This window comes from Terrapene carolina, unplaced genomic scaffold (genome assembly GCF_002925995.2).
Source record: "Terrapene carolina triunguis isolate 2854851 unplaced genomic scaffold, T_m_triunguis-2.0 Scaffold130, whole genome shotgun sequence".
In the NCBI taxonomy this organism is placed as follows: Eukaryota; Metazoa; Chordata; order Testudines; family Emydidae; genus Terrapene; species Terrapene triunguis.
This window is the reverse complement of record NW_020664481.1, coordinates 5622310-5693998: the sequence shown is the minus strand read 5'-3', so window position 1 is coordinate 5693998 and position 71689 is coordinate 5622310. Positions and strand designations below refer to the sequence as shown.

Below are 71689 nucleotides of genomic sequence, written 5' to 3'. Positions count from 1 at the left end.
CCACTGAGCTAGAGGAATCCAAAGAGGTGTGGAAAACAGTGCAGGATTTCCAAAAAGCAGCATTTAAAAATATTTCCTCTACAAAGGTTAGAAAATATTTAATTGTGCCAAATCTTGAGACTAAATTCCACCATTAAAGCATGACACAGAGGGATTTTAGTCCTGTTTTACATGGAAATCTCAGTGCAACATGAACTATAAGGTCGCTCCTGAGGCCTCCATAATTATATAGGTGAAACACAATCATTATTATGTGAGTCTCTCTCTCAACCTCTCTATCAGTAGGGCTGCTGATGACGTGTAACAAACATCAGATCGTTTTTGGTTTTGAGACCAGAAACCCTGCATTAAAAGAGAGCTGTAAAAATAAAATAAAAGGGACAGGGGGGTAGTGTGGTATATGCTGCTTATTATGCCTTTTACTGCAGCTTTAATGGGACATTGGCAATTTAAAAAATAGAAGGTAAGCTGTTTGGGTCAGGAACTATGACTTCCTATGGATATGTACAGCTCCTGGCACAATGGGGTCCTGATCCCTGATTGGGGCCTCTGGGCATTACTGTAAGAAAAACAGTCAAGGATTTTTAAAGGAACCTAGGGAAGTTAGGTGCCTGGACTAATGGTACTGATAAATACATCAGCAGCAGCACTTCTGTCTAAACATGTTCTGTCTGCTACTGTTAGGACTAACACCTAAGATGACTATAAATGAAAGTTTTCCTTTGTTCTCCACACACACACACACACACACACACACACTGTCCATTTGTTAGCACTTTGTGTCCAGTCAGTTTCACGTTTCATCTATTAATCACCAGTTGGCAATTCAGGTTCCCTTGTTGTTTGTCTGGATCTGTCACATGAAAACATGGCAGAGAAAAATGTCTTAAAAAATAGGAAAATGTGATTGTAAAACCCAAATATTAGCAGGGGGCTCAGGGCCAGATGTAGAACCTAAAACTACATTGTAAGCTGTTTGGGGCAGGGACCATCTTTGTATTCTGTGTTTGCACAGTGCCTGGCACAATGCCTGGGTCTCCTATGTATTACCAGACTACAAAGACATTCATGATGGTCCCTTCTGGCCTTAAAGTCAAGGAGTCTATAATAAATAAGAAGATTGACACGATTTCCAATGGATGTGTCTCTTTCAATGGGGAGAAGTCTCCTTCCGTGCTGCAAAAGTAGCTGCTGTTCTGCATTTCAGTAGGACATGCTGCAGAGGAGAGAGAGAGACATACTACGCTCTCATGTGGAAACCTTACTGTGGTTGTCCTCTTAATAGAAAGTTAAAATCACTCAGACTTAAGAATTGGGTTGTGCTCTGTGCCAAGTAATAAAGTCGTTTGAAGTAACTGCTGCCTGACGGAACATGCGAAATAGGGAACAATAGAGAACCAAATGACACTGGATTTTTGTTGAAGAGACTCAGTGTGTGTTTTTGTGGTCAAAACATTGTCTGGCTCTCTGCCCATAAGCTCAGATAACTTCCTGTAGGGTCCGATTGTTAGCGATGACTATCGTAGCTAATTTGCCAGTATAAATATTAAGGGCTAAATTCATGTGCATGCGGCTGAGGTCAATAGGATTGCACCCTCTTGCACCAGGGTAAATTTAGCACTAAGGGCCAAATCCAAATCCTCTCCTAAATGCTCTTTGCACCGGTAGCAGCCATGGATTTCCATGTGACGGGGGCATTCTGAGGAATGGGGCTGGTGGGGAGAGTCAGAGCATGATACATGTGATCCTGGCCAGAAGGGCAATCCCTTAGGAGCTGCTGGGGCAACCCTGAAGATGCTGTTACTCATACCAGGGCGTGCTTTCCATCCTAGCAGCCCTCACGATGAAGGAAAGGCCATATAGAGCCACCTGTGCCCCTCACCACCACCCCAGGAGTGCCACACTCTGCTGTGGCATCCATGAAAATGAAGTGCTGCTAAAAAATCCTGCATTTCCTTGCACTGGGTATTTAATAACAAGCACGTGAGTGGGGATGTTTGTGGTGCTTGGCTTACATCTGGGTGCAGTGCGTTCGATGTAGTGCTCTCTGAATGCTGTATGTGACTGGCCTACAGACGATGTCACCAGAGAACCGGAAGGGACCCCCGCATACCCCACCCCTCTCTGTGGCAGCTAGTCTGATGTCTCTTGTGCAAGACCTTGCCTCGTTCACCCCTCATCTAACCAGTTCTTGAGTAGCTACAGTGTTAGTACCACACCCTGCTCTCTTGACAGCCTGTTCCGCTGCCCAGTTCCCCACAGTTAGGGACTTTTTGTCCTAATCTCTGGGCTAAACTTTTCTTTCTTTAGCTTCCAGCTCTTGCTCCTTGTCCTACTTTCCTCTGAGGCCATGAACAATTGCCTTCCTTCATTTATATTGTTACCTTGAAGGTATTTTTAGACCATGTGACCCTGAGTCTTTCTTTTCCCAGACTCTATAAATTTAGCTCCCTTAGTCACTCTTTGTGTCCTCACTGACAACACTTGCATCGTTTCCATTGACCTTCTTGTGTTTCTACACCCACGGGGACACAAGCGGCACATAGGCTGGTTCAGATCAGTGTATTATCTCTGCACTTTTACATGACACCCTTGAAAAGAATGCTGCCCCCCCCCATCTCTTATTTAGTTAGCGGCCTTTTAGCCTTCATTGGATTTGAACACTTCCAGTGAACTGTCCCCCTCCAGTTTGTTCGTACTGGTTACTTTCTTTGTAGATGGATGGCTTTATAGTAGCGGATCAAATCTTGTTTTGTTGGGCCTCTGATCTAAGCAGGCCACTCAAAGTTTGGGTCCATCTTATGACCCGATTCTGCTCCCAAGGAAGTCAGTGGCCAAACAACCCCACTGACTTCAATGGGAGCCAAACTTGGCAGCTCACTGAGATCTGGATGATCAGTTAGGGATTAGAAGCCATCATAACAGGCATCCCCACCCCTAAAACATTGGATTTCTTGTGTTTATTCTGTCATTCCACATGGAAAGTAGCATGTTGCCAGCAGTGCCCCAGCAGCAACATCATAGGGTGGCATGGCCCTTGAAGGGAGCTGGGACTAGTCTTTGGCTGTGAGCTAAAGGGCCAACAAGTAGCTCACTTACGGGGTGCAGAGCTGCGGGGACAAGGGAAGTTCCTGCAGGAGGATGGTAGCCTCGCAGTAGCCCTGGGTCAGGGAATGGTCCTGGAAGGGGACTTGCCACACCACCTAAGTGAAAGACCTGGCTGGGGATCCCTGCTATGTGGACAGAGGCTGAAGTCTTAGGAGGGGCCAGGTGCAGGACCTAGTTTACCTGGTTTGGTTGGTGATGAATGGTGTTTGCATTTGAACAATAAATGCATCCCCGGGGGATGGAAATACTGACACTGTTGGAAGCATTACTAATGCAGCAGACTGGTGAGTCGGCTAACTAGTTTACATGACTATGGGGAAACTGAGGCACAGACAGGGTCTGATGCTGGGTTTGGGGAGACCCTGTTACAATTAGAAGCGACAGGGCAGGAATCTGGCTGAAAGCAATCGCTGACTGACTGACACAGTGCTGCGATAGTGGGAAGGTGGGTAGAAAGGGATGCAGGAGTCCTGTGGGGGAACAAAGCCATACAAATATACCAGTAGGTATCTAATCACAACTGCCTCCTACTCCACTGCACTGGATTCGCCCGTTCTTCACAGCGATCTGTCCTGTTGGAATATGTAAGGGTTAAGTGGAGACCGCTGGTGTGCTGGTACGGCATTAGGGAGTAGAGTCACAGGCAGGCACCATTTCTTCGCTTGATAGATAAGTGTCATCCCTCGCCCTCCCCTTCAGCTTGTTGGGGATAAATAAATGTTGCAGCTGCATGAAAAATGTAGTTGTCTAAAGAATATCCGATGTGTAAAAAAAGTGTTCTCTCCCCCTCCCTTCTTTCCGAGCCCTGGGCCATGGCCCCTTCCTCCCTTCCCAGGGAACTGCTGATTAAGGGAATTCGTAGCAATAAATTACTGCAAAGAAATGTATTTTCAAGGTAAAGCTGTGTGTATAATGTGCATAATGCTGTAATCAGTCATTAGGGGTGGGTATAATCATAGTAGGGGTGTTTCTGTTACTTAATAAGGGTTTGGGGAGTGTTGTAACAGATGAAGACATTTACATACTAACCTAAATAAAAAGAATGTGCTGTAACTAATCCAGTGCTTACTCGACAATTGGGTCGAGGGGAACAAGTATCACAATAAAGAAGCCCGTACTCAAATCTGTCTCTGGGTCAACCTGCTCCTCCTTCTAACAAGTCCCATGAGAAAATTTCACAATGAATCCTTGAAACCAGCGAGCATCAACACCATTGATAATTTCTCTCTCCCTTCCATGTCATTATTATTGTTGCTCTATCAGATGAGTGCTGGCGGTGATGTGGGCACAGCAGGGAACATCAACATAAACACAGTCCCCTGCCCCAAAGAGATTACATTCCAAGAGATTACAAAGCAGGGCTATCAGAAATGTGAAGCATGCACAAGATAATGGCAGTCACATTATTTTGTGGACCTGTCAGTTGGTGAGTAGATCTGGAGTGTGTGGGGAGGTGGGTGGGTTGAGCTGTGACCTCCCCATGCCCACTTGCACTGTGATGGTAGTAAAGGCACCGGTACCTCGGTTCAAGCCTGGATAGTGCTCCACTGCCATTCCCAGCATTCCCCGTCCCTGTATCTTCCGGACCGTCTGTGTGCTAACTTCCCCCTCACCCTCTATGCACCAGAAGCCACCTACAGGCTCATGTACTCTGGCTTGGCATTTAACCCTTCATCTTCCAAGTGCCCTGCTCCACTCTCTGATCCTTTTCTGAACAGCTCAGCATAGCATGGTCTGTGCCCACCAGCTGGCCTGGTGCTACCTGGCCAGAGAAGCATACCAGAGTACTAAAGAACCTCTGGCATTCAAGGTGAGGACTGAGGGGTATTGATAGGAGAGTACTTGGAAGCTAACATACCTCCTAGCCACAGCACAATACCATACAACTCTATTCTTTCTTTCATACAAACAATATCCCCAAATGTCCTACTAATACAGCACAAGAGTAAAACAACGGACGGAGAAGGAAATTCATCAGTGCACCTAGTTCTGGTCAGTGATATTAGCTCTTTACTTTCATAAGCACTGACATGCATCAGATTCCCTCACAAAATGCAGAAATAAAAAGAAGGAAATTAGCTAAAAAGTATCTGCCAAACTCATTGGTTTAATCCTCCCACAGCAATGTATATAGTGTCTACGTTTCGCTAATCTGCTGAGTTGGACTCTCCTAAGCATGTTATGAAACAATGCGGTGTATAAAGTTTGCCTTCCCCAGTTTCATACATTTCAGACTAACGATCCCCAGCAGATGGCTTCTAATCATGGTTGGGATCACACCACTGCTGTGCTGATGCTGACTTAAGATGGCATTCTCCCAGCATGTCTGGGAGCTGCACTTTGTTAAAGGGCCTGTAACAAAGGCAAAGGGGGGAGCGGAGAGTGGCTCGGCAGACTCAACAGCTGGATTTTTCTCTGTCTGTCTCCATCGCGCTTCTTCCTTCCTCCCTCTCTACTCTGTAATCCATTCAATGAGGCAGAGCCATCCTTAAGGTCTCGTGAAGCCAGTAGCCTCTGGCCTCCCCAACTCGGGGGAGTTACCATTGAAATGAGGGGCCTCAGCGTTCCTTAAAAAAACACCAGACAGTCCCTAAGGCTGAAGGGAACAAATGGCTGCATTCAGCTTCTGCGGCCCGAGGCTGGCCACAGAATTCCTGAAAAGCTCTAAATAGTATTGAGACACGGTAGGTGAGGTCATAAGTTTTGTTGGACCAATGTCTGTTGGTGGAAGGGACACGCTTTCGAGCAACACAGAGCTCTTCTTCAGGTCTGGGGAAGGTAACCAGGGTGTCTGGGCTAAATACAAGATGGGACAGATTGTTAAGCATAAGGGGTTCACAGATGCTAGAGGTCGGAGACCACTTAAAATAAAGGGGCATTCTGAGGGAGAGCTCTGTGTCCCTTCCACCACCAGAAGTTGGTCCAATAAAATGGCTACCTCCCCCACCTTGCATCTCTCACATCCTGGGGCCAACACGGCTAGCAACAGCACTGCACACTAAATATTGTTATCAGGAGCGGGACCCTCTTTTCTAGGCGCTGCACAATGGAGGTGGCCAGACAGGGCCCCCCAACCCCTTCCAGGCTAAGGGCTAGACGGGGATTTTGCAATCTGCCCTGCTGCAGCACCACAGGATTTCCCTTGTTCACCGCCCTTCTCCCTTGTTGTTCTTCATGGAGGGACACCCCACCAGCCCTTCCCTCAGGCAGCGTACTTCCTGCCACGCATCAGCTCGCTTGTGCAGACCAGCACTATGGTGGGGCGGAGCAGCATGAGCTCCGCCCACTCCCCACCCTTGTCCGCCCTCATCCCTGCCCGCTTGCATGTGCATGGGGATGGTCATCCTCACGCTGGGACCCACGAGGCAGGCAGCCTGTGCAAGGCCGTAAGGAGGCCAGCTCCCAACGTAGCCCTATGGACTCCTCAGAAAGGCCCCACCGCACACTGCAGTGAAATACCTGGGCTGTCTGCCTCCCTCCCGCTGGGGCCAAACCCGCCCCTTTCCTAGCACAACGTCATTCTTTTAAATTCTCTTGACAGGTTTTGACATATCGCTGGAATGGCATCATTGCAGCCAAAGACTATAACTGCCCATCATTGTGGGCCATCTGGAAAACTACCAGCTGGTGTAAATGCTTTGCTAGGTGGTACTTGCCGTGGGCTCTAATACGTCTGCACTGCACGAGAGGGGAGTGGGCTTTAGAGCCTGAGTTCCCTCCCAAGCATGAGCTCCATAAACCGGAGTCTGCAGACCTGGGCTGGGAAGCTCCGTGCCGCAGGCACTGTCGATGTACCCAGAGAAGGGGATCAAGAAGCACAGCCCGAAAGACCAAGATATTGGACTGTGAGGCCTGCCTGCCCCATCAAAGGTCTCTCAGACACCGGCCTTGTGCTGTGTTACTGTCACTCCTTATCTGCCATATAGCCGCAAGTAGTGGTTCAGTGGAAGGCTCCATTAGTCAGTGGAGGCAGGACCTGCTAGCGTGTCATAAGAGCTATGTCCCATGGAGGCACTACTGTTATTCTTAGTCATGTTTATTATGGGAGAGCCTAAGGGCCTACCCAAAATGGGGCCCACTGTGCCGGGCACTGTACAGCGTCACCGGCGGTCCCTGCCCTGAAGAGCTTACAGTCTAAGAGAGAAGCCAGACACAGGAAGGGGGAAGGGGTAGAACACGCTAACAGAGTGAACAATGATGTGACAACTGGCATGTTAGTTCTATGAGTCTTTGGGGGAGGTTTAAATTCAGAGGGGAGCAGCTAAACGGGAAGGGAAGGGGGGTGGAAGGGGTGACGGGGGAGAAGAGGGTAAGAGAGGCAGGTATCCAGTCAAGCTGTGGGAGCAGGAGGGCTGGAGCAAATAGCTGATCAGCACAGGGCAGAGAGAGTCCACGCAAACTGCAGGAAGTTATCGGAACATCCAGAGGTTCCTGCTTCTGCTGCTTCCGCTCCTACCGGCGGCAGCCTCTGGCTAGCTCCTCTCTGCAGTTCTCCCACATGGCAGGTACAGGGAGGCCTAAATAGCTCCCATGGAAATCAGTAGCAACATTTCCACTGACTTCCATGGAAACAGGATTGGGCCCTACGGTGGGTGGGCTCTCCATCCATCCGGCCCTCACAGAAGCTTGATTGGAGGCTGCAGGCTTGAAGGACGCTGAATGTGGCTGAGAGCTTCATCGGGCTGGAAGGGATGGTTTTGGTTAAGACGCACGAGGAGGCTCTCATCTGACAGAACACGGGCTAGTGATGCTCAGCAAGGAACCCCTTGAGGAGCTGTAAAGTACACGGGCAGGTCTGGGGAACCTCCCTGCGACTGGAATCTGTCGGCTGCCCGTGGGGCTCTCCGCTCAGCCTGCGGTGGGGGAATGACACGAGACACATATAGCGGAAGTCACCCGGCTCCCTCATCCTCACCCACCTCAGAGCACCTTCATCTCCATCCCCAGCACATCTGCCTTCTCCAGAGGTGAAAGTAAGTCCAGTGACTTACCGGTACGCTGGGGCCAGCTCTGGCCTCCGGAAGGGGCTGGGCCTAGGGCGGAAGGGGCGTGGCTGAGGGAGTCAGAGCCAGCCCCAGTCCCCCCTGTAAGGTAAGTGCCCCCCCCCACCGGGGTAGCAGCAGCAGCCCAGGGCTCCGGGGGCTATTTAAAGGGCCCAGGGCTCCCCTGCTTCTACCGCACTGGCCCTTTAAATAGCCGCCGGAGCCCTGGAGTAGTGGCGGTGGGGCTCCGGTGGCTATTTAAAGGGCTGGGGCGGTAGAAGCAGCGGGAGCCCCAGACTTTTTAAATAGCCCCCAGAGCCCCGCAGCCCTACCCCAGGGCTCCAGCAATGGGGCTCTGGTGGCAATTTAAAGGGCCTGGGGCTCCAGCCCCTGCTCTTGCCGGTACGCCATACCGGGACGTACCGGCTTACTTTCACCTGTGGCCTTCTCCCCACTGGACCGAGATCATCACAGAGCCCCTCCTGCAGCCCTTGTCTTCAAAGGAGGCAGTTCCTCTTGCCAGCACTTCAGAGCCACTGCTCGACCTTTACACAGAGAAACGGCCACCCCGGTAATGTAACCCACCTCCTTCAGGGGGAAGAGCTGCAGGGAGTTACGCAGCTGCTTTCTGCTGAGATGGACTGGGGTCCGGTGGGGATTTCGCTGCTCTTGCTGCTGCATTAACCTGTCTCCACCCCTGGAAGGGCAGCAGGTGGATCAGATTCACCCGACTCAGCATTTGCAACACAGATACCATTCGCAGCCGTTCAAACTCCTTATGAATTTTTTAGAGAAGCCCAAAGTGCCTGCTGAGTCTGCCAATCAGCTACAGTAGATTAATGAAAGTTAGTTTCAATTATTAAAGCACAGCCGGGCATTAGGCTGAGCGGGGACTGGGAGTTGCTAATTTCCCTTATAAACTGAAAAAATTAAATGCCAAGCGCCCAACGCAGAACACTTTGCCATAGGTCAGGCCCCAGGTCAGAGAGCCTTCCAGGAAGAGATTATCTAATGCATTAGGGGAATGACCAACCCTCCTACTTACTGCTTGGCCCCTGCTCAGTTGTCTGGCTGGGTAGAAGCTCGAAGGACTCCACCAATCCCGTATTATCCAGAGGCTGTGCACATGCACTTTGCAGAACAAGAGCCGGGCTAGAGATTCGTCTATCTGTAAAAAGGGGATAATGAAACTGACCTTCTTTGTAAAGCCCTTTGAGATCTACAACTCAAAAGCGCTATAGATGAATGTATTGATCTCCTTGTATCCATATTGTCCATCCACGTGTCTGTCTGTCAATGCACTCCCTCTCCATCGCTGTCTAGAGAGACTGACACAGAGAGAAGTTTGTGCTGTTTGTTTCACTCATGTCCTTGTGTCCTTTAGCAACCATCACCTGCCTCCTGCTGCAGACCCTCCAGCCTTGCCTGCATGGAACATACAGCACTGGAGTAGCTGCAGGCAATCTCATGGCACCTGGCAGGCTTTGCTCTTCTTCATCAGAGCTGCTGTCCTCTTGGTAGTGTTCATTCGGAAGCTGGTCATCTTGACATGGGCCTGATGCCTTAGTAAACAACTACCCTTGTCCCTGATATCTGGGCTATTCGTGGTCTCAGCCCAGCTGGTCTCAATGACTTTGTGCAATGAGAAATGATGGTGCAGAGAGGTGGAGTGGGGGGGTCAGTGGACCGGGGGGCACTTTCACGTATGCTGATGGTGTGACATCCTCATTCGCATCCGCAGCGTGCAGTCAGTGGGCCAGTGGGAGCCGCGATCGGCCGAACCTGCGGACGCAGCAGGTAAACAAACCAGCCCGGCCGGCCAGGGGCTTTCCCTGAACAAGTGGCGGCCCCAGTTTGAGAACCACTGATCTAGACCATCCCTGACAGGTGTTTTTCTAATCTGCTCTTAAAAACCTCCAATGATGGAGATTCCACAGCCTCTCTGGGCAATTTATTCCCGTGCTTAATCACCCTGACAGTTAGTAATGATGACCAGAGCGCTAAAAAATTTTCAAAGCATTTAATTTCATGCAACATATTCAAGTTTGCAAACTCTGTTCCCCATAATTTAAACTATCATTCTCCCAAGGAAATATAATAAGCACTTTGCATGCTTTTGAAGCTACATCCTCCTCCTCATTATTCCTACCACTGCTACTACCATACGGTTGGGTATATTTTAATTTAATTCACTTTTTTTTCCTTGCTGATGCCCAGAGCCATACACAAGCAGTTACAGATCGGGTGGCACGCAGCCAGGGTTTTGTTTGGGGATCCTAGACTGTAGACAGCTCTGTCGTTCCAAATAATCTGCAGTTCCTTTGTCCAGGCTCATGAAAGAAGAACTCCAGAGACGGTGGAGTTGAGGATGAGTCATTTCCAGCATTCATGGCTGGCACAGTAAGAAGCAGCACTACAACTTTTCTTGGATTCACTTCTCTACAGTCACAGATGCAGAGCACCTGCCTATCCAGGATGCCATGCAAACTGGAGAGCGCTGTTGTACTTTGCTGTACATTCCTCTAGAATACTCTTCACCTGGCTGTGGTCAGCAAGCGAGTTGTAGGTGGCAGCACTAAGATTAATGCTGAGAATTGTCGTAATGACCGAGTTTGCATCTGAGACAGGAAACAGACATATATGCACTATGCAGGGTGGGCAAAGAAGACAGCAGGATGCACGCAGGATCCATCCTGAATAGCTCCAAAAAAGATCAGTGAGAGCTTGGCTGTGCTGTGCCAGAAACATATAACTGTCCTAGGAACATCCTATGCCACTGTGGACGTTCAATTGTGCAATGAGAGCATATTCCCTTCTCTCCTTGGCTCAACTCAGCCCAGCCTTCTAACTCTAATAGTAAGCTCCAGCCTTCAGAATCAAAGCAAGCCTACTATATAATCAAGGCCCTACATGTTATGTGGGAAGCTGCACTTAAACTTATAGCATGAGGGGTAAAAACATATTTTAAAAAAAAGAAAGCCGAGACTCCAGAGTACCCTTCCATTTCAAGGCGAGGATTCTGCAGAGATTTGGGAATTTTAAAATGTGTGTGTCCTTAACTGTAATCAGCAGTGCCAAGTGCAATGTTTGCCGCAGAGCACTGTTCCAGTTTTCACAGTCTGTCTCCCAGTTTTCAGCTTGGCCCCAGTTCACTGAAAGGTTTACAACAAACCCTGACCCAGTCTGGAGTGATCTTGGATCTATTTATGGTTTTGCAGGAAAGGGTCCAAGCCATAAAATGTGGATCCAAATCTGGATTTACAGACACCTTGCTAGTTGGGTGAGAACTATATTTTGGGATGTTCAGATCCAGGGTTCTGGTCTGGGAACAGTCCATGCTTTCATGTGATTTTGATGTGAAACCCTACGAAATTGAGTTTGAGATGCAAACAAAAGGAAAAACTCTGCATGAAATTCACTCAACATGACAAACCAACACTAATGGGATGTGAATCCCAAGTGGATCCAGATCTGAATTTCTCCACTTATCATGTCCCTATGCTGGGCCAAACCAGAACCCCTGAACTTTGAGGAAGTTCTGATTCCAGATCAAAAATTCACAATGTAGGACCCATCTCGAATTCTAAGGCACAGGTTGCATTAGAATCATGCTGAGTACACAGAACCAGCTATGAGTCGTGAGCGCTTCTGAATCAAATCCTTAGAGTTTTTCATTTCCCTTTCTCTGAAACCACATTGTTAATTACTCCACCACGTGTAGAATGCTCCCAATACATCATCTGCGGTTTCTCTAGCAGCTTTCTGTGGAAACATAGTTGGGATTGTCAAACTTGCCTTTGCTTAAGAACTGTTAACAGTGACCGTCAAAGGGGGCGCTGAGTTTGTGCCTTGTTTAGTTTCTTTCTAATCTATAAAGAAGGTCTGAGAAGATTTTGTTTTAAGAAAACCTTTTGGTTCTTCCTTGATTTTGCTGGAGTTCTCATTGGAGTACCAGTAAAGTGGAGTTGGAGCCTTCTCAGCTCTTAATTAAATCATTCTTTTTCTCTCACCTGTTTATTCAGCGTTTGAGTTAAATGGGTATTAACCAAAAAACAAAACAACGCAATAGTCTGCCAAAAATCCTTTTCCTCTTTCAACTGCTCCAATTTCACTTCCTTGGTACTTGTGATATCAAACGAGGTGTCCAATCACCCAGAGAGTCTTTCAAGAAAAAGAGGGCAAACAAGCACTGCATCTCAACTGTAAATTACCAGCAGAAAAAGATTGATTGAAAAAATAGTCAGCCCTTTTAAACATTCTTTATGATCATAAAGAAACAAAACAGGGCCATAAACATACTTTTCCCCTTTTCTCAGGTCACTTATAAGGAAAAATGGTGGGTAGAAAATGAAAACTGAAAATTCAAAAGCAAGGGCAAAATTCTGCCCTTGGATGCACAGCGCTGAGACACGCTAATACGGTGATAAAACCCACAATGCAACAGGCTACTAAATCCAAATGCGGACGAACGAAGAGGAGACGCACACACTAATGTCTGCCAGCTTTGCACATTCAACCACTTTAAATCTCAGCTGTGGGCCAGTGGGGCTTTTTATCTCATTTGGAAATGGTGCACACATCAAAAGAGCTGTCATTCCATCCAGAGGTTCTCATGGAGTTTGCAAACCGCAAGAGTTAAGTTTGAGATCTGAGCACTGTACCATGAAGAGATGCTTTAATTTATATATGTCTGGAATATCATGGGCCTGACTTTTAAACAGCTTCCAGTTTTCCAGGTAATTTTACAGGCACCGGTGAGTGTGGTAAATGCACCCAGTTATTTAATTATTGCAGCAAAATCAGAGACTGAATTGAGGGGCCTGTAATGGGGTCAGCACCCGCCTCTCATGCGTGCCCCCTTTTCTCTGGCCAAAAGTGCCTGCAAACACAGTTCTTTTCACAGGGGGCACCTACCTCCCGTGGATGACCCCCTTTCTCTCGGTTAGGGATCTGCTTTTCTTTTTTGGTCTTACATCAGGGCGGCACCTGACTCTCGTGAGCACCCCCGGCCACTGGTCTTCTCAGCTGGTCTTCGGCAGCTCAGCCCTCCGCCCGAGCTGCACACGCTGTCCCCCCTTCCGGTGTATACAGTCCCGAGTTCTTATCACGGCCCTAGCTCTAAGGCTTCTGCCCCAAGGCACTGCCTTCTTCAACCACCCTGCCGGGGCCCCATCTCGGTACCCACAGCTCATGTCCTTTTCAGCAGCCCTCCCTGGGCTCAGTCTGCAACCAGACCAGCAGGGCCCATCTCGGTATCCTCGCCTGGTCTGGCCAAGTCCTGGCTCAGTCCCCTGGCCTCAGCTGCCCGCACTGACCTTTTCATGGCCCTGCTGCTACTCTATCCAGCCAGCCAGGCACCTGGTCTTTGGCAGCCTTCCCTGGGTTCAGTCCTGCCTGGTGAGCTCTCTGCAGTAGCTGCCCATGGCCTGTGCTCATCTAGCCAGCATTTCACGTACAGAGTTTGCAAGAACGGGGACCTGGTTTGCAGCGATTGTCCTGCTTTGTGTTCTGCTTCCACGGACATCTCAGAGCAGAATATGGCCCTCAGCTGGACCCCAGTGGGTGGTTCACAAGTGAATAGCAATCTGGAAAGTCTGCACTGATATATGTTTACACAGCAAAAAAAAAATATTTTTTTTTACATGCAGTAGCGAGTCTCAGAGCCTGGGTCAACTGACTTGGGCTCACGGGGCTCACACTATGGGGCTAAAAATAGCAGTGTAGATGTCTGAGCTCAGGCTGGAGCTTGGACTCTGATGCCCTCCCCTCTTGCTGGATTTCAGAGCCCAGACTTCAGCCCAAGCCAGAACGTCTACACGGCTATTTTTAGCCCCATCGCGTGAGCCCCAGTCAGTTGACCCAGGCTCTGCGACTCACTGCTGGAGATTTGTTTTCCCTGTGTGAACACATACAAAGACACACCAGGCACCCACCACTTATTAGGGGGCATCGTTTGCTTATCATGATTAGTTGTTACTAGGACTTATCATGACATGTGGGAGTTCCGTGGGAGAAAGTGTTGTCTAGTAGTTAGAAGGCAGGACTCCAGACTCCCAGGATGGTGCTCCATTTTGCTTTGCACTGTAAGACAGGCTCTGCCCTGGCCTGTTCCATTTCCAGCTGAGCCACTGACTTGCTGGCCGATCTTGGGAGTCGTGAATGCTCAGAAGCGCTGAAAATCAGGCCCTTAAATGCTCCATGCCTCAGTTTCCCCAGATGTAAAATGGGGATAATAAAGCTCCCCCATCATCGGAAAGCACTGGGAGGATCCTCAGATACCGCTGTTTGTTCGTTTTAACATGCCTTGTTTGTCATTCTGTGCAATTCTCTTCCCCTGAGGGGCGTCCATGCCTCTGGGGCTGATTAACTTTGTGATGTATCTTCCTTACTTTACAATGTATTTGAATCAGTTGGAATAACACTCTTCCACTTGGCCGTGTTGCAGCTCTAATTGCACAGGGGGGATTTTGGTGCCTTCATAAGCTAGGAGTGCGAAGCTTGTGACAGGGTTATGAAAAAGTGATTATTTTCCAGTTCCCATTCTTGTTCAGTGACTGATGTCAATGCTGAGCCAGGGACGCCTGGCAGGTAGACTCATAGACTCATAGACTTTAAGGTCAGAAGGGACCATTATGATCATCTAGTCTGACCTCCCGCATGATGCAGGCCACAAAAGCTGGCCCACCCACTCCTGGAATAATTCTCTCCCTTGACTCAGATGTTGAAGTCCCCAAATCGTGATTTAAAGACTTCAAGTCACAGAGAATCCTCCAGCCAACGACCCCTGCCCCATGCTGCGGAGGAAGGCGTAGACAGTAACCATGTTCTTTGGCAGGGTTTGGGGATATACAGGACTTTGGAGATGAAATGCCAGGCTGCGGGGAGAGAAGAGAAGCAGAAAGATGGCAGGAGGGGGGATAGAAATACAAGAATGAGGGGGACAAGAGAAACATACAGATGGGGAAATAGCATTTCCAGCTCTGCATAGAGCAGAACATGAATATAAACGGAGGCATTAATTCCATGTGGAGGCTCTGGAATCTCAAGCTTCACTCTTGTGGTTTATAAAATCACTTAAGACCCCAGCTGGAATTGCAGCTTTGTTATCCACAGCACACTCGCAAATTAAAAACTAGAAGGCAAAAGGAAAAAAAAAAAACGCTGAGATGTGGAGCTGTTTCATATCTGGAGGTGGAGCACCATGCTGTGTCCTTACCTCACGGGCTGTTGGATCATCCCTGTTGTTTTTTCACTGCATGGGAGGCAGTGTGGTCTAATGGTCTGGGAACAAGACAGGGCACCGGTTCTATTCCTGTGGGGCTTTTGGCCTGCGTTGTTTATTTAGATGGTAAGCCCCTGGGGGGTGGGGAATGACTTTTCTTGTAAGTAAGCAATTATATCTGGTGTGAAGGAGAAAAGGGCGGGGGATGGGTGTGGATGATAAGAATGTCTCTTACTATAATTAAGCTTATTGTAAGCTTTTAGGGGCAGGGACAGTCTGTGTATGGATAGTACTTAACACACTGGGGCGCAGAACCCGGGTAGGAGCGCCTGTAATACGGCATTAGCTGTCTCTGTCTCTCTTGGAGGACTCAAACAGTCCTGATGAGCTGTTCAGATGAAGGCAGGGCACAAGCACCTATGCACGTCAGCTTTGGGGATCATATCCTTTTGAGTAAGGCCGGGTTCTCAGGACAAAAATAGCAATCCTGAACGCTATTCTGATTGGCTGTGCAATCTGTCTTTAACCAGGAATGGCTCCTCTAGCCCCAGAGCTGTGTGGCTGGTGGGAGAAGATGCTATCCACATCTCCTCCATCTCCCAGGAAATGGACAGAAAAAATAACCTTTTGGGCCCAAGTGTGCCCGAACTCCTTTTCCCCAGGCCTGGCTAACGTCTGTGTGCTGGGAACGTGGGGTGAACATCCTCTTTGCCTTTCCCTGGGCTCATGTCACAACGACATTCCTTAGCCCAGGAAGGCGGGATGGGACTTCATGGGTGCTGCACCTGACTCTGCCAGGGGAGGCACTCTCACCCCTGGACAGGCTGGGCATGTGTTCTCGGCCGGCACTCGGGGAGCATTAAGCTCCAGGCCTCTGAATGAACATCCTCAAGGCAACAGAAACCTCTCTATAACCACTGCCTGCTTATTGCCTAGATTAGAGAACTACGCATGGAAAGTTCTCTGGCATCTGAAGCCTTGTTATCAGAAAGCAAACAGCATTCGCCCCTTCCAGCTGTAGCCAATTAGTTCATTGTAATCATTTAATTGCGTTATTGTTGTGATTAACTCATGTTATTTCATATGTAATCAACATGTGATGAATAGATTTACGTTGTAGGTATAGGAATAGCTATAATTAGGCTAGGACATCCGAGTATAAGATTGACAGGTATTTATAAGTGATGAGTGTGTTTTAGGTATAGAAGCAAGGTGAGGCAAGGCCTACAGGCTAAGGCCTGTAATATTTCAGCTTAGCCATATAGGCCTCAGGCATAAGGAGGCTTGACAGAAGTAGGTGACCCAGGAATCACCCTATACCAGTACAGTTACAAGATTACTGGAAAGAATGTGCCAATAGGTGAGGTTTGGGAAAATACGCCACAATGTGCCTGTCTAGACCTTGCGACACCTGACTGACTGTAACATCGTGGAAAGGTTTGCTCTTACTGCAGGTTACCATGGGAACATGTTTCCGTAGATGGTAATGAGATGCTCATAAGAATAAAGGGAATTAAGAGAACAACCTATGAAAAGGAGGGCACCCCAACCTTTATGGGGCATGGAAATACAGAAAGGAAAAGGGGGTTGGAACCCTCATACATATGCATAAGGTGGTAGACACAGTCATGACACAGGCTGAAAGGGCTTCTCCGGTAATGTTATGGAGGGAACAAGCAAGTCAGGAAGACCCCATCAGGAAACACCCCCTCTATCGATGACAGCCTGTTGAGAGATCCATCCAACACTATGATCGCTTGGGTATGAGAGTATGAATACTGCATTGGCTGTCGCATGGGCTCTCTCGGGGTTCGTGTATGTATTTGTGATTGTAATACTGATTATCTGTTGGTGAAACTTATAATACAGACTAAATTTCTTTCTTGTGGCTGTGTGTGTGGTCGCTGTATTCATTCTTTGTGAACGCCTAGAGTCGCCCTGCGTGACTCTCGGCCTGCTGATCTTACAACTCTGGCAACACCGGCTGGCCTCCCTCACTAGGCACACGGGGCTTGAACACAGAACTGCCAGTTCAATTGAAGTAAAGGCTACACAGCCACAAGGTGGAGCATGGTCATTTTGTCGTGCTGAGGAGCTAATTCAATGGGTGATGCTACTGGGAGTCCTCCCTCAAGGCAAAGCCTTTGTTAATGTTGGGGAGGATTTGGCCTGAGTGAAAACTGAGTCAGAACATCAAGGATTGGCCCTTGCAGGATACAGAGTGGGCCTCTGTGTGCCAGATTTGGCTTCCCACTCATGTGTGCTGGGGAGGGGTTGGACCACAAAAAGGGAGGTCTTGCTTCCATCCACTGCTCCCTACTCTCAGCGGTTGTTGGAGTCCGGAGTGGCTCTTCGAACTCACCTCCCACAGTGGCATTGTGCCCAAACACGGACACTACAGCATCAGCCGGTGTAATGGAAGCCAGCGCCTGTTTGCTCCCGGTGGTGGCAGGTTTGATGCTACGGCCCTGGATGGCATTCTGCTTCCTCCACACGTTGCTGTGTGTCTGACACCGTGATCTACTGTAACCCTTAGGCCCCACTTCTGCAAGGCTGTCACGCTTCCTCACACTTCGGTTTTCAGTGGGAGGAGCTTCCCTGACACTTTGCAACAAAGCAACAGTCTTGCTCATTAAAACATAGCTGATGGGGCCTTGTTAACAAGAATAAAATCCATCTAGTGAGATTCTCCAGAGGGAATTTAGTAGCACAATTAACCTCTGGAGAGAAAAGTTTGCTGCACTAGCAATTGCTGAGGAAACAAACTGGATACACAAGCAGTCTCTCTTTGCTAGATCGGTACCTTTTCTCACTGTAATGTAAGAGCCAATACCAGTGGAATAGATTGAAAACTGGTGTTTCTTTTTAAAGCCAGGAGACACTGATCCTGTGATGTTCTGCTTGATTTCTGATAGATCAGATGGCGCATGTACTTAGAGAGACAACCAGTGCTGTCTCAGAGAGAAGCACGGTGTTATGGAATAGCTATAGGCTGACTGCATTATTTGCCCTATATTTTCAAAGCCTCTGAAAATGCATCCTCAGCAGCGGCTTGCAAGTGCATCCCTCCGTACTTGATGCACCAGGTGGGTTATTGCACACCGAAGTGCCCAGCCGGCATGCTCAAATACAGGTTTTCCTGCATCTTCATGGGTTTGCCTGCTAATATGGAGGGTGTCATTTTGGAGGCCTTTTAGAAATCTGGCTCACTGCATGTTCCAGCCAATCAGAGAATAGAGTAGCCCCCCTTTTAAGAGACAGGGATTTGGAAAGCCCACATTACTTTACGTACAAGCAGGTACTGACCAGGGTAGCAGAGGGGGTTGCAGGTCAGGTTGGAGGTGCACCGGCACATCTGCATGGGGAAGCTCGGAAATCACCCACTAATATAATACTTGACTTCAGCCAGTGCTCTCAGTCACTCCCTTTCACAAGCACTGGCTGAAGACAACTGGTATCTTAGTGGGTGATTTCCAAGCTTCCCCACGCAGCGGTGCCATTTTAGGGCCCATTATTAAATTAGTTCCCAGCCTGTGCAGCCCTGAGCACCTGCTTCCCAGAATCCTTGCTGGAATTCAGTTTCTCCGGCACGCCTCTTGCTTTGCTCACCCCAGGCAAGCAGCAGCCCTGGCAGGCCAAAGGGGCTCATTTGTTGGTGTCAATCGGATGCTCGCTCTAAATAGCCAGGAGCACATTTCCCTGCCAGTGCCAACTGCTTCTCTGTAGAGGTTTCCTAAATCTGGCCAGGCCTCCGACCAGTTCTGATTCATACTTTGTCCAGGAGAGCACCAGCCAGTCTTATTGCCTGGCACCAGAATGGCTCCCTTTTTATTTTAGACCCTCAGTGACACTGTGTCACGTCGATAAATGTGCCACTCACATGCACCCAGGGCCGGCTCCAGCGTTTTTGCCGCCCCAAAGCCACGATCGGCAGCAGCTCTACCGCTGCTGCTTCATTCTTCGGCGGCAGGTCCTTCCCTCTGAGAGGGACTGAGGGACCCGCCGCCGAATTGCCGCTGAAGAGCCGGACGTGCCGCCCCTTTCCGTTGGCTGCACCAAGCACCTGCTTGCCCTGCATGCACCTAATGTTCTTGCTATTCTGAGTCCCCCTGCATTGCGCATGGCTGTCGCGCCATGATCGATCAAGGGGCTGGGCTTAACCAGCTCCCTGGATTCGAGCATCCCTTGTCCTTTGGAGCTTTAAAAAAAAAAAAATCCGATTCCAGGTCTGAATTTTACAAATGGGCCAAACCAACATCCCACCCGAAAACACACTGAATTTGGGGGTGAACAGACCCAACGTCCAGATGGGAATTTCGTAGCTTGATCCTTTCGTTCCTGTGATGCCATTGGACAGGGTTGGTGTTTTGAGTGTCATGATATTTCTTCCCCATGCCAGACATTCTGCAAATAAGTGCCTCCCGTGCACAGACAAGACATGCTGTGGCCGCTTCTCCAGAATAGCGCATGGTTATTATTAAGCAGCCTTCCGGAAGTATGTGACAAGCTCTTATTTTCTCTTGGCAAATGAAACATTTAAAAAATGTTAAATCAAGCTTTAGTTTTAATGTGAAATGTCACGGTGCAGGGATTGACAGTTAATGTGCTAGATAGGGCAATAAAATGCTGCAGAACGTAAACATTAGTCCTAGTGGTTGGGACTGTCTTTTTGGTCTGTGTTTGTACAGCGCCAAGCACCAGGGGGGCGTGGGCTATAACTAGGCCTCCAAAGAGCTACGGTAATAATGGACCAGGTGGTGAAGGGCTTTTACTCAGGGAAAAAACTCACTGGGCCAAACCCTGCTCTCCTTCCCTGAGTGGCGCCACTGAAATCAGTGAAGTCTCACTGTAACCAGACTAGGTCCGTAAATCAATGGAGCTACTCGTATGAATGATTTTAGCCCAATTCAGTCCATGAAAATTTGGCCTGTCTTAAAGTGGGAGAGATTTACAAAGGTTCCTCCTAACGAACCCCAGCATAGCAGGATTTACGTAAGCAATTATCTTCGAGAATGCATGGAGGGCATGTGACGTCCCAGAGGGCCAGAGAAGGGCAAACATAGGACCTATCTTTCAAAAGAAGACCTGGGAATTATAGATCAGTCAGTCTAACGTCAATGTCTGGAAAGATACTGGAACAAATGATGAAGCAATCAGTTAGTAAGAACCTAGCGGATAATAAGGTTATACGGAATAGCCAGCAAATCACACCAAACCAATCTAATTTCTGTCTTTGACAGGGTTGCTGGCCTAGTGGTTGGGAGGGAGCAGTAGACGTGACATGACAGCTCTTGATTTTAGAAAGGCTTTTGACACAGTCCCATGACATTCTAATAATGAAACTAGGGCAATGTGGTCTAGGGAAATTACTGTAAGGTGGGGGCAAGACTGGTTGAAAGGCCATCCTCCGAGAGGAATTATCAATGGGTGTATCTAGTTCCACGGGGTCAATCCTTGATCCCCGACTCTTCAATATTTTCATTAATGACTTGGATAATGGAGTGGAGATTATGCTTATAAAATTCGTGGCTGATACAAAGCTGGGAGGGGTGGCAAGTACTTTGGAAGAGAGGATTTGAATTCAAGCCGACCTTGATAAATTGGAGAATTGGTTTGAAAGCAATAAGATGAAATTCAATAAAGACAAGCGTAAGTACTTCACCTAGGAAGGAAAAATCAAATGCAAAACTACAAAATCGGAAATAACTGACTAGATGGTAGTACTGCTAAAAAATATCTAGGGATCAGAGTGGATCATATATTGACTATGAGTCAACAATATGATGCAGTTGCGAAAAAGGCTAATTTAATTCTGGGCTGTCTTAACCGGAGTGTGGTATGTAAGGCACAGGAAGTAATTGCCCTCTCTGCTCCGTGCTGATGGGGTCTCAAGCTGCAGTAGAGTGTCGTTTTGGGCACTGCACTTTAGCAAAGATGCGGATAAACTGGAAAGAGTCCAGAGGAGAGCAACAAAAATTATAAAAGGTTTAGAAAAAAATCTGACCTCAGAGGAAATTTTTAAAAAACTGGGCATGTTGAGTCTTGAGAAAAGACAACTGAGGGGGGGGACCTGATTATAGTCTTAAAATCTGTTAATTGATCACTGTCCTCTGTATAACAGCCCTTGTTCTCCATGTCCACTGAAAGTAGGACAAGAAGTAATGGGCTTAATCTCCAGCAAGGGAGATTTAGGTTAGATATTAGGAAAAACTTTCAAACTATAGTATAGTTAAGCTCTGGAATAGGCTTCCACATGAGGTTGTGGAATCTCCATCATTATAGGTTTTTAAGAACAGGTTGGACAAACAACTGTCAGGGATGTTCTAAGTCAGTGGTTCTCAACCAGGGGTATGTGTATCTAGGGGTACACAGAAGTCTTCCTGGAGGTACATCAACTCATCTAGATATTTGCCTAGTTTTACAACAGGCTACGTAAAAAGCACTAGCAAAGTGAATACAAACTTAAATTTCCATACAAACAATGACTCATAGATACTGCTCTATATACACTATATACTGAAATGTAAGTACGATATTTATATTCCAATTGATTTTATAATTATATGGTTAAAAATGAGAAAGTCAGCAATTGTCCAGTACTAGTGAGCTGTGACACTGTTGTACTTTGATGTCTGATTTTGTAAGCGAGTAGGTTTTAAGTGAACTGAAACTTGGGGGTACGCAAGACAAATCAGACTCCTGAAAGGGGGACAGTTGTCTGGAAAGGCTGAGAGCCCCTGTTCTAAGTTTACTTGGTCCTGCCTCAGCACAGGGGGCTGGACTTGAGGGTGTCCCAAGTTCCCTTCCAGCCCGACATTTCAATGATTTTGCAGTTACATGGATACAGCTGGCCACTTTCCGTGAGCAATCTCCTGTCTGCAGGCACAAGTGCAGGGTTGTGTGCATGCAAACACCAGTCCAGCGGCTCCTTAAAAATGTAGCCCTGCTTTAAATAATAAAGTGCTTCTGCTCGTAAAGCAGACAAGGAGCTGGGTCAGGACTTGTCACATTGCCAGTGTCACAGATGCTGTTGCCTTTCAAGATGGACAGCAAAGCTTGTCTAGCGGTTAGGAGACTTGCTTAGGCCTCGGGAGCCCTGGGCTCAAATCCCTGCTCTGCTACAGATTTTCTGTGGGACCCTGGGCAAGTCACAAATCAATTATTTGAAATCAATAGGTATTAGGTTCCTAAATATCTTGGAGGCTCTGGAAATGGGATCTCAGGTGCCCAGCCATACAATGGGGATAACAGACACACACATGCACACACACAGTCACTGTGGATGTTGCACCAGTTTATTGGTAAAATTAACATGAAGCCTCACAAATGCTGGAACATGCTTTTCCTTTTAAAGAATTTCCACTGGACCTTAATGGTTAGCATCCAGTCGTTGACATATAAACTCTTACAAGCTGATGTGCACACATGCGCCTCAGGGAGAAGATGGCAGCATCCTGGTGACGGGGATGGTTTCTGCGCGATGCACTGGGAGCCTACAATTCATTTGCCAGCCTTTTGGGCCTTCTGGGCCGACTTGGTGACCTTGCCGGCACCACCGCTCTTCTTCTCCACGTTCTTGATGACGCCGACGGCCACGGTCTGCCGCATGTCGCGCACAGCAAAGCGTCCTGCGGGGTGGGGGGATGGAGAGGAAGGAGGTGGCGTGAGAACAGGAGCATGTTGCTGTCTCTTTAACACGTGTAGAGCCCCATTTCAGATTAGACCTAGAAACCCCTTCTGACCAGTCCATGCCCAGAGCAGGCAACAGACTTTACCAGGCAGATGGTGATCAGACTAGAACAGAGAAGGAAGGACGGCTCAGTGGTTAAGGCACCAGCCCAGACAGGGGAGACCTACATTCGATTCCCTGCTCCAACACATTTTGTGTACGATCAAGTCACTAAACGTCTCCAGGCCTCAGTTTCTCTCTAAAATGGGGACAATAGTCCTGCTTACCTCACAGGGAGTATGTCTGTTAACAAGTCTTAGGTGCTCAGATAGCACATAATGGGGGCCTGATAAGTACCTAAGACAGACCTGCAGTAAGGAGGGACAGTGGGCTGCCCTAGAGGGACAAGTCACAAGGCATCTTGTTCCACCAATCAGCAGGAGCTGGGCGTGTTGCACTCTGCCCCCCAGGGAGGCGATGAAGAGATCCTCATATTTACGGATGGCAGCTCCAGGCGAATGCCTCATTCAGAGCCCTGCACCGCCAAAGGAGCCCTGTGCTGCACAGGAATGCCCCCTGTGCTCTGAGATTTGTTTGCCAGCTCCTCCCTCTCACTCAGTGAAGGGGCCGTTCGGTGACGTTGTCTGTCAACCCCCCAGGCGTGGCTGATTCAGGCCCCTTCAAGACTTAAGGCATCTCCTGAGCCAATATAGCATAAGGAAGGGCAATTCAAGGACAGCATGACCTTGATGCAGGTGCCTATCGCAGACCTCATGCAGTTCCTCCTTTGCTCCATGTAACCCTATTTCCTTAGGGTTTAGTGTGGCTGATTGAGAACCGGCCAAACAAACGTCAATGAAATTGAGAAAAACAGTTGATATTCCTGTCCATTCTACAACCAGTTCCAGATACTAAGCACCACGCACGTGGGCCACATGAGCCCTGCAATGCGATCCCATGGCTGCTCTCCTCTTAGATTTAGCTGAGACTACAGATCCCAGCATGCAATTTGGCTGAGACTACAGATCCCAGCATGCAATTTGGCTGAGACTACAGATCCCAGCATGCAATTCTCCCTCTACACTCTAGTGGGGCTGTGTGAGGTGTGCACAGATTACACCTTGCAATTAGCTGTATGAGCAGGTGCACTAAACTCTGTTCTAGGCCTGCAAGTTGCTACAGAGCTGCCAATCAGGCTCTCAATTGGGAAAGGTACATAAATACCACTTCACTGAACACTTACCCTATTATTGGTACTTCTGTCCTCTAACCAAGGAATGAAGGTGATATGGGAATTGTTGCTGGACTAAGTAATCTAAACTCATTGTTATCATCAAGCTAGCCTTCGCACTGCGGCTCACTGAACTGAAGATTCTGTAATCACCCCGTTATTAAAATGTTACAAGAGATTTGTGCTGTGCAAGTTAAAGCATTACCACATAAATACATCCTGGTGCACGACAGCATCCAAATGGATCTGCTTTAACACCTCCCCCTTTGCAGGAGCTGGGACTCCTTGCCCCAGAAAGATCCATCCCGCTGAGTGCAGTAGCCTGTTCGCGGAGGACATGCTTCGTTAGCTGCCAGGATTTGATTTAGACTAGAGAACCCCAAAAATTCACGGCCCGCATCATAAACGCTATGTCAGCAGACTCAGAGAGACTTTAAGTAGCTCAAGTGTCTTTCCAGTTAGGGACCTCCTCACCCTGATGTGACACGTGGTTTCCGGGAGGTAACAACTGACCACGGCCTTGGAAATAACCAGCCCTGAGCCCCCCTTTTGTGGGTATGAAGAGTAGGAATGTAAACAATGGGAGGTAAACAATAAACCCGTTGTCTCACCAAGGGGTGGGTACTGGGAGAAGCTCTCCACACACATCGGCTTCCCAGGGATCATCTCCACAATGGCGGCATCTCCAGATTTCAAGGATTTGGGGTTGTCCTCCAGCTTCTTGCCGGAGCGTCGGTCGATCTTCTCCTTCAGCTCAGCGAACTTGCAAGCGATATGCGCGGTGTGGCAGTCAATGACAGGGGAGTAGCCAGCGCTGATCTGGCCAGGATGGTTCAGAATGATCACCTGGAACACAGAACAAAAAACGGAGCTCGCCAGGGTACACGGAGGCGAAAACCGTGAAGGAAACCCCTTGCCGCTCCCACGCAGCCCAAGTACACAGTATGTTGTGGGGGCAGGGAGTGAAGAAGATACTGCCATCTAGTGGCTGGCACTCAGTGAAAATAAGACAGACTTTCATTACCAGCTCTCCGAGTTCTCCCTTAGCTTAAGCACTAGGAGGCCTGTATTTGGATGCTGACGGACCAGCGTTCTAGTCCCAGCTCCCTGGGCTGTGTGCGAGCAAGAGATTCATCTGGTAGTTGTATCATCTCTGGAGAACATCTGTTTGTTATAAGCCCTCTCCCGGCCCAGCCTTCATAAAGACCCATAGAACCTCGCCTCAGCTCCCCCGCCCTGATGGAGAAAGGCTGAAGGGGAAAATCGGACAGTTCTAACAAGCAGCAGTGGGGACTAGGGTCCATGAAAAGCCAACCATGCCCAGTTTGGGTTTAAACAAGGAAAGTAGAAACGTGACGTAAATGACCTGAAAGGCTGGTATACACAGGTACATAAAAAACGCCGAAGTTTCAGCTGCATACATGGAATCCACTAGGCTACAATCCACTATGCTTGCTGTCCCTAAAGTGCTGAGTAATGTGTTGCTGTGCACTGTTCAACCGCTGCTGTGTTCCACCCCAGAAGTGGCTAAATTTCAGTAGTGGTGAAAGCAATTCTTATATCTGCATGTACATAGCTTGAACACCAGGTAGTTAAGAGCTCTGGGATCTTTCTGGGAGAAAGATACTACATAATTATAAAACCTTCACCTCGAGCTGGCTGCGATAGTCTCTACCAGCCTCTCAGAAGTGCTGCTGCCTGGGGCAGCCCTTCCTGAGATGATCTTATCCATCCCGGCAACCTGATGTACCAATAGGCAGGCCTTGGGTTTGTTCCGTACCTGTGACCAGAAAGTCCCCAGCTTGTCCATGCATGCGCTGATGGATGTGACTCATGGACCCCCATTACCTGATCACTGTTCAGTGCTGCTGACCTGAGACGTGAACTGCGCTGCCTCCTGGGGCGGGTCCGACTTGCTGTCCCCGCAGACGTTCCCGCGGCGGATATCTTTGACGGAAACATTCTTCACGTTGAAGCCGACGTTGTCTCCTGGCAGGGCCTCGCTCAGAGCCTCGTGGTGCATCTCCACCGACTTCACCTCAGTGGTGATGTTCACTGGGGCAAAAGTCACCACCATGCCAGGCCGGAGGATCCCCGTCTCCACACGGCCCACTGGGACAGTACCGATACCTGCGAGGGAGGAGAGAGGAGGCGACATGAAGACAGCAGAGCTGAAAGCAATCAGCTTATCATATTCCCAGAGACTGTGGGCCAGACCATCAGCTGGTGGAAAGCACTGAAGTCAGTGAAGCTATGTCAGTTTACACCAGCAGAAGACGTGGGACTATTTGCTTATTTACGGCCTAATCTAGAACCAAGGGGACAAGATCAGCTACCAGGGCCCCTAGCAATGCCTTGCTCTGTGCCAGATAAATGATACCCATTCAGTGCTTTGAGAAACCCTCTATAGCTCAAAGAAGGGACCTCATAGCCAGGACTAGCTGTGCAGCCCCTGGTCATCCGAAAGAGGTTCCATTCTACCCATGTAAAGCCTCTTGCTTTAAATTCATAGGGACAGGAAAGAAATCTCCTGGCCTGAATATTGCTAAGTGCTTTCACAGCGGCCCTGACAACGCACCAGATACTTGCTCAGAATTAGCGCCTAGGTCCAGGGAGTGACAGAACGAGAGAGGGTATTAACCAAAGGGAGGCTTTTTACCAACTTCCTCCATCTCAAGAGTTTGGAAAATTCCATGAGTTATGTAAGAAACACCAAGAGAAATGACCTTGCAAAGATGCCAGGAAGCCTGGCTGGATCCGTCCCCTCCTTGGAGTCAGTTCTCATACCCCCCCGCGGTATTGTTTTCCTCCAAACACTCGGCTTACTCCGTGGGAAAACCCTCTGTATCTGTTGCTCATGCCCTTGACTGGGACCCACTAACTAATGACCATGTGATCTGATGCGGCAGGTTAACGACTAAAAGCCCAGGCTGCAACAATGCACTTTAGGGGAGAAAAATTCAATCCATGCCTGACTTCCACACTGAGCAAGTCCTAGCTAGGGTGAGGGGAGGGGCTGCAAATTGATTGGGAGAGATTCAGCAGACATTGCCTTGTGCCCTAAGCAGGAGGGACTCCTGCAAGATATTTATATCCACCGAGACCTCAGTTCACCAGGGCAAAGGAGACAGTCTGGCTTAAATATCCCAGACACAGCTTGCCGGGCAGGCTAGCTAACGCGGTGTTACTGATTGACACAGGCAACTGGAAGGCATCTGACTCTTGGGGGGGAGTGGGGGAGACCAGGTGCCAACAGGGCAGAGAAGGATCTCTCAAGGGCACAGGCTATTGGCTTGCTGATCTGACTTTTTCTTCAGTGAATTTTAGTGCTTGTGCGACAGACAGCGCTGGTGACATCGGGGCATAGCGCCAGCGGGCACTGAGCAAGCCACCTTCCCCCAGAGAGCTCAACCACAGCACCTACCTCAGAGCCTCCTTGCTGTCCCGATCCTGGCCTCTAGCACAGTTGAGCCAGGGTACCTCCAACCGGGCCGTGCAGTGCCCGCTGCCATTCTGGCCTGCAGCTCCCGTTAAGCAGACTGAGAGCTGGGCAAAGGTCGGTGGCCATTTTATGAGGCAGACACGTGTTCCTTGCGAGGAATCATTAACATGCATTTCCTTTTGGGCCTTAGACCAGATTTCAGCAGAGCCCTGTTTCCAGGCACAATCTGGCACCCACAACATTCATGCTCAGAAAATTAATTTTTGGGTGCAGGTTGTGCCCCCAAAAGAAACAAACATTCTGCAAATGCCTCCCTAAATCTCCAGCCTTGTAAAACTAGCCACCGATGGGTCTCTTTGCAACGGTCCTAACTCAATGTTCCCTTTAGCTTCTTCCAACCCTTATAGGTTGGATTTTGGGTGGAGTTTGCAAAGTCCAAGTAAGTCAGCCCAATTAGACCTGGAAAATGTGGACAATACCTATGGGGGGGAAATCTCTGGTCCAACCACCAGAGGGTGCTGTAATTAGGGAGAGAAGACAGCAATCGCTTTGCTCACCGCCGATCTTGTAGACGTCCTGAAGGGGCAGACGCAGAGGTTTGTCTGTAGGGCGGGTGGGAGGCAGGATGGTATCCAGAGCTTCCAGCAGCGACACTCCACTAGCATTTCCTTCCTTACGTTCTACCTTCCACCCTTTGAACCAAGGCATCTGGAGAACAAAAGGGCAGAAGCATGCACTGAGCGGGCCAGTTCTCTGCGGCAGAACCCTTCAGACCCGAAGTCCCATAGAAATCTTCCAGCAGGAGATGAGCATGCTAGAAGCCTCGTATCCACGTAGGATTCTGGGACAGCCATTCAGCCACTGAATCTGAACCCCATCTCCAGACAGAGAGGCTCATTTCTCTCCAGGAGAGCAGAAAGCTCTTTATATGAGCTGGGGTTGCAGTCACCTGCTGACCTGTCTTAATCTGGCTCGACTCATTTAGCAAGGAGCAAGCCTTCTGCTAGATCATCCCGTGTGTTAATCTAGATCTGCCTGCTTTAACTCACCAGCCGCTCCAGCAAGGCCTCCCAGCCCCCCTTCTCTCCTCTCATTAGGAGCAGCACACACCATATGTTAGCACAAGTAATCCAGTGACACAGTCTGCTGGGAGGGACGGACAGTGGACATGTTGGCCTTTTAATTCCCTTTGCATGCTGGGATATGCATGGATAGACTGTTCCCTCCACCCCCAAATCTGTCCCTATTCACCTTTGCCCTGATGACTCACTGAACCTCAGCTAGGGGCAGACCCAAGCCTGCAGACTGCTGGACGCTCTAGGGAGGGGATGCCCCCTATTTTGCGACACATGCAGCGGGCTCACCTACGGGCAGAGTTACAGTGGCTTAAACTACGGGTGCAACTTAAAATTGACATCATTAAACCAAGGCAAAAGTCTGCGTGGATCCTCTGAAAACTGATCTCAGCCTGAAGTCTGCTGATCAGGAACAGGGGTAAGCCAAGTCACTCTTAAACTGAAATAAAAGGCATCCGCGCAGGGGTTTGCTCGGTTTCACTGAGCTGGTTTAAAGCCAAGTTAAACGCATGCAACTCCAGTGTGTACAGAAGGCCAGAGAGGGGCGTGCATGGGAGGAAAGAGGGAGAGGATGAAGAAAATGGTGAGATGGGCCATTGAGAGGAAAGTTTCTCAAGTTAGAGAGAGAAACAAAGATGGATGGAAGGGAGCGCTGAAGAGGAGGAAACGCAAGACAGGCGACCTCAGGGCAGGGCAGGGCAGGGAGCGCTGACGCAGAGGTGAATATGCAAGATGCCTTCAAGTCTTGCCAGTCTCTCAAGTACACGAGTCCACTCAAAGCAGCAGGTGGCAGTGACTGTTTAACTGCCTGATTTAATTGGCAGCTTGCTCCGGGCACTGCAGCTAAGCTCCCCCCAGACCTGAATGCCAAATCCTAGCAACCCTCGTAGGGCACCATGCCAGGAAACTCCAGTTCATGCTTGCAATGCAAATCGAGACCATGGCTGGCTTCTGGCAGCAAGCGGCACGTTCCCAGACCTCCCTTCGCGTTTGGCTCCGTGGCCACCGACACAGAGACAGCGCGGCCACCTGCCAACCGTGCAGGACAGAATTCCCAACCGTCAGCTCTAGAAAACAAAACTCTTCCAGGCGAGCTGCAGCAGCAACACCTCAGCTCAGCCAGCAGAGGGAGCTGAACCTTCGCGCAGGCCTGACACAGTCCATCCAATAGACAGTGGTGACACATACCATCAGGTTCCTTTAACCCTGACGTTAGGGGTAACCGGGAAAACCCAGCGAGGGGAGCCCAGGTCTTCCAGTGCATTCTGAGTGCCGGACTTCCTACCCTCCAGAGGGCTGTTATTTTATTATTTGCATTACAGGAGCAAACAAGATTAGCCCCACTGTGCCAGGTGCTGTACAAACACTGGGAGAGGCAGCCCCTGCCCCAAACAGCTTACCCTCTGAAGGGACAACAGGCAGGAGGAGAAACAGAGGCACAAAGAGGGGAAGTGATTTGCCCAAGGTCACCCAGCCGCTCAGTGGCAGAGACACAGGCCTGCTGACTCGGAGCCCAGTACCCTCAGAAAACAGCCCATGCCCTCAGCTGGGAGTCACAAAGGAGAGAGACAGGAGAAGCAGGAGACACGGAGTCACAGAGCTGAGTTACCAGGGCCTCATCCACCTCCCTCTGGAGAGGTGTCTACTGACAGGCTCCTGATTCGGAGCCAATGGCCACTCTAGGTGGGTGTTGACCCCCGTGAATGTCAGAGCCGTGCCAGTCCGCTTCCCCTGTCACTTGGGAGGTCTCTGGGAACTTCCACCTCTTGCTTCCCTGACGGCTTTGGGTGGGTGGAACAGCCCTCCGCTGCTCCCCATCGCAGAGTTCAGTGCAGGACATGCCGGGGGAGGAAGGATGTGAATTGGAGCCATTTCTGGGCTGCTTTAGCTCACACCAGGGACTGAGCTGTCTCCTGGTGGCTCTGGAATCTGGGAGGTGCAAAGGTAGCAAACAGGCACCTTCCTTCCCCCCCAGCTCCAAGTTCAGCCCAGCCACATCTCAGGAGCTCTTAGTAAAACAAAACTAGCGGTAGGATGCTCTAATGGACAGGAACCAAGAGTGGTACCCAGAGCTCCCAAATTCAATTCCCTCTGCCACTGATTTGGGCATGCCACACAGGGCCCGATTCCCAGACATCCTGAGCACCTCTAGTCCCCACTGACTTCAATTGTCCTCAGGACTACTGAAAACTTGGTTAACTTCTCTGGCCTTCTCTACACTAGGAAAATTAGTACCAATGGGTTATAGCAATGACCCTCAGAGATACAGCCCCACCAATGGTAGCAACAGCATAGGCCCTAGTGTAGACAGCGCTCTGTTTCATATGCTTGTGGCTGTACACTGGTCCAGCTGTACTCTTGATATATTACAGGCACTCCATGTTCTAGTGTGACACCTTCTGTGTCAGAGGTTCCCTATCCATAAGAGGGCATCCTCACCTCCCAAAGGTCTTAGGTCTGTAAAGTGCTTTGAGGAGGTAGATTTTCAGGGCAGGGACTGTCTCATTGTTCTATGTTTGCACAGTGCCAAGCACAATGGGGCTCTGATCCCTGACTGGAGTCCCTAGAGCTACTGGAATACAAATAAAGCACTGTATCTAAGCACTAAGTTCTATATTTCACACTATCTTGGCCTGATTCATCTCTGCTGTACAAGTTTTCCCTCATGTTACTTTTAATTTACACTGGGGTAAGTGAGAGAAGAACCAGGCTCCCTGCGGTGTTGCAGCTCTGGGTATCTGGCGTTTTTCATAAAGCCCCAGCGCTTGGAGTCAGGTGGTGATTCCATGAGAATCTCAGCGGGGTTTGTTTTGATAAGTAAGTTTCCAGCAACTACGCACCACGCCACAGAAACACTAACCCAGGAACCAATCCCTCTAACAAACCCCGTTGCCTACTCTGTGCCCATATCTACTCTAGCGACACCATCAGAGGACTCACCCACATGAGCCACACCATCACGGGCTCATTCACCTGCACATCTACTAATGTGATATATGCCATCATGTGCCAGCAATGCCCCTCTGCCATGTACATTGGCCAAACCGGACAGTCTCTACGTAAAAGGTTAAATGGACACAAATCAGACATCAGGAATAGTAACATACAAAAGCCAGTAGAAGAACACTCCAATCTCCTTGGACACTCAATAGCAGATTTAAAAGTAGCCATCCTTCAACAACAACAACAAAAACTTCAAAAACAGACTTCAAAGAGAAACTGCAGAGCAACAATTCATTTGCAAACTTACCCACATTAATTTGGGCTTGAATAGGGACTGGGGGTGGTTGGCTCACTACAAAAGCAATTTTCCCTTTCCTGGTATTGACACCTCCTCCTCAATTATTGGGAGTGGACTACATCCACCCTGATTGAATTGGCCCTGTCCACTCTGGTTCTCCACATGTAAGGTAACTCACTTCTCTTCATGGGTCAGTATATTTACGCCTGCATCTGTAATTTTCACTCCATGAATCTGAAGAAATGAGGTTTTTACCCACGAAAGCTTATGCCCAAATAAATCTGTTAGTCTTTAAGGTGCCACCGGATTTTTGTTTTCGTGGATACAGACGAACGCAGCTACCCCTCGGATACTTTCCAGCCCTGGTTGTTCCACAGAAAAGCCTGAAAATGTGACTCCTCAAGGCTCAAAACCAAGACGCAAATAAAAAATTGGAATTGATATGCAAACTAGACACAATCAACTCAGGATTGAATAAGGACTGGGAATGGCTGAGCCATTACAAACATTGAATCTATCTCCCCTTGTAAGTATTCTCACACTTCTTATCAAACTGTCTGTACTGAGCTATCTTGATTATCACTTCAAAAGCTTTTTTCTCTTACTTAATTGGCCTCTCAGAGTTGGTAAGACAACTCCCACCTGTTCATGCTCTCTGTATGTGTGTATATATATCTCTCTCTCCTCAATATATGTTTCACTCTATATCCATCCAAAGAAGTGGGCTGTAGCCCACGAAAGCTTATGCTCTAATAAATTTGTTAGTCTCTAAGGTGCCACAAGTACTCCTGTTCCTTTTGCGGATACAGACTAACACGGCTGCTACTCTGAAATAAAAAAGGGATTCTTTCCAAGCCAATCGCACGGTTTTGGGAGAGCTGCCTGGTGAGTTTTGCGCCCTGCTAGGGTGGCTGGAGGCAAGTGGGTTTTCCTCAGCACGTCTGCCCTCTCAGCACCTCAGAGCTGATAAATGAGTGAACCTTCCTCCGCATCAAAGCTTGGGACTTTGCACCTCCCAGGCTACAGAAACCTTTGGCTGAGACTGTGTGAGGCAACAGCACCATCTGGTGGACAGTCTCCTTCATTGCCATCACTGATATTCTCTCTGGCATTCCCCCCTGACAGTGACACCACCCCATAGATCATGGGACACCAGAAAGCACAAATGTCACTGTAGACAGTTCTCTGCCCGACTCCCTCATTGCTAGCTCCTCTGCAGTTTCCTGCCCAGAACATTTCCGGTATTTAGGAGGCAGTTCAGTATCAGAATCCATTAGCTACTCCCCTAGGGGGTAGGACTGGGAGCCATCAGCAAGCAAAATGTCCCTTTAGCCAACAAAGACGGACTTAGGAAACTCTATTTCCCCCAATCTTCACCCATGTCCACTTCCCAGCACAAACACGCTTGTCTCTACATACTATGGACGTTGCTTGTCCCCTATATCATCAGGGCTTGATTCTCTGCTGCCAGGCACTGTCACATACAGCTGGGAGTATGCAGGGCTGCCCTTCTGATCTGGTACCATTTCACACCCACTTTGCACAGGCGTCAACGGCATCACAAGTGCGAGGCAGCAGAGAAACTGGCTCTCCATAAATAAATTTGTTAGTCTCTAAGGTGCCACAAGTACTCCTGTTATTTTTGGCTCTCCATGTGATGCTTCCCACCCGGCGCCTTCAGGCAGGGCAACACTCACAATCCAGGCCTGGCTCTGAAGTCAGCTACCCCTGAGCGCCTTATGAATAGTCTCAGCTGTGGGGCTTTCTACTGAGACAGGTGTATTCAGGCAGGGCGGAGGCATGGGATGGGAGGAGCTATACCATGGGAGGGACCCTGGGAAGAATTTGGGGGCGGGGGGGAGGGATAGCTCAGTGGTTTGAGCATTGGCCTGCTAAACCCAGGGTTATGAGTTCAATCCTTGAGGGGGCCATTGAGGGATCTGGGGCAAAAATCTGTCTGGGGATTGGTCCTGCTTTGAGCAGGGGGTAAGGGTTGGATTAGATGACCTCCTGAGGTCCCTTCCAACTCTGATATTCTATGATTTCTATGACCCAGAAATTTGGGGGAGTCATTCTGGAATGCTCACACTCTAGCAAGTCCCTCCACTGCCTTCTGAAGGATGCAGCATGAGGACTCCCACCATCTCCACTTGGAGGGCCTCTTGTTGCTCCACCAGGCCCCTGTGCTTGCTTCCAGGTACCTAACCCCCACTGAGGCACCAGCAAAGAGCAGTGACTGCTCTCCACAAGGACAAGGCATAGCGCCATCTCCCATTTCCAGTGCCCCTGCCAGGGGCAGGTGCATTCAAGCCTTCTACTATATATATATAAAAATAAAACACATTTTTACTTGACCTAGTTTGAGGGCCAAGGTTGGCTGGTGAGAATGGGATCCGCTCCTGGTGGTCAATGTCCAGGCAGGGATGGGTTTAAAAAAAAAAAAAACCTACAGAACGTGGCGGCTAGAGCCTATGCAGGTGCAAAGCTGCTAACTGGAGACCATTCCCAGGCTGGAGTTTAATTTGTCAGAGAGGACTGACCAGCTGAAATCAACACCAGCCGAGCTGCATTTCTCTGTGCTGCACCCTTTGTGGCCTGGGCCTATAGGGCCAGAAGGGGCTGGTAGACCTGACCTCCTGGCTGCAGGGGCTTGTGGCTCTGGTAGACAGAGGATACAATAACCACACTAAGGAAAAGGCAGAGAGGACCGCTACCGTTGATTAAAATGGTTCAGCCTCTTCAGGAAACTGCACCGCTCCCAAGCCCCCTCTGCTCTGGCAAGTGACTGTGCCTGGAGAAGCCTCTGCTTCTGTGCGGCAGGAAAGGTCGAAACCACAGTGGCTGGCAGCCAGCCCTGCACCTGCCTCCTCCTCCAGCCAGTACCAGCAAGAGAGAACGGGCATCAGTTTCCAGATTGAGTTTCATGCCTTTGTCCAAACTACTGGCTGGGATGGAGAGAGCAATAGCCCAGCAGCCTCGAGTCGCAGGACACGGTGTGATCACGGGCCCTTCCCAGGAGCCACTCACTCCCACCCGGAAATTCAGGGAAGCAGCCCCAGATCCTTTAGCAGCTCATTCTGCAGAACTGCTCGGCAAGTATTTCTAAAGGAGAGGAGCCTGGGGTGGGTGGGGGAAGTGTGGAGACACTGCCTGACTCGGCGCCTCTTTCATTACAAATTAAACACTGCCTTCAGGGCTGTATTAGGGAACCGATCTTTAAAGGGGCATGTTGCTCATCAGCTGGGCCCAAAAGAGCCTGATACCGATTGCCAGCCACAGGAGTAAACGGCCACTGCTCGAGACACCTTCCCTGAAATAGGCTTCTAAGCGACAGAAAGCTGCAAGGGGAAGGGAAAAGCCAAGTTCGCATGCCCACTGAAATCCATTTCTCTACTAACTTCAGTGAGCTGTAGATCTGCCCCCGTTGTGTAGAACCAACAGAGGCCTAGGAATTGATGTTCAGTGGAATGCCTTATATTTAACCCTTAAACTGATGGGCACATGCTAAATCAAGCAATCCACTGGCCCGTTCCAGAAGCGTTGGTCTGACAGCATGAGCAGTTAAACAAGGTCTGAATGGAAGCGGGGTGCCAAGATGGCTGGGAGCGTAGCACAGAATCGTCTGCCGGCCAGTGTATGTTACTTTCGATCTCCTCACTGCTTCCAAAGTAGGAACCGGGGACTGGTCCAAAATGATGGTCTCACGAAGATCTCCTGCAGCAAATGCAGCCGGGCTGTGTCCTATTTTATTTGGATGAGGCCATTACATGGCATGGAGGAGAATGAAGCTGCCGTGGAGCATGGTGACTGCCTTGTGCTTTAATGGAACCCAGCCAGAAAATGGGGGGGAAAAAAAAAAAAAACCAAGCCTTTACTGTAAGGGGGGAAAACCCAGATGCTGCTTCTCACTAGACCCCTCCTAGGAGAAGTGGCAGTAGGGGGCGCTAGTCTGATCTTTTGGGTAAGACATAAGACTGAAGTCCTGGTCATTTGCAGAGCCTGATCCTGCAAATTGTTGTGGTCACTGGCTGCAATCCAACAAAGTCAGCAAGCAAGGCTGAAGTCAGTGGCATTATTCATACGCTTAAAATTAAGCATGGGCTTAAGTGCTTTGCTGGATTGGGACCAGAGCGCTCAGCACCTTGCAACAGCTCGTCACTCAGCCGGATTGAGCCAATGCTAAGGGTCTTGTGGTGCGTTCGTCAGCGTAAGAGTGTTAAAATTCTACCCACCCAAGCTCCCGCTGCCATTTCAATTGACGGGGGCATTCTAATGTGCTGTTCAAACAGCTGTTGGCCACCCATCCCCGAGACAGCTGCCTCCGTCTGGCACGGGAAAGCTATTTCTGCACGTAAGCTTGGCACAACCAAGGGGTAGCGTTTAGAAAATGCTATTTGGATGAATGGGGCCAGCCCACTCAAGTTTAAAAAGAGTCCTGCGTGCCACAGCCTCACTCTGCACCTCCACCGCCCGACCTATTAATAGGAGGGTTGCTCAGTATCATCTTCCCAACCCAGCAACTGGTGACATTTGGAAGCCTGTCTAACTTGAGTCTAGTCAAGAACCCCTGGTACTTTCCTTGTAGTGACCAAGACGGACCTTACCCCAGCTTCACAGGGAGAGGAAGAGACTCTCTAAAGTCCAAGGGGACAAATATTCTCTTCTAAGTTAAGCCTGGTCCTCTTCTGACCAGTTTGTCCTATGGGGGCTCAATGATGTTTGAATAACGTTTCATCGTTATAGGTGTAATTACAGCACATCCCTCCTTTAACCGAGGTACTTAGGATAATGTACCCGAGCACCTCACAGTCTTTATTTTCACAACAGCCCTGTTTGGAAGGACAGTGCTATTATCCACCTTCTTATAGATGGGGAACAGATGCACCAGAGAGGCTAAATGACATGGCCAAGGTAACCCGGGGAGTCTGTGCCAGACCAGGGAATTGAACCTAGATCTTACAGGTGCCAGGTCACCAGCCCAACCACCGGGCCCTTCTTCTCCTTGGGTTGTGGTTATTTTTTCCCCCCACCAAAAAAACTTCACTATACGAGTGTCACTATCCTAGAAGACAGGCTGTCTGGCAAAGGTGTGCTGACAACTGCAGGAGGCCCCTACAAAGCCCTATTGTCACACCCGCCGGGGAACAGCTGCTGCAAGATTAAGAGCTTAGACGTTTCTCTTTATCATGGGGAACGGCAGCTTCTCTTCTCCTCCCATCTCGGCTGAGCAGAGGAGGGGGGGGGGGAGATAATATTTTGTTGTTCGTGATTTTGCCAAGAAAAAAAAACCAAACAAACCTGTGGCCCCCAAGACATGCCATGGGGTACATCTGGGGAAGCCAAGAAGTGGTCCTGCCATGTGGCAGCGTACAGAACAGGCTCACCACTAGGTCATATGCCTTATAGGGGAAGGAGCTGCTTCTGGTACAATAAACCGTCCCTGAAATAGCTCATTTCAATCTAGGTACCACATCATCAGAAAGGTATGGACAAAGCAGGTCGGAGGAGATCAGTGCGATGAAGGACTGATTTAGGAAGGAAGAGTGAATGAGCTAAATATGCACAGCTTGGGGAAGTGAGGGCTAAGGTGGGAATAGGAGAACAATGTAGCAATATGTCCAGGATGTACCTGTTGAGGAAGGAGAGGGATTCTCTAGCATAGTACATGGCATATAACTAGGAGGAATGGGAACAAATTTAGACAGAAAGGGACATTTAGAATTAGTGTCGGGAAATTCTTCCTCAGTTGGTCTCTGAATGGTTTCCAAAGGGGAATGGTGAAGCTCCACTGTTTGGGTCATTTAAAACTAGAGTAGACATAACCCTAGCTAATGTCCTGTAACGAACAATCCTGGATGATCTGATGGACCATCACTTTCATGACTACCTTCTTGGAGAGTCTTGGGTTGCCTGAGTAAAGAGACTTATCCAGTGACACACACACACACACACACACACACACACACATCAATGTGTAGCTGCTGTATTGACACAGACTTCTGGGAGAATTTCCCAATGCCTGATAGGCAGAAACTAGACTGAATAAAGGGAACCATTCCAAGGGCATGACCTAGTTTGTGTTATTTCACTGAACAAACGGTGCACAGAAACGTGTTATGCTCCCCCTGGGTTTGACAACCGCTGTGGATGGATCTGGTTGCTAGGAACCAAAGGCCTTCGAATTAAATCCCTAAGGAAGAGTCACTCAAATCCGCTCCTGCAGCTGTTTACACTTATCTGCCGTGGTATCAGTCCAACGTAGGCCGATAATCAGGGCCCTGAACCCTAGGCCCATTTCATTGGGTCAGCTGGATTAAAGCTGTGGGACAAAGATCTATTTTTGCAACACAGGTCGTTTTGCATCACAGGGGTGCATGCAATTTGCATTCATTTTGCACAGCACAAAGGTCAACCTCAGCCTGGACTTGAGCAGCTTTGAAGCGGCAAGTCTAGCACCGCACCCACGCGCACTTACATTGGGAGATGGCTCCAGCATGTTGTCCCCGTGCCACCCGGAGATGGGCACGAAGGGGACTGTGGCAGGGTTGTAGCCGATCTTCTTGATGTAGGCGCTGACCTCCTTGACGATCTCATCGTAACGCTTCTCACTGTACGGCGGCTCTGTGGAATCCATCTTGTTGATGCCCACAATGAGCTGCTTGACACCCAGCGTGTAGGCCAGAAGGGCATGTTCACGGGTCTGCCCATTCTTGGAGATGCCAGCTTCAAATTCACCTACGCCAGCAGCAACAATCAGCACGGCACAGTCAGCCTGGGAGCAAGACAGACATGAAGCAAATTAGGTGTTGCTGCCAACCCAAAGGAGATCTGTCCTCCACTGCTCTGTCCTTGGTTCCTCTTGAGTGAGAAGGTTCATAATAACCTCTCCATGCAGGTTCCCTCTCTGACCTGACTGCTCCCACTAGCCTACATGATAAGTAACAGCATCCTCATCTTGAAAGCAATCCTCCTCTCTCCCATCCTGCCAAGCCAGCTCTGCCCTATTAGGAAATTATTTGCTATTGTACTAGGGAGAGAGGATGATCTTGCGGTGAAGGCCATAGCCTGGTACTTGGGACTTCTAGGTTATGGTCCTGCTTTTGCCACAGGTGATCTTCAGCAAGTCATTTATTCTTTTGTTCCTCAGTTCCCTATGTGTAAAATGGGGCTAACAATACTTTCCTACCTCACAAAGGTGTTGTAAGAGCAAGTTCATTAATGCATGTGCAGTGCTCACCTGCTAGTGACTGGGGGCCACCTAGGAACCTAAACAGTTTCTCAGACCCTATGGATCCTTTCAGTCTCTCGTTGCTTGTGGGTGGCTGCCCAATGCACACCGGAATAGGGTGAGCCTGCTCCTATCCAACACTTCTCTCTGCGGTGCTCGTCGAGGATTAAATACTGCTCCTAATTACATCAGTGGGAGTATTGCCACGGATTTTAATAGGCCCAAAATGAGTACGCCCGAGTCTCTCGAGACAGGCATTGTCTGAGCAGGTGCTACTGAAACTCCAACCCATATAACTCGTGTGCCAATTGTGCTACGCCAGCCTGCCAGTTGAGCTTGGTCTTGTGACATGGGCAGGGGACCAGGACAAGACCATCCAACTCGAGTTCACAGCAGGGGCCTGATCTAATGCCCATTGAAGCCAATAGAAATCTTCCAACTTACCTCAATGGACTTTGGATCAAACCCCATGTGCACAAACCCAGCATACCATTATCTATCCCCGCTACCAGGCAGGAGTTCTCTCATGACCACGTTCCCTCCTCCGCTACATACAGGGACTACAATGGAAGCTGCCTGCAAGCATGAGAAGGCAGTACATGACCCCAGCTGAGCATCACGATATTAATTTCACAGGACATAGGTGATCTAACTCCACGTTGTCACATTTAGGGCTCATCCAACTCCCAGTGAAATCAATGGAATGATCCTTGTTATCTAAAACGGGACCCAGATGAGTTCTGTACGCTGAGCGGCAGAATGTTAGGGATCAAGGCAAAATTCGTCTTCCTAACTGCAGTGGGTCACTTTGTGAGACCGAAAAGCCGCAGAAAAGGCTCACCTGGGATTCCCATTTAGTCCAACAGAGACTATGCATTTCGTGTCACGCAACCAAGTGTTGCCAGCCAACATTTCCCGCTCGCAGGTGGACCTCGACGACTGCTATATTTTGTCACAGGGATCTAGAGAAGTAGCTCCAGGGCCTGAACTGGAGAGTTGCTAACCACAGCAGGAGTTTGCAGCTGCTCAGCGCCGCTCAGAAGCAGGCCTGTGGTAGGGACTGCAGGTGGTGTGTGATTCCCAAGGCACCGCAGCCCAGTTTTGCTCAGGGAACACTGCTCGCTTTGAATATTCATCCTTCTCAGGCCAGTCCAAACACTGGTGAATGGGCCCGTCCCCAATACCACCTAAACCCTCGCTTTCCGCTGCTATTCCTAAACAGCTTGAGCTAGCTGCACTTCTACAGCTCAGACAGCGTATCAGCAGCATCCCGAAAATGAACTGCAGCTGGCTCATATTCAACAGGGGCCCCTGTATCTCTGTGCGATGCCGCCTGTCTACATCACCAATGGGCATTCATCACGCTAGGACAACAGGAGTCCTGGGTTTCTGCGTGACCGTGTTTTGCAGGGGTATTGCTTGCTCAGACCAACAGTTCTGGGGCTAGCACAATGCACCAATGAATGGTAAGACCCAGGTTCAAAGTTACCACCTTGCTTTCATGCCTCTGTTCTGGCAGCAGCTGATGGTGTGATAAAGGGGAAGCTACCACCAGCCTCCTGGAAGGCAAGTGAGGAGGGCCATTCTGCACTGATCTCAAGCACACACACACACACCCCCCCAATGGCTATCTTAAGAGTAGCTGCTAGAAGTCTCAAAGGAGGCCTCTAGCTTTCTCAGCTATATGGTCAGGTCCCACCTGGTGGCGGTGGCAACATGATGTGCAGGTCAAGGAAAAGCCCTCCCTCACTGGGAGCCCCAAACTTCATCCCACCTTCCCCACCCCCTCAACAAAAACTATACGCAAACCCATCCGCTTCCAACTGAGGGGAGCCAGGATTAAGAATTTTCCTCCTTGCACTTGGACGGCCAAAGGGACCGAGGACACACCCTGATGCCACTCCTGCTTCCCAGGCTGCTCCTGCTAGAACCCAGCCTGTACACTCTCCCCTTTCGGGTGAGAATGTACAAGGACCACGTTATGTTCTCCAGTGCCATCAGCCATTTGATTATAAAGGGGGTGACTCGAGTGGGGGATTAGGAGCCACGACTCCTGGGTTCTGCCCTTCGCTCCATTGATGATGCTTGGTCACTCTAGATTACCAGCGTATCTGCCTCTGAAATGAGTCTAATGACATTATGCGTCGCTTCGCAGCATTGTGAGGGTCAGATAATTAATAACACTTTGCGGTTCGTTAGCATCTTCATCCGAGGATTTTAAAGCACTTTACTGACCTGAATTATTACTATGGGATTCCCTCTCCCCTTGCCCTTTCCCACCCTCTGGCTGCAGAGAGTTCTGTAACCGCTGTTGGCCATGGAGGGACAGTTAGCTCAAACTGGGAGGAAATCAAAGGGGGGAGGAGCTTTGAGATTAGTGGGTGGGCCTTGCCAGACACAGAAAGGCCCCATGCACATTGGTTATCAGTGGGTGTCTCTACGGCACACTGCACTGCCACCATGGGAAGGAAGTTACTGGGCTCAATACTGGGGCAAGGGCATGAAATTTAATGGCCTCTGATATACAGGAGGTCAGAGCTAATGGTCCTTCTGGCCTTAAACTCTATGAAACATTAAGTTGCAGCTGGGGTTGCACCGTTATGCATTCCGAATACAGAAGGAGGTTGTGGGTTTGGCATTTCTGGATTTTTTATTTATTTTTTTTTAAATGGTGCAGCATGATGTGCAGATGAAAGCTTCCAGTTTGTTTCAATTTGGATCTGCTGGATTCTGAAATGAAGTCTGGTAGATAAGAAACCCCCCAAGTTAGGGTTTCAAAAATATGCACGGGCACCCCCATCCATCCTGCACCCCAGGGTGTCACCCAGCTGCCCTGTCCCCTTCCCGGGTGCCGCCCACCAGCACGGCACATTTTCACTTTTAAGTCCAGCAATCCTTCTGCTCCTCCTCTCATTGTTCTCACCTGTGAGGTCCCTGTGATCATGTTCTTGATGAAATCTCTGTGGCCTGGGGCATCAATGATGGTGATGTAGTACTTGGTGGTCTCAAACTTCCACAGGGAGATGTCAATGGTGATCCCACGCTCACGCTCAGCCTTCAGCTTGTCCAGCACCCAGGCGTATTTAAAGGAGCCTTTCCCCATCTAGCAAGTGATTAAAAGAAAAGAGGAGAGCACCTGATGAGAAGAAACCTGAGCCCAGAAACAGGGTCAGCTCATGATGCGGCATCCCAGTAACCTGCCTTCACGAGCTCAGATACCCAACTAGGGAGCAAAGCTGCAAACATTAAAGACAAAACCCTACTGAATTCAATGGCAGCAGGCCCAGGGCCTTAATCTGTCTTGAAGGAAATATGCTCTTCTTTCAGGCAAACAGGACAGGATAGTAAAGAATTATGGTGCAATACTGGAAAAATCTATGACCCAGTATTGCTGGCTATTAGGTGAAACTGTGCAACATTGCTGGCTAACCGAAAACGCTGTTTCTCAATCCAGAAGTCCAGGTGTCGGTGTAGTCAGCCAATAGTTGAAATGAACACCACCACAGTATAATGCCGGATAGATTAAATCAATGAGATGATGGGATATTGTTGGGCTGCTGCGTAAAAGAGCAATGTGATGTTCCTAATTGGTGGATGAATTCACGGGCAAACCTATGCTATGATATTGCTGACGAATGGATGAAATCGTGGCCAGAGGTATCCAATGCATAAAACCATGCTGTGTGGGGCTAATCAAAGTAAATACCAGCATGGTGTGACAGGCCTGGCTCATAGGTAAAGTCATGCTGTGATTTTGTAGCTAATGAGTAAAATCAGGTTTTCTTTGTTGTATTGCTTGTCAAGTTAGCATTATGCCCACATATTAGCTCACTACCTGTGTCTCCCCCTTATGTCTCAATCTACATATATTCATATAGTTGGGGAAGCCACTAAATTAGGTTTTGCCATGTGTTGGGTCCATCTTCCTCCCTCTGGCCTTTTCTGATGCCAAATCTTAATCAGGGCCTTCTGAAATCACACCAGTAGGGGGAGCTGCTCTTTCCCCTCCTGGATTGGAGTGGTGTGCATCCCTCCCCAAGTGTGAACCTTCTACCAATGAAAATGAAGTCTCAGAGAGAGGAGTGGGATGGGGCGGGGAGAACTATCCTGCAATAGGCTCTCTGACGAGATGCACTGTAGTTACTTGGCTGTTGCCTGGCAGTGCTTGCAGAAATAAAGGTGTTAATGCTCATGGATATTCCAGTCTTTAAAAACACCTGAAATATTCTACATCGAAAAAATAGACCTTATCTAGAGAATTAGGTCATTTGCCATGGCATGCTTCGCCACTTCCTATGTAGTTCTCAAGAGCATAGCAAATGCCATAGCAGATTCATCTAGTCCAATATCCTGTCTACAGTAGTAATCAGTACTAGATGCTTCAAAGAAAGGTGCAACAAACTTCATATGGGGCAATTATGGATGATCCACCCACAGTGGAAGTTTCTTCCTAACCACAGGCTGTTAGTTGTTGCTTGTGTCCTGAAATATGAGAGTTAATATTGCTGCATAAAAAAAGTTTATCCTCTCTAACTTAACTGTGGATGTTCTGCTACTGTGTTGTTAGGTCCATTGCCATCCGAGTCAATGGAAAGTCTCCCATTAACTTCAGTGGACACTGGATCAAGCCCTTAGACAGCTGCCATGTTCCATCCCAGAGATAGAGACGGGATTCCCCTGGGCACGATTTGTGGAGTACAAATTATTAATGGAGTGCAGACTGCTTACACAGATTTATCTTGGGAATGACTTTGCATCTGGCTACAGAGGGTGATGGGCATAGTCCTAAAATAGTTGAAAAACCTACTCCTTGCTACATGGAAATAAACTGCCACACCGAGCAAACAGAAAGCCTACCTCTTCTGAATAGGTAGGAATGAGTTTCCATGCATTTCTAAAGGTGCATCTTCACATGTCCTTAGCTATAGGTTGGTGGCACTGGAAAAAGCTATACAAAGAAAGGAAGGTCCCAAGCAGTCCCTGTGTCCTAACAGCTAATTTACAAGGAATTCAGATTATAATCGGGATCTGAGCAAGTGCTAACAGTTTAACTCCTTTCAAGCTTGCATACTTATTTGTCTAGCACATTATTACAAATGGAAAAGGACAGGGGTTATTCTTACTGCAGATAGTTACAGTTCGAAATAGTGTGGCTATATCAGAGAAAAGTACCAGAGAAACTGCTTTACCTAGTGGAATGTATTAATAACAATACATAGATCTCATAGCACTTTTCATACAAAGTACTTTGCAAGAGATGGTATCAACAACCCCATTTCATAGATGAACAAACTGAGGCATAGTGTGAGGAAGGTCACAGGTAGAGCTGAGAAGAGACCCCAGGTCTCCGGGCTCACAAACCACTGCTCTGATTGCTTAACCATGCTGCCTGTCAAACTGTATCCTCCCAGAAGAGCAGACTGGGATTTGAATCTAGTCTGAACGTATTTGGGACAGTTCTTACCCTCATCTCTATAGACACTACCTTCAACATACAACTGTGCCTTCTTATTTGATACCTCACAACGTTCCTCCTCACTCAGAAAAACAGAGGATTGAGAATTATCAAAGAGAGAGGATTATTTGCTTACCCCCCCCAAAAAAAAGGGGGGGGCTGGTCCTTCCACATAAGTGCTGAATCACACGAAAACTTACAATGTCCTGCATAGCTTGAGGACAAATGTGAGCCTTTATTTAACAAACAGATCCCCTCCCACCCTCCCGCCATCCCCCAGGTCCCTTTCACTGGGTATATTCAGTTACCCAGAACTGGTGTAGAAAAAAAACCCTGTATTATCTAGCTTTACACAATAACTCCACTGTTAAATACCAGAAACTGCCTGATATTTCTCAATTAAGCTAAGCATCAAGGACAGTTATGTTCGGAGATCAAAAATAATGAATAAAGAAACCTTCCAAGCTACAACAACCTCTGTGCTCTAGTGAAATAATTCGCTCCTTAAAAAAAAAGGAGAAAAGATAAAATAGTACCGGGAAAGGGGGGGGGGGAAGAGAAGCAGTGGTGGTCGTCATTTTGTTTTGTTTTTTTATTCATGCAGGCCTCCATTTCCTCCTAATGCAACTTAGTGAACGAAAACCCCCTCCACAGCCCTGCATCAGAAAATGGAGTCTGGAAGCTCAGTCAATAGGCTATTAATAGCAGCTTCTAGCCCCTGCATATTCCGGCAAGTCAGTGAAAGTGTCCGTTCAATTCAAGTGGCTGCAGTCACATCTAAACAACCTAATTATACTGCATCTCACTCATTGGTAACAGGACAAAAATATCTACGAGAACAGCACAGTCCATTTTAAAACAGAGTTTAGACACAGGATGCAGCTCTTGCTGAGAGAGCTGCAAAGGGAACTGATGACAAGGTAGAGAAAAAGGTGGGTTATCCTGGATGTTATCCGTAAGTGCAAAGGGTTAAGAGACAATCAGCAAAATGTCTATTCAAGACGGGCAGCTCTAAAAATGCTGCCATTTTTGTATATTACACATATTGAATTTTATAAAGAAAAATCAAAGCATATGCGCATCAAAGACACAGATTTATGATGGCCACAGACCTTTTGAAAAATGCATCAAGGCTCCTAATGGTTCATTTCACTAGAATTTACCATTGCCACGTTCTGAGCTCATTTAATTTCAAAATGTCATTCTGCAAAGGTATTTCTTCCCTTTTACTCTATGCATCTTCTCTTGTTATATGCTTTGGCTTTGTATGTTCTATGGTGAAAGCCAGATAAATGTATTTATTATTATGCTTCTATTATTATCGTCTTTATAAAAGAGAAATCATAAAATTAAATGAATACACATATTTCAGACCAGATTTTCTACTTTGACAGCTACTGTCAAAACTAAACACAAGATCCCAAACCCAAGAATGTAAATCGGTTTTACCAGACTGGATCAGACCATCTACCCAGTATCTAGTCTCCAACAATAGCCAAGACTAGCTGATTCAGAGTACAATGCAAGAAATCCTAGAGCAGGCAATAATGGAATCATCTCTTCCTAGGGAAAACTTCCTTCTAGCTCCCAATATTTAGGTGTTGGCTTATGCCCTAAAGTACAAGCATTTATCTCCCTTCCAGAATCTTTAAAAGAATAAATGTATAATACGTTATCCCTGTAAGTCTCCCATATATCTTTCAAATCATGCTCAACTCTTACCCGCATTGATATAATGTGGCAATGAATTCCACAGCCAACTGGAAGAGCCAGAGAAAAGGGTGCAAAATGTCCTCTTTTACCAAGGCCAGAAGAGTTGGAAAGGCCCAGAGGCAAAGGGATATTGAGAAAATAGGAACAAAGGAGGGCAGAGGAGTAGAGGGAAGGTTGAGGAGGGGCACAGGAAGAAGGGAGGAAATGTAGGGAACAATCCTGCACTGGCAGGGGATGGATTGGATGATCTACAGGGCTTGTCCATCACTTATTTGCTGAGGAGGGGACAAAGGGGAAGGCACGGGAAGGGTCAGAGGCCTCACCTCAGCAGCTTCCTTTTCAAATTTCTCAATGGTCCTTTTGTCAATGCCCCCGCATTTGTAGATGAGGTGCCCAGTGGTGGTGGATTTCCCAGAGTCCACATGTCCAATGACGACAATGTTGATATGTGTCTTCTCCTTCCCCATCCTCTTGGGTTATGTTGGAAAGGGCCGACGCTAAGCAAAGGAGCGGAAGAACAGCTGCGTTTTTTTGTGGAGGCTGGGGAGAGACAAACAAGAACATCAAAAGAGTCTGACAGCAACAAGACCCAGGGCAACCAGACCTTCCCAGCAGCTTCACCCAGGCTGAGTCTGATGGCTACAATGACAACACTGTTTAGCTATTTAGACATATTTTTACCTTCTGCCTCCTGAATTAAGGCACACTCTCCCCAGATACCAGCAAGCTAGATGTAGGCCAGACATAGTCAGGTTTGTCTGTCCACCTCCCTTTTTTGTAGCAGTGATGGAGCCTGCCTGCCTCTGGAGTTGCTGTGGCGGATGCTAACTCCACTCATTTTCTATTTCTGTATGCTGTGTAAACCCTTCCAAGCCCCATGCAAGTCACCATCTTTTCAGCCTTTGCGAGCAAGCCAAAGATAGGTGATGAGACTGCTCGTTCAAAGTGACACGTCATAGGGGCCTCAAACATATGATCCTAGTTAGCCCTTGAAACCCTGCCAGACCGACAGCCTCACTTACAGGGGGTTGTTACTGATTTATTCCTGGTGCTTCGGTGTTAAAAATTCCAGCGATTTCTAGGCACTGCCTCCATTTCACGCACTGCTCTGCTCTCCGAGGAGCTCTCAGGCATCCATTCTTGTCTAGGCTTGTCTCAATAGAGGTCCTATAAGATACTCAGTTCCTTTCTGGTTCCCCATGGACTGAAATCTCCCAAGGAGCTCATGGTTAGGATGACAATATGGTGCCCACAAAAGGGAACAGCCAAAAATAACCCATGCTCAGCCCGCTCCCCCGAAGGTGAAATGGAAGCAGCGTGGGAGCTTCCAGAAAACTCAGCAATGCCATCAGAGCATGCGGTAGCGACTTTTCGTCCACACATCAAGATAAAATTGAAGAAGAGGTATAGAAAGAAGGTATAAAAGCAATACATCCAGCTATTTGCCTCAGCCTCCCACGGGACCCGGTAGTGCTGCACCTGCTATAGTAACTGTGCAGAATAGGAGCCTAGTCCATTGCCTAATAAAAACTAATTTCTTTTATCCACCCTTAAAGTTAAAAGAGGTCAGGGAAAGTTTGCTGGTAGAATACGGATTCCATCCTGCACTCAGTTATATCCCCTGAGACAGGAGCAAACCCCTCCGCCTTTTTTACCCTTCATGGACCTGGCTCGTTTCATTAAATCAGTTATGCTAATGCACATGATAAGCCAACAAAAATGAATGCCGCTCTTTGGAGTGGGTGCATCCCACATCCTCCAGCTGCAACACATTCAAGATAAGCAACCGCCAATGGTTTCAGAAACCTCTCGACCGTATTTTTTCCCAGGGTTAAAGATGCTAAGTGCCTTTATTTCCAAGTAGGTAGGAGGGTCAGGCATCTTGGGCTGCAAAATCTAGTTCTGTGCAAGCCCTGCGAAAGGGCAAACCCCCCCCCCCCCCATACAGCACCTGATGGAGTCTGGTGACACAGCCTCCCCTTCTCTGCCCCTCCCTCCGGGTTATTTTTAAACCCGGACTGCCCCAGACTGGGCTAGTTCAAAGCAGTTATGGACTATTTATTCTGCCATTTCTTAAGCCTTGCCTAGCACCCGGCGTGCTGAATTCTACCCCCCATTTTCAAATCCAGCCACCTTTCCCGAGCGATCTGCAAATCCCAAGTGTAGGCATGTCTCCCCTCCCTTTCCTTGGGGGGTGTCAGCACAAGGTCAAACCCAGCCGCTGCCCCCCCCGCCCGGCCTGATCTCCTTCGCTCTCCCCACTTCAGCCCAGCCTGGGAGCCGTTCCCAAGCGCTGCAAAGCCCCCAGCGTGGCGAGCTCGGAGGAGACGCGTTCGCCAGCCGCCGCAATGCCACTGCCCTGACCTCGCAGCTTAAGCCGCGAGCAGACAGGACCGGCTCCGGGGACCAGCCTTCGCCCCGCTTTTCCAGCCCCTTTTATTCGGCAGCGCCGGCGGGCACGGCTCGCCCTTCCTCGCTGCCCGGGCATCGCTCGCTGCAGCGCCTCCTCCCACCCCCGACCCCGGCTGCAGCCCCCCGCTTTGCAGGCGGCCCCGGCCGCGAACCCCCGACCCTGCAGCCCCGGGTTCGAGCCGGCACCGGGTCCCCCCTTCCCACGGCTGGGCGCTCTTACCGGTGGCGGCGCCGGGCTCAGACCGCAGAGGCTGCCAGCTTCGGCTCCGGCGGCTTTATCTCCCTGGGAGGGGGTCCCCCTATTGCCGGTGCCGGCGCAATGCAGTGACCCCCTGCGCTACAGCAATGCGGTACCGAGCGGGGCGGAGCCGGCGGAGGGGGAGGGCGCCTGGGAGCAGCGAGGGGCGGGGGGCAGGGAGGGGATGGGGAGCAGAGGATGGGAGAGGAAGAGAAAAATAGAGGGAGGGGTGGGGAGGGGGAGCTAGAGAGAGGGGGTGGGGAGGAGGGGAAGATTAGGGGGAATGAGGAGGTGTGGGGAAGGGGAGATTGGGGGGACGAGGGGGAGCTGGGGGGGATGGGGAGTGGGGGAGGAGGAGGAGGGGAGATAGGGGAAGCAGGAATGGGGGGGAGGACGGGGAGATAGGGAGGGGGGATTGGGGAGATGGATGGAGGGGGAATGAGGAGATGGGGGAGATAGGGGGAAGCGGGAATGGGGGGGCAGGAGGGGGAGATAGAGGGAAGGGAATAAGGAGGGGGAGAGGGAAGCCAGAATGAGGAGATGGGGAGGGGAGAGAGTGGGAATGTGGGGGAAGGGAATGAGGAAGTAGGGAGAGGAGGGGGAATGAGGAGATGGGGAGGGGGAGCTGGGGGAAGGGAATGAGGAGATGGGGAGGGGGAGATGGGGGAAGGGAATGAGCTGGGGGAGGGGGAATGAGGAGCAGGGGGAGATGGGGGAAGGGAATGAGGAGATGGGGGAGGGGGAATGAGATGGGGAGGGGGAGATGGGGGAAGGGAATGAGGAGGGGGAGTGAGGAGAGGAGGGGGAGATAGAGTGTGGATGGCAGGAGAATGGGGTCAGAGGAAGGGCTGGGGAACCAAGAAGTGCCTTGCAATAGGGCAGCAGAAGGAGGTGGGCAGGAGGTGAGGCTCGAGGTCCTATCCAGCCACAGGCTGGGCAGAGTCAGGCCTAGCGGGGATATCTGCACCGTGTGGCATCGTCAGCACTAGGCAGCTGGCTGAGGTCAGCCGTGACTGGCCGCTGCTACCATCCGAAGGCTGCGGGGTGTCCCGTGTGAGACGAGCTGGTGGGCTCAGAACATTGTAGGGGACAAGCATCCACGCTGCTGAAACCAGCCATACCGTGCTGGTGAGGGCTGAGTGGGCCCTGGAGAGAGAACTTCTCACCAGCCTCCTAGCCAGGATTGAGGCACACGGCTGGGGCCATGTAAAGAAGCTTTCACTTCCGGGCCCTGTGCTGGACCTGTTCTCTGGCTCTGAACGCGACTTGCTTTGCAAACCTTAAATTCGCAAAAGAAAGAGAGTTGCTCTTGTGTGGCATCACTTGTCATTCCCCAGTGTAGCTGCAGGCTGGATTGCTGACACACGGCTGTCCCTGGGCCCTTTTAGAGTAGGCCGCATTTGTCCCCCAAAGCCTGCAGGACATAGCAAACTGCCTGTGTGAGAGCTGAAGGCCTAGTGAAGCATTAGCAGTGATTGATATTCACCACCTAGGAGAGGCTATTGCCATTACAAATTGAATTCTGGCAGTAATCACAAGGCTATCAATTCAGTCTCTCTCCCAACTCATTTTAGCCCATCCATTACTTTGGAGAAGACACCAAGGCTGGCCTGACCTGATTAGATTGCAAATTCACCTCAATGGCTAGGATGTAGGCTTAAAAGCTACCACTCCACATTTTGTTAGTGTGGAAGGAAGTGTGTGCAGGAGAGGGACAGTAGATACCAGCAAATAAATGCTATAGGATAGGGAGACTTTTACAATGGAATACACCTCTATCCTGATATAACGCGACCCGATATAACACGAATTCGGAGCAGCAGCGCTCCGGGGGGGCGGGGCTGCGCGCTCCGGCGGATCAAGGCAAGTTCAATATAATGCGGTTTCACCTATAACGCGGTAAGATTTTTTGGCTCCCGAGGACAGCGTTATATCGGGGTAGAGGTCTACTTCAGAGGGAGGGAAAGCTAGAGTTGTAACTACTAGCATAGAGAGGCATTCAGAGCTCTGATGCATGTTCACAGAGGGAAAGGCATGTTCAGGTCTGCCTGACCTGTTTGGAAGTGGAAAGAAAAGGCTTCTTTCTGGATTTGCACAACAGGATTTCACCATGGCTTATAAATAATAATAATCATACCTAGCTCTTTTATGTAGCACTTTTTCACCAGTAGATCTCAAAGCAATTCACAATCTTTAGTGTATTTATCCTCAGAACAGCCCTGGGAGGTAGGGAAGTGCTATTGTCCCCATTGTACAGATGGGGAACTGAGGCACAGAGAGGCCTAGGTAACTTACCCAGGCAGCGCGGATAAGATTTTGGATTAATCAAATATCAGTGTGTCTAATATTTAAAGCAGGGGACTGTGAGTTAGGACTCTTGGAGTCTATCCCAGTCTCTGCTATCGATTAGCTGTGTGACCTTGGGCAAGTCACTTAACTTCCCTGTGTCTCAGTTTGCCAATCCTTAAAATGGGGCTAATGATTATCTAGCCCACAAAACTTATTTGGAAATAATTAAATCCTTCTATAGCTCTCCCAGACCTTCAGGTGAAAAGTCTAATTATTAGATTCAACACTGGTCATTTAAAAATGACATCAACATACATTATTACAGCAGGAAACACTAGAGTTTATCAGCAAATATACAAATGAACAAATAAAGCAAAATATGCTGTATGCCCTACGCTGATTCAGTTGATGTGAATATTGATTTATCAAGAATAAGAGGCTTATTAACATCATTTTGTTTGATATGATAAATCTATAAGAAGTGGTTGAGGCTCTGAGGGCACAAATATCTCGTAAGTACTCTCTTCTTGTGCAGTAACTTGATATTGTACTTGCATGAGAAATACCATGTGGTTGCCAGAATATTTACAGACTGTGTGAGCTATGCAATTGTAAGACTAATGTAGGAGATTTCTATCTTCTAAAGCTAGAATACAGGTTAAAAGATCATTAGTTTTGACCTAAACAAAACACTAGCCAAGCAGGATTTTTAGGATATGGACCCATCGTTTTGTTCTGTGTTTGTACAGCACCTAGCACAGTGGGGTCCTGGTCCAGGACTGGAGCTCCTAGGCACGATATCCTAGCACGATAAATAATAATAAATTAATTAATTGAATAAATACATAACAACAAACAACTTATATACCACATTTTACCAGCTGAACCTGACACTTTTACCTGTGTCATTAAAGGGTTAAATAATATGTATATCAGGTAACTTATAGTAGTCCTAACCTACAATTATTTATTGAATCAGAGTTATATTATGTTTCTATTATAGTTTAACTGGTATTCAATTAATACTTTAGCCCTATATAACATAAAATTATATATGAGATGGGGCCATTTATTTTTACATAGCATTCCCTGTATAAAATATAATGCAGTGAGACTCAAATGTAAACCAGAAAAGATGGCTTTAAGGCAAGATTTAAAAGGCCCAATTCAGACCAGTGCTCTCCTGATGGAGTTACATCCGGTCTGAATTAGGCCCAGTGAGTGTAAATTATATAGATTGTTCATAGGGGATTATAATATAGACACATCTGAGTAAAGAGGACACAACACCATAGACTTTAGTGCTAGTGATGAATTTGGCCCGTTGGGTGAAATCCTGACCCTACTTAAGTCAATGGCAAAACTATTGACTTAAATGGAACCAGAATTTCTGCCATTATGTGCAGTAGCTGGAAGAATACACTAAACGTCAGGCGTACTTTCGTCTGAGTAGCAGTATGTTCTGTGTACTTGAAGCCCCCTTGTTCCCACCATCTGTGCCTTACTGCCTGTGTATTGCAGGGATAGTCTGCGCCCTCTTTTACTCCTTTGTGCCAGCTAACCAGGGAATAACCCTAAATGGGACATGATCTGAAGTTTGTTCATAGATTCATCTTCCCTGGCTGAAAGTTCCATCCCAGAGCTCATAAGGGTGAATCGGTCCAGTGTCCATGCTCTATGCAGGACCACTCCTGAGGACAGACAGGAAAGGAGAGCAGATAACAGCCCTCATTTTATCCTCTACTTTCTCTAGCAAGGTAAGGCTAAATTCAGTGTTTGCCCCTACTCGGTTTAAGGTCTACAACTGTCAGGGAAGAAGGGTAAAGGACCGTGCAAATTAGAAACTGTACTTAAAATAATGTGGCACATAATCATTCAGTCCCCACACAGCCGTGTTCAAACAGGAGAGTCACTAGGGGATTTGCTCATATTGCACTGCAAAGTGTTGTCTGGATTTTAATGTGTTGTTTGTATCACCAAATTCTGCTCTCAGTTACATCCATGCTGCCCCATTGACACTGGCATAAGACAGTCTGGTGCATGGCATGCATCTTATTTTAACAATGGGTTGTAGCCCACGAAAGCTTATGCTCTAATAAATTTGTTAGTCTCTAAGGTGCCACTAGTACTCCTGTTCTTTTTCCCAGTCTGACAGTCCATCATGCTGTAAATAGTACAGAATACAAAAAGGATACATCTTTCTTGGACCTGGCTAATCTGGGCTCGGTTTAGCCATGTTGTGCCCAGCCTCTGAAAGATTGAAAGTGGTAGCTGTCTGATAATGTACATCAGAATCTAGAATTCTTTTTGTATCCAAACGATGATGATTCAGACCAAACAGGTTCAGTTGCCTAGATTAGCACTGACTCCTTCGCTGTGGCTATTTTCACACCAGAATGGGATTGGTTTCCCCCAGTTTTTGAGTAAAAGCTTTTGGATCAAGAGCCATTCAGTAAAGACAATTGCAAAATACTACACTTAGGAAGGAAAAATCACATGCACAACTACAATATGGGGAATAACTGGCTAGGCAGTAAGCACTGCTGAATAGGATATGTAGGTTATAGTGGATCACAAATTGAATACGAGCCACCAATGTGAGGCAGCTGAAAAAAACCCTAATATCATTCTGGGATGTATTAACAGAAATGTTGAATGTCAGAGAGGGGAGGTAATTGTCCTGCTCTAGTCAGCACTGCTGAGGTCTCAGCGAGAGTACGGTGTCCAGTTTTGGGCACTATACTTTAAGAAAGATGTGGACAAACTGGAGAGAGTCCAGAGGAGACCAACAAAAATGATAAAAGTTTTAGAAAACTAGCCCTATGAGAAAATGTTAAAAGAACTATATGTTTAGTCTTGAGAAAAGAATACCGACTGGGGACCTGATAGTCTTCAAATATGATAAGGGCTGTTATATAGAGGATGGTGATCAATTGTTTTCCATGCCCACTGAAGGTAGAACAAAAAGCAATTGGCTTAATCTGCAGCAAGGAAGATTTAGGTTCGATATTAGAAAAAACGTTCTAACTATAAGGACACTTAAGCTCTGGAATAGGCTTCCAAGGCAGGTTGTGGAATCCCCGTCATTGGAGGTTTTTAAAAACAGACAAACACTTGTCAAGGATGGTGTAAGTTGACTTGTTTCTGCCTCAGTTCAGGGGGCTGGACTAGATGACCTCCCAAGGTCCCTTCCAGCCCTTCATTTCTATGATTCTATGAAAAGTAATTTTGTAAAAACACGTTTAAATGTTCAGGAATACAAACCCCATGACATCCAGTAGCAGGTTGAATGCTCTAGCTTCTCCCATTTAGATACCTGCGTTCAGAACGTATTTGGATCTCAGGTGACACTACTTTGTTAGTTTCCATGTACTCTCTAGTGGACACTTATCTGTATCACAAAACCGTCACCACACAGTTCAGAATCATTCAAGACAACTTACAGTCTCCAGTCAAAGAAAGTCCGGGACTGACATATTCTGTCTGGAGTGCTATAGATTAGGATTGAGGTGCAGCAGCAGCACAGTCAACTTGTGGAACTCCTTACCTGAGGAGGTTGTGAAGGCTAGGACTATAACAGCGTTTAAAAGAGAACTGGATAAAGTCATGGTGGTTAAGTCCATTAATGGCTATTAGCCAGGATGGGTAAGGAATGGTGTCCCTAGCCTCTGTTTGTCAGAGGATGGAGATGGATGGCAGGAGAGAGATCACTTGATCATTGCCTGTTGGTCCACTCCCTCTGGGGCACCTGGCATTGGTCACTGTTGGTAGACAGGATACTGGGCTAGATGGACCTTTGGTCTGACCCGGTACGGCCGTTCATATGTTCTTATATGCCTGCAGTGCCAGGATCTGCCCAGATGCAGGGCCTCATGCTACCTTCTGCAACTCAACGTGGAGGGTAGCAATAGGCACCTGCAAGTCTCCCCATGCCTATGTGTAGGGACAGTAGCTATTCCTCTATCCTCCCCACTGGTCCCAGATGCTGCAATGCCTCCACTGGTGCCGGTCTGTGCAGAAAGGGGGTCCCAAGAACTCAGGGAGCAGGGTGAATGAGAAGCTGTGTAGTAGCTGCTCTCTAGAGCATCTTTCCCTCACATATGGGTTATATTGATACCTCATCATGAAATGCTGAATGCTTACCTCCCAGGTACACAGCCTTACAGAAAGGGCAAATTCTGTTTCACTCTATGCATGCTGTGTCTCGCTCATTATGACAACTCAAGAGTAGCATAGTCACTCATGATGCTAAAAGGCCTTTGCCTTCTTGTTACTATAGCCCCTCTAGATAAATTATAAGTAAGGACTGGTTTTGAGGGTATTAACAGTAAAATATTGCTGACGAGGGGTAGAAAATATATTGAAATTGCATTATACACCTAAACCCAATATCCAGCTTGGCTAGTGACACACAAAGTTGGTCACATACAGAGCAGGTCTAGCCCTGAGCCTAATTACTGGAAAGGACGTGGTTATGAGGAATACACACACACACACAAAACACCAACCCAGAACCTATCCTGGACTGAGCAACCCCTCCAGGCTCAGCTCAGTGCCCGCCTGGTCTCCAGGCAAGAAACAGCAACCACAATGAACTATCCTGAGAAGTTCATGGAGCCAGACAACTTCCAAACCTTCCTTGCAGGCAACTCCTCTCCACTAGAACATTGAAAGGCCATTGAATAGAACAAGGATTCTCAACCCAAGGATTCCCATCTTACTAAGTGGGAGAGGGATCCTAACTATATGACGTGATCCTGGTATGCAAAAACAGGTGCTAGGATGGAAACAGTTGAAAACCACTGAAGTAGATCGACTAAGCTCATTAACCACAGCCATTGACACTGTGGCACTGACGGGGTCAATCCTATTGCCTCCTGCAGATCTCCATGGATCTTTGATCACCTGTAGCAAAAGAACTGGGAGGGAAGAAATCTTGATCCTCAGTTGTGGAAAACCCAACCGGACACAGACAGGCTCCAGAAGGAATTCTTTAATGGACACCATTAAAAACACCAGCATTTACCGTTTGCTGTAGATACAGTAAATGCACTGTGTGTTTGAGGTACACCTCTACCCCAATATAACGCGACCCGATAGAACACGAATTCGGATATAACGCGGTAAAGCAGCGCTCCAGGGGGGTGGGGCTGCGCACTCCGGCGGATCAAAGCAAGTTCGATATAATGCGGTTTTACCTGTAACGCAGTAAGATTTTTTGGCTCCTGAGGACAGCGTTATATCGGGGTAGAGGTGTAATTCCCATCTGAGTATACAGAATATAACAAATCTCTAGACCAGTGCTCCAACCCACTACATCCTCCTCATGAAAATTCTCTCCTAAAAGCTCAGTTCTTCATTCTACTCTATTCTACCCAGGCCCCTGTACCATCCTCCAAACTATAGTGGCTGCGTGCCTTCAATGACGCCCCACGAAGTGAATTTATAATTAAATAATTATCATCATAATAATGAGGATGATCTCTGTTACTCCCGTCTTTTGATTTCCCAGTGCATGTCCTTCTAATGGTCTGTCTTTTAGACTATAAGCTCTTTGGGGCAAGGACTGCCTTTATTTTGTGTCTTGTACTGCACTGAACAAGTAGTAAATAATAAATGTATTAGAGCTAAATGAATAATGATGGCTCATCAATAATCCAGCAAATGGAAATAGTGTTGTGTGGTAAACGGATGGGAGTGTCCAATTCCTACCAAACAGGTGGAGGGTTCATAAAGCCCTTTAAGAGGCTAGACCAACAACTCTGCCAAACCATTTCAGTTTGTACAGGCATTTCAGTATTGAGGGAGGGGGCCGTGAAATGAGGGGCAGAGAAAGGGAGAAAAGGAGGGGAGAATTATGGAATATTTTGAATGGCTGAAATCATTGTGTGCTGTTGATACCAGCAAACTGGAGCCAGGAATTTAAAAATAAACTTCTGACGTGAAATCAAGTTCTTAGAAAAACGCCAGCAGCCCGGCCAGCTGGACTCTATATCCAATGCCAACTCTTCTTCGCCGACAGTTATCTTGTCAGTTATGAAGGTTGCTTTAACTCCTACGCACTTCAGCACATACCATCTCTGTTCAGTGCAGAGGTACTGCTGTGATGCCAAGAACACAGATTGGGTATTACTGTGCCCCATTAGCTAATACCGCCCCCCCATTCCTTGCTTCTGAGAGGCATGCAGGCCGGTCATTGACAAAGCGAAGAGCGCACGACACAAGTGAGGGTAATGACATCCCTGTGAAAGAGGATACACTTGAATAAAGCACAGTGTGTGATTCCTCCAGCAGAGACCATATTCAATGCTCGGTGCAGGCCTCAGGCAGGTTTACAACCCAACGTGGTTTCATTCATGTCATGGAGCAGCCCTTCTGGAAAGTCTTCCCCGTTCCACCAAACTGTTCCACTAGCTTTATTGGTGCTAAATAAGCAGGGTGGAGACAGCATAACTATTCTATCCTTCTTATTACAGGAGTGCTCTTGGGCCAGCTTTTTGAATGTCTTTAGGCCCCTATCTGCAACTTTAGACCTCTAGCTCTTTCAGGAGTTTATCCAGGAGCCAGAGGAAACAGAGGTTGAATTTCTAAGATATATACAATTTTGACTGAAAAAGATGTTAAGAAGACAACCCCGATGAAAATATAGTACAGGGATTTGGAGAAAGAAATTGGCCTGGAGGAGTGGGTTTCTACATGGGAAAGAGGATATACATCTTCAATTTGTATAGCTCGTACAGAAAATTTGTATAAAATATTGCAGAGATGGCATTTGACTCCAGTTAAGATCCATATTTTGCCTACTAGGGAGGTGCTCCATTGGAGGGGTTGCAGGTAAAGGAACATACTTGCACATATGGTGGTTATGTCCAAGAATCGGATGATTTTGCCTGGAAATTATTAAAGGGATTCAACTTATGACAAAATGCCAACTCCCTAGAGATCCCCTGACCTGCTTACTTAACGGTCCAGTAAAAGGATCTATATTTTAAACAGAACAACACATTTTTTTATTTATGTATTATTGTTAGCAGCAAGACTCTGAATTGCACATTGTGTGATTTCTCCTCCAATGGAATTGTGGTATGGTAAAATATGGACTATCCTTGTAATGGAAAAGCTCTCACCCCAAGTACGCACACAACAGAAGCGCTAAAACGAGGACAGGTATTTAGAAATGTAGTCACTCTTTTAAGCATACTCAGAGGAGGAGGGCTTCCCAGCCAGCAAGCCAGAATCATTAGCCAGGTTCTTCGACTATTAACCTGATCCTGAATAAGTAATACACGAATTTGTATGTTACATTTTTCATTGTAACTTTGCCTTAATGAAAAGGTTTTTTTAAAGAAAACCAAAAAAACTGGCGTCATTGGGGGCAGGACTCTGGACTGCTTGCTCCAAAGACAAAGGACTTTCCCTTAGGAGCTAAAGGATCATCTCTGTTAACTGAGGGAGCATTAGGGTTTCCACCCTCTCTAGGCCAGACACAGGCCACATACACTCTGGCAGGTCTGATCTTCTTTCTCCAGAGGGCAGTATAAGACATTACATACTTTGGCCCTGACCCTGGGGTTCTGCAGAGGTGACTGTGTTAAGCAGATCTCTATGTGGGAGCGGGTCCTCTGCCAGTATGTTCAATGATGCACCTGCTTTCAGTGCTGAACAAAGGGCTGAGGATTGTACCTCTCCAGTGCCGATGGACATGACTCCTATGTCCTAGTGGCCATCCATCTCAAAGGGTGTCCTATAGAACCCACTGCCCAAGAAGGCATGAAAGGAGTAACACCATTGCTGAGAAGCAAAGAGGGGGAACATTTCTCTTCCTAAACAGATCAATTTGGGAAGCACTCACTGCAAATATAATTTCCCCAGGGATCAGTCTAGCGGGAACATGAGCTCAGAGTCCAGTTCCTGAGCTTGGACCATCACTTCTCAAGCTCTGCTGATGATGCTGAGAAGGGGCAAGGACACGGCCCTATCTCCTCTGGCCTTTTTGGGGAGGCTAGTGGCTGCAGGAGCACAAGGACAGGAGTCCCCTTCCTCCTTGTATAGCAGGACAGGGGCTGATTATAACCTGGCCCTTAAGGGCAGAAGAGAAGTGATGCAAAGGAGAGGTGGACAGGAGACAGAGAGAAGGGTTGGGGTGAGAGGGGATATTCAGTGTGTGCACAGCAAGCAGGTTTAATCATCTAGGATAAAGTAGACGTAAAATCCCACCAGATGATTTGAAGTATGCTCTATCACTCCATATATTCTCAGTCCTTTGGAACTGTCTTCTCTGGTTCAGTCAGAGGAGAGGAGGAAGGCGCAGCAAGAATTTCATCTCCTTCTGTCTCCAGGCAATGCTTGTGCTTTCATGGCACAATGTAATCTACAGGCAGAGCCAGCTAAAATTAAACTTTATCCATGAAATGTCTCAAAAACCCTGGATGCGAATGCCGCTCTCTGGTTGGCTACCGGTGAGGTTGTCTCTGTGTGTATGTAGAAGTAATGACCTTTTCATTTTAATAACTTCCATTTTCTAATAAGTTGAATGCGCCAGGCAGCCAGTGCGTTTCTGGGGATTATTTGCTCTTCTTTCGATGGAAGCTGGATGGCTTGAATAATCCCTTGATCATTTAACACACAAAGATCACACCTGGGGGAAGAGATGGTGTTTCGAGGACTTAGCATTTGGTGCCATTAAAAAATAAATGTCTCTAGGGAGGACAGGGCATTCAGCACCCTCACCCACTGCAGCAGGAACATGTGGTTTAAAAGGCAGTGAAGATGATGCAATTTGTACACTGACTCAATGAATCCCCTTGGGAAAGGGAGAGAAACATGAGTAAATTGGGTCTGTATCATCCAAAGAGAATCGAAGCCTTTGGGAACTTTGGCAGATCTTTCTAAACCTCTTCCATCCCTCAGGGCCCAGAATTCTGTAGGCCTTGGCAGCAAAGCAATGCAACAGTTTGTAAAATCAGAATGAGCTTCAGGACAGTAGGGTCGATAATCAGATCCATGCTGGGAGTTTTAAGGATGGAGATGCACTGGTGGGACTGGTGCTGATCTCTCGTCAATAGACTGCTCATCTGCATGCAGACAGGAGACATGCTCCTGTAGCACAAGGCACAGAAAATAGAGGAATTCGTTGATGGGAGAGAGTCGGTAGGAGACAGATCCTTGACTTCCCTGAAACAGCTTTGCCAGCAGAGACTCATTGACTCTTTAACCTACTGTTTGTCATTATCATCATCATCCTAGCACAGCAGGAGCCTGGGTTTACTCCGTCCCCCTTCCAGAGGGAAGGGGGGGAAATTCTGGCTCTAGACACCAAATTACCACCCCAAGGGCAGACATGAAGGGCGAGTGATGCCTGCGCTGCTCTCATGAAATGCTGGCAATTTACAACACTCAAAAGCCCCCGGCAAGCAAACGTCTTTTGGGCCGAGATGTCAGCAGCCCACCTGAGACAACCAGGGGACCATGCAACTTCACTCCAGCTTCCCACAGGCGGTGCATAGAGACGAGAGAGCAGCAAAGGCGGAAGCTGGTTGCCATGGTGATGCTGTGTAGCATCAACAATCAGCATCCTCGCCAAGTGCTACATTCATGGAACGGATGCGCCTGCGTTTTACATCAGCTGCTCTTATAGACTGTGGGGAGGCGTGGATCCCTGACCTGCAGCTCCAACACACTAGGTGTGTGTGTGGGGTGGGGCTTTCCTTGTTTAAATTCCACTTGCCCAAGTGCCCATTCTTCCCTTTGTGACTGCGGACTGCAGAGAGGAAGGCTTTTCTTTGACTGTCTAAAATAGAGCTCTGTGTATCTGACGAGCAAAGCAGCATCTGGCTCGAGAATTCACCTGTGCAGCCCCTGAAGGATATGAGGCCACTGCAGGGAATTGAGCTGTGCTTCTGAGGAAGTCCTGTAATGCTCAGAAACAGGGAGGGATGATGGCTAAACATCTTCCACTGATGGATGGCTAGACTCCCTGGTGGGAGGGCTTATGCTGGAATAGATGAAGGGCTTGAGGGGGAGGAAAATATTCCATGAGAATATTCCATGTTGGGATAGTGCTGCCTGAAACCTGGAGAGTGAAATCCGCAGTTATGGGGGGGCTGGGAAAACCCCCTAAAGATGCCAGCATCTGGTTAGGTGACCTAGAGATGATCCTGCTTTAATCTGCCATTGCTGTTAAAGAATCTATGGGGAGAGAAGTACAACGTCTGTGTGTATTATCAATCCATGGATAAACGGATAGGCCCAAATTCAGCATAGCAGGGAGTGGGGGCTGTCAGGGAGCCAGCTCCCCGATTCTCGGTCTAGATCTGCACCATTCAGGAGCGCCATGTAGGTGGAGCAGCCTGGGGTCTACTCTATATTACATCAGCTGGCAACAGTCCCCATATGCCAGCTGGGCATAACCAGAGCATAGCGTGTTCCAGATATGTCCCCTCTCAACAATGATATGCCTACTGTGCTGGAGCTGCAGGGATGGTGGTGGCTCAGGAGGTAGCTACATTAGCTCTGTGCTAGCCAATAGCTTCCCCATGCTGGGGCAATTCTTAGCTGGCTGGATCCAGTTCCTTCCTGGCCCCTTTGTGTCTCAGCAGAGAATCTGACCCATAGGATGACAGAAGCTGGGAACGCATGATGACACGGAGGGGCATAAAAGCTTTATTGGCCTGCGTTTGTGATGGCTGCATTACAGAGCTCACCTTTATACACAGCTTTATACCATCCCAGGCCATTGCATACTCTCAACACCACACGCTTTATAGAAACCTATGTTCGAAATCTCTTTAGGGAATGGGTTTTTAACAAATGCATTGGGTATCTTTCTCATACTCCTCTGCCTACAAAGTCAGCCAACAGGGAGGGAGAAATTAAAACCAGTGGATGTGAACATCTCTAAAAATGACCTAAAATAGCTTTTTCAGACATTAAAATGTCACATTTTTGAATCCCTTGGGCCCTTTGAGGCCTAAACGGAAATGTTGTGTGGTCTATTGGGAATCTTCCCTTCCCAGTGGTATAAAACTCCAGAGCCCAGAGAGCCATGTGATGTCAGGCCTTAAGAAGACATGGGCATTGGGCTGAATATTGCCCATCTTGAACCTCAGGCCAGCATTTTTTTTTCCAGGGAGTGGGGAGGGAAAAATGGGAAAATTCACATGTGGGGGAAAGAAAGATTCTTTTTTTTAGTAGCAGGTTGATTTTTTTAAGGCAAAGATTTGGGATGTTAGACTAAATCCCAGGGAAAACAATGGGGATGGTGGACGGAGTGCAAGTGAGGTGGTCAAAACTGCACGATGGATGAGTTGAGTTTGACAGGCGGCTCCCGGATTTCCCCATGGCTGTACAATTGACCAAATGACTATCTCTACCACAGCCCCCTTAAAACATAACCATAATGTGTGCAGTTCTGGTCTCCCATGTTTAAAAAGGATGAACTCAAACTGGAACGGGTACAGAGAAGGGCCACTAGGATGATCCGAGGAATGGAAAACCTGTCGTATGAAAGGAGACTCGAGGAGCTCGGTTTGTTTACCCTAACCAAAAGAAGGCTGAGGGGAGATATGATTGCTCTCTTTAAATATATCAGAGGGATAAATACCATGGAGGGAGAGGAATTATTTCAACTCAGTACTAATGTGGACACGAGAACAAATGGATATAAACTGGCCGTCGGGAAGTTTAGGCTTGAAATTAGATGACGGTTTCTAACCGTCAGAGGGGTGAAGTTCTGGAACAGCCTTCCGAGGGAAACAGTGGGGGCGAAAGACCTCTCTGGCTTTAAGATTAAGCTTGATAAGTTTATGGAGGGGATGGTTTGATGGGATAACGTGATTTTAGTTAATAGGTCAATAACGTGCCATCGCTGGTAATTAGTATCAATGGTCAATGCGGGTCTGGCTGGAGAATCTTGCCCGCAAGCTCGGGGTTCTGCTGATCGCCATATTTGGGGTCGGGAAAGAATTTTCCTCCAGGGTAGATTGGCAGAGGCCCTGGAGGTTTTTCACCTTCCTCCGCAGCATGGGGCAGGGGTCGCTTGCTGGAGGATTCTCTGCGACTTGAAGTCTTTAAATCACGATCTGGGGACTTCAACAGCTGAGTCAAGGGAAAGAATTATTCCAGGAGTGGGTGGGTCAGCTTTTGTGGCCTGCATCATGCGGGAGGTCAGACTAGATGATCATAATGGTCCCTTCTGACCTTAAAGTCTATGAGTCTATGAGTCTATAATACTCCTGTCTTGAAACAACTCCATTGACTCCCCCATCATTTCAAGATGCAATTCAAAATTGCCCTTCTAACCTTTAGCCTCCCCACCTAATGGTGCTTGCCTCTGTCTTTCTCCCTACTCCCCTCCCTGCTCCCTTTGCTCATCTAGCACTGGCTAGATTATCAGATACTCACAACTCTGCTGGTGCCAAGTACCTTCTCTGCAGCTTCTGCCATTCAGAGCAGACTTCCCATAGCAAAATACAGCAACTCTTCACCTATCTTCAGATCTCCTCTGAAAATCTAATGCTTGTCTCCTTAATTTCTCACTTCCTTTGCTATTATTATATTGCTACCTTATTCCTTAACTCCTTAAAGCCTTTTGAGATACACTTGATATGAAGGAGGCCGTACAGAATAAAATTGCACGGTACAATCGGATGCGGTAGCAATCCAAGAAGCAGCCAATGCTGATGTTTCTATATCCAATGCAATCTTTTTAATTCGAGGAGAGGAGGATAACAGAGAGATGTGAAAATTCATTTAGTTAGGGACATTCTTGAAGCACAGGGGAGCTGTGTGCATAACGCCCGCTAATGCCAACACAAGCTGCTCAGATACACACTCACAAGAGGCTAGAGTCCCCTCTTGATTCCTGATGTAGGTCAAGTTGGAGACAGAATGGGAGATATCCGCGCAGTACTGCCTTAATGCTGTTTACAGCATGTTGGACATCTATCCGGCTGGATTGTTTATACGGCAGTAAATGTCCAGTAGTATCAGGAAACTGCATCAGATTTTATTTGGCAGCTGTGCACATATGTGAGTTGGCAAAAGCCAAGGCTTTGTTTATGAATTCATGGATGCTGAGTTAAAAGGACTCTGGCTGGACACATCTTCTAACCACCTTAACTGAAGACCTATTAAAGGAACGATCTGGTTAAAAAAAAAGAATAAACTTTTAGGGCATTCAAAGGGAGATTACTACAACACTGATCTGTTAGAAGTACAGGTCCGTGAAATGGATGAGCCAAAATTCATCCCTGAGTAACCCCTAGTAAAGCCAATGGTGTCACACTAGGGATTAATTTGATGCCATATATTTTCTATTCATCCGTATGTGTTAAAATTCTACTTGGTGACCACCGATCCTGCCATAGGGCCAGGTGAGTTAGTCAATATGGTCAGCGGTTTGCTGAGACAAGAGATGTCCTGAGAGCATCCTGCCTCTGCAAGACCATTTGCAAGTTTGCCAAGAGGAACACAGTGCTTTGCTGATTAAAGATGTGCGACAAGCAAGTCCTGTCTCTGCATTTTCCTTTACAAAAGACTTTGAAATGAAGGCTGGCTAAGGGAATAGGCAGATCAAAGTTATGGCTGGCACAATGATGAGCTAACTCTTCAGACCTAATTTACATAAAGCTTCCTTAGTTATAACTATTACTACTCAGCCTCACTATTATACATAACACTTGTATTCATCCATACAGCTCAAAGAACTTTACAAAGCTGGCTACATATTATTATTATTCCCATTTTACAGATATCTGTGTCTCAGATTCATTAAGTAACCTGACCAAGTCACACACTGAGCCACTGGCTGAGTAAGGACCAGAACACAGGTTGCTGAGTCCCAGTTCCAAAACACACTGTCTCTCTTAACTGCAGCCCCAAAATGAAAGGAACATCGTGTATATTGAAAACAAGTAGTTAGGTATGTAACGATCTTTATCTTCTTTACACATACCTGTGCTTATTTGCCTATGCAAATCAGGCTCTTGTCCTCACTAAAGATACACATGCAATTGTTGCAGATGAAATTTAAACAAACCTGTTGAAAATTTGGCCCTGAAAGTTAGATTTCTAGACTAGAACTGCAAACGAAAAATACACGTGGGATTCACAGAGCCACTCATGACCCACTGAAAGGGGCAGTGAAAATGGCTCTGGTAAAAGCTTTGTGCTGTATATTACAATGACAGAGCATACAATCACATTAATTCTGCATGCATATTCTGCAGGGCACTATTCTGATTATCTGTCCCATATTCTTCTGTCAAGGAGGACACATTTAAGACGATTTCAGTGCAGGAATGAGACAGGTTTCGGTGCAGGAACAACACAAATCTGTGTAGACAACAGGTTTACCTCTTTAAGGGGTTTTGCTATTTTTTATATCTCACCTCTTTGTAGAGTTATCTCACCTTCTGGGGTGGTGCAACTTATTGCTTAGGGTTGTGCCTAAAGGCACATGTAGCCCTTAGATTAAGGCCCCATCCACAGGTCCCATGAGGTGTGGTTAATTGTTAATAACTTTTCCTGTGAAGTTTTCCATGAAGAGCGCTATGCAGCCTGCTTTTGATGTGCATAAACTGTGAAAAGTGTTCTTGTGACTCACCAGTTCCACAATTAAGCATGTGAATTGGAGGAGCTTGCAAAGGTGTAGTAGCAACATAACTTCTCCAAAATCCTGTCCACTTCTATCTAGATGCCCCTCTTCAAATGGTTTTAGGATGGCCGTTTGCTGCCAGCATCCTGGAAATACTCAGCAGGGCTTCCTTCCTCATGCTAACGCTCTACTCACACGATTAAACATTGTTAGCCCATGTCCTAGCAGCAGTGAAGGAGTCAATTGCTATAATATTTAATTATGCTTTACATTCCGTTTTTGAGGGTTTGCAACATTACAGCTACATTTGGCAGACTAAGTCTATTAGTGTCGGTTGGTGTCATTTTCCTCAGAGGTATATTTTTAGGCTTGACATGTGGGAAGCTGCTTTAATGAACTGGCCATTACGAATTCTTCTTCTCTTGCATTTTTACACCGTGTCTGCTTCTGCTTCCAGCGACGTGAAGATCTGCTTGTTTTCAGGCCTATGGTTATTCCTGCTACGATCCCCCTGATACTAGAAGGGGTCTTGATAGAGCAGCCTTCAAATAAAGTAACAGAGCTAGAACGGCATTTGGGAAAGGCGGTTAAGGCTAATTCTTATCCATAGGTGGCAGCAGCTCCCCACAGTGGGCTACAGATGATTGACGTTTGAGCCTGTCACTGAGCGGCTGTGTCTGAACTGTGGGACATTGTAGAGACTTGGGGGTAGATCCTCAGCTGGTGTGAATTGGCAGAGCTCCCATCGGCCAAGTCAGACCAGATGAAGACCCGCCCCAGATAGTTTTTCCCGCTGCTCCACTCTAGGGCTCTTACCTGGAACGTGAACCAACTCACGCCATTGTTTTTGCTTCTCAAACACAAACAACAAACCATTCCAATTCCTTCTACTGGGCATTTGGACAGTCTTTAGGTTTGACACCACAAGGCCTGACACTCTTTCTCCCTTCAAACTCATTATTATCCTCACAATGAGGTTCTCTTTCATTGGATGTTTCATTGATTATTTTTATGAATCAGACAAAAGACTTATGGAGAACATCCTCCCTAGCGTAACTTTACTGAAGTCACTTGCAAGTGCAACGGCTCTGTGCTCCAAGGATGGTCCTACTTAGCGTGAGGAAGGGGGGCAAAAATCTAGCTCTCTGGAGTAGAATCTGTGAATTATGGTCATTGGAGGTTGTCTGCTACCCTTCCTTGCAATGAAAGGTACTAGTCAGAGTGTGTAAAGGTGCCAGAATTGGGCCTCTTGAGTTCACTAAGGCCTGACTTGGTCCCATTCGATTTAACAGTGCAGCATCAGGCCCTATAGCAGGGGTAGGCAACCTATGGCACGCGTGCCGAAGGCGGCACATGAGCTGATTTTCAGTGGCACTCACACTGCCCGGGTCCTGGCCACCGGTCCGGGGGGCTCTGCATTTTAATTTAATTTTAAATGAAGCTTCTTAACCATTTTAAAAACCGTATTTACTTTACATACAATAGTTTAGTTCTATATTATAGACTTATAGAAAGAGACCTTCTAAAAACGTTAACGTGTATGACTGGCACGCGAAACCTTACATTAGAGTGAATAAATGAAGACTCGGCACAGCACTTCTGAAAGGTTGCTGACCCCTGCCCTATAGCTTTAGTAGAGCAACTAATTCTGAGTTTCCCCTGCACTGAAAGGTTAATCAATAGCCAGTGCGACCTCCTCCCAGTTGCCTCTATTGCTCAGTGCTCTGGAGCAATCTGATCCCAACAGGACTGGCCGCACCTCAGCTGGTTGGGGAGGAGGAGCTAGATTATTGTTGTTCTCTGTGTGGAACATTCCACTCCTGCTCCACCAGGGGGTGTCATTTCCTTAAAGGAAAAGCAGCCGCTTCTTTAGCCGACCTATTTTGAGTGGTAAAACCTTCAGGCAATGGCTTGGGGCTAGGGCGTGCTTTGGGCCATCAGGGTGCACGGACACGCTGCCCCGGCCATTATGGACCTGTGCGACCTCCGCAGCCTTGGGTCCCAGGTGCACAGCAATCAGTGGGTGCTACTTGGCCGCTATTCCCCTCCCTCCCCGCCCCCAATTCTGCACCAGCACAAGGGCGAGCTGGGCGGAGACCTGGCTGAAAATCGACCCCATACGGTTAATTTCCCTTCCTCCTATCACCTGTTTAGTACTAGTAGGAGTGGGCTCTGCATTACCATTCTCTGCATAGAGCGCCAGGCTCCTGGATACATGGCAGCATCCTGAAACGAGCTGCATCTCAGGTCGTCATGTGACTGTTGCCTGGGCTAAAGGCCCCTCGTACTGCTGCTGGTATCCCTGGCCGTGGCCAGCAAAGAGCTGACACCAGTCCAGTGTCCACTGAGCTCTCTAAAAGGCAGTCTCTAGGAGCAGAAGTAGCCATAGGAAATGCTCAAAGGGCCTCTTATGTCACGGCCCTGAAATCCACACTGCCTTGCAGCAGCTCAGGAAAAGTTTGTCCCTCAGGGAAGCACTGTCCCTCCCCGAAATCCTTGGGCCTCTTTGGGGACGGTCCCTGCCCCCCTCGCCCTCTCTCTCCCACCCTGTGGGTCAGTGCAGAGAATACAGTGCTGCCAGCTCTTGGGATTTCATTGCCGATCTCTCAATACTTAATGCATTATTTAAAGCGCTGGACCCCAGTGATTCCAATCGGACTCTCAGCTTTCTTTCTTCTCTCTCTTTTTTTTTTAGAAAAGTAAGTTTCTAGCCCTTGTGGTTGCAAAGGGACACTCGAAAATGTGGCCCAAATGCCTTCCAAAGGCTCAGAAACCAGAACGGAAACAAAAAGAATCAATATACTGAGAGGGAGGGTGTAAAAGTCTCATGATGTTTAAGCTGCTCTCATGATTGTGGGGGAGGGCTGACTCGTGATTTTTGAACATTTAGGGTCAGCGACAGTGAGCATCGGTGGGGCCACGACCTTACATCCCCTTATCCACCTATCCATCACCTTGGAGATCATGCCTGCCCCGGGGGGGGGGGGGGGGGGGGGGGGGGGCGCGTGGAAGAGGGCAGTCCCTGCACTCTCCAAAGCACAGGTGGTGCAATTGTCCCTGGTCCCTTGCTCTGGGAACATGGGGAAATGCAGGCAAGAAGTTCCCTGTGCACTCTTCCCCTTGTGCACTGGCACAATGGTGACCACAGACAGTCTGGCCTTATAAGTTCTCTGGACAAGTTTGGTTAAATATTCTGGACTTCAGGAAAAAGCCTCTTGCTTTGTTGCTGCTCTGTTTGGGCCATATTTCCAGGCACTGGCCTCCATTATTATGTGTGCAAACAACAGGGGCTTAGGCACCAAACTGGGAATATACATATTTGTGTGCAGCAACTCTCTGAAGGCAATATGTCGGTTACAGAGATGGGATAATGCTGCTACCAATGAAGGCCCATTGCTCTTTGGCACAGATGCTTTGTGTTAGTTATTTCCTGGTATAAGCTCAGACTCTAGAGTGCACGAGCTGTTGGGAAATGTTGACTTCTTTAGTAGCACTCCCAGCAAGTTGTGTTCACTGCGGAGAGGGAGGTGATTTTTCCATATGCTGCAAGAGACAATGCAACATGTCTGCAGTATTTCACCAGGATATTGCACTGTCTCTCCGAAGGAATGATGTACAGGGCTATCGTTTCCTTTCCAAATGGAGTATTTACAACTGGCTGATAAAACAACATAAGCGCATATGAAAATGCTCCAAGTTTTCCAATGCCCACGCAGAAAGGAAAGATACGTTTTCAGCATTGCCAACACCAAGCATTCAAAAATTTCTGTTTGCCTTAAGGTTTCTGAGCTTTTAGGATGTGCTTTGGGCATGTTTCCCAGCTTTTCTTCGCAACCAGGAGGACTAGAATCTTTGTTTTGTTGTTGTTGTTTTAATGAAAGCAGAGATTCTCACACAAGCTCGTGACTCCAGGAGCTGGGGCTTTAAGAAAAGCACCAGTGGATGGATCACTTGATTACTTGTTCTATTCATTCCCTCTGAAGTATCTGGGCGTTGGCCACTGTTGGAAGACAGGATACTGGGCTAGATGGACCATTGATCTGACCCAGTGTGGCCGTTCTTATGTGTTTATGTTCTATTGCCAGACTCGTGATGACACTGCAAGAGTTGGCAACATTGTTGTGTAAGGAAGAGAGATTTTTGGATGTGCTTCGTATGTGCATGGACTGTAACATAGGAAAGGAGTTGGTTTTGTTACTGTTCATGTATGAGTCACACAAACCCAACATGTCAGACGTGACATGGTAGCCGTGTATATTCCGTTTTACACTGTAAGCTGCAGGCAGCGTGAAATGTCATGCTGGTGCTGGTGGGGCATCACTGTAAACTCATATTGCCGTCCCTAAGGTTGAAGTAGCAGCAGTAGAGGAGACACGGCAGGAGATTCTGACCCCACCCATTGATGCAATTCTCCCTGTCCCGCACCCCGGTTACATGGCCTGTGCACTGATCAGAAGTGATCTCCAGTTTCTAAATATTACGGGCCAGATTTTCCCCTGCACCTGAGCTCTGCTCACGGCACACACGTGGAGAGAATGTTAAGGAGCTGCCTCTGGCTCTCTGATCCCGTGGACCAGTGTGGGCCCCAGGCGCAGTGTTAGTTAGAGCAGCCTAGGGGCTGCTGATACATAGGCCACAGGTGTGTAGTCTATATAGGACTGTAGTCCAGTAAATGATCAGTGTTGAGATCAGAGCCTTTCCCTTCTCCGATATGCCCCAGTGCCAGGATGAGTTTGGCTGGTGCAGAAGCCCGCTCTACCAGCTTTATGCCAGTGGGAAGTTCCCTTTGACCAAGAGATTTCTCCACTTGCTGCCTATGGCCAGTATCCAGCCCTGTTGTTTTTTTTAAATCACGACTCTAACAACAAACAACTCCCTCCCTCCAACTCCCATAAAGAAACAACAGTCATTGTTCTTGTAGGCCCTACACAAAAACAAAATTTGGTGCTCTTATGATCCCCTAGCTCTGCAGCAGCCAGAGCCCAATCAAAACTATTCCCCGAGTTCCTGCAATCTAATCATCAGAGATGCTGGTACAAATACAAGGAAGCAAAGAGTTACTTTGTTCTCAAGCACCCACACAGTTCAGTGGTTGTGTGTGTCTCTTGAGATGTAACTTTCCTGTTTGGCAAATAACAAGGTGTGCCAGATAGTAAAGGTAAAACTCAGAAGAGGAAATATATAAGTTTTTAGGCTTCTAAGAAGTTAGGAAAAAAGGGAATGGTACACTGTATTTTGAGTGGGGGGAGGGGAAACAGATGATGTTCCTTTATAATTCAGTTACAGCTTTATTAATGTACGCCTTCACGTCCTGGTGACTATGACAGAGACCAGAGGCCAGCTGCTTCAACCAGCTCTGCAGAGTTGGTTTATTCCCGATGTTTTTGCCAAGTACATTACATTGCATGAAAGGCTTTATCTCCCGAATGTTCACAACGCCGAGTAAGGACAAAAGCCAGCTGCCAGATTCAACATTGCCTTTCACACCCAATATGGAATCCGGAGATGGCCTGGGAGAAAAGCACGGCGCTGAATGAAAACAGCTGCAGGAGAAGAAGAGAAGTAGATGGGAATCGGAGAGAAACCCCCAGCCAACTCCTGACTTCCGTTCTGGATTTAAAACGGTTGAGTTTCACTCCTGGTAACCAGTAAAATTCCCTTTCTCCACCGCCAACACACTCAGCTTGCCTAGAGAAGCCTCGTGCTGGGAAACTGCCTGGGGGTCTCACCCCCAATCCCTTTAACTAATTTAACTAAATTAACTAATCCCTCACAACATCCCTGGAA

The 71689-nt window shown here is 48.0% G+C and overlaps 1 protein-coding gene across 3 annotated transcripts; it reads right to left on the bottom strand.

Annotated features, from left to right (window-relative positions):
* Nucleotides 1-22584: 22584 nt before the first annotated feature.
* EEF1A2 (eukaryotic translation elongation factor 1 alpha 2) lies at nt 22585-49102 on the bottom strand. 3 transcript variants are annotated; one of them, XM_026652684.2, is made up of 8 exons: nt 49000-49102; nt 46691-46907; nt 42123-42302; nt 38447-38743; nt 28212-28362; nt 26086-26342; nt 24824-25058; nt 22585-22940 (listed from the first exon to the last, which is right to left on the bottom strand). In XM_026652684.2, exons 2-8 carry the CDS (start codon nt 46832-46834, stop codon nt 22813-22815), a joined length of 1392 nt encoding a protein of 463 aa, XP_026508469.1. In that variant the 5' UTR covers nt 46835-46907; nt 49000-49102; the 3' UTR covers nt 22585-22812. The 3 variants fall into 3 exon arrangements, with proteins under 3 accessions (XP_026508469.1, XP_026508470.1, XP_026508471.1); XM_026652685.2 differs by lacking the exon at nt 49000-49102 and adding an exon at nt 47390-47511; XM_026652686.2 differs by lacking the exon at nt 49000-49102 and adding an exon at nt 47049-47140.
* Nucleotides 49103-71689: the final 22587 nt, after the last annotated feature.

Excerpts from the sequence above, each read along its gene's own strand:
- EEF1A2 (XM_026652684.2), bottom strand. The coding sequence starts at position 46,834 with ATGGGGAAGGAGAAGACACATATCAACATTGTCGTCATTGGACATGTG. Across the intron at positions 28,363-38,446 it reads TGCTGGAGCCATCTCCCAAT|ATGCCTTGGTTCAAAGGGTG; the intron begins GTAAGTGCGCGT and ends TTTGTTCTCCAG. Across the intron at positions 25,059-26,085 it reads CAGCGCAGTTCACGTCTCAG|GTGATCATTCTGAACCATCC; the intron begins GTCAGCAGCACT and ends TCTGTGTTCCAG.